This window comes from Cydia strobilella, chromosome 3 (genome assembly GCF_947568885.1).
Source record: "Cydia strobilella chromosome 3, ilCydStro3.1, whole genome shotgun sequence".
Taxonomy (NCBI): domain Eukaryota; kingdom Metazoa; phylum Arthropoda; class Insecta; order Lepidoptera; family Tortricidae; genus Cydia; species Cydia strobilella.
Window position 1 is genome coordinate 7,866,172 of NC_086043.1, and position 72,089 is coordinate 7,938,260.

Here is a 72,089-nt window from a genome sequence, read left to right on the forward strand (position 1 = left end):
ATACTTAAGTACATCGTTTATATTTAAAAGAAATGATATTTTGAAATCATTGAGGTATTAAAGAGTACGTTCGAATTGGCCTGTTAAGTAATCTATTTTTTAATAATATGACGCCTCTACCTGTTGGATCTATAATAATCTATATTCCCTCCCAACTCTCCCAAGGCCTTATAAATGATTCGGCTCGAAAGTACGTACGACAAGTAAGCATCCTGTAAATGACCTAATTACAAGCCAACACCGTTGATAAATCTGGGCGTTTTTATCGAAAGCTGCTGTGAGGGCCTACCGCGAACCACGTTTGACGTGTTGCCTCTCTGTCTCACTTGTAAATTCGTCCTTAAATGTGACAGGGAGGCAACACGTCGAACGTGGTTCGCGGTAGGTCCTGTGTATTCCTGTTAATTTAACAAACTAGTGTAACGTAACCTGGGCGTCTAGCCAAGATGCCAATCGTACATCGATAAACGCCAAACAAAAAGAAAAAATGTATTGGGATGACAGATGCCACGAAAAGTCACGTGACTATTTTATATTATTTTAAACTTTCACGATTTTTACTCATTATTATTCACAATCGAGACCACGGCCGGGGACAACGCCGTCCTCGAAACGTCGGAGGTAAATTTAAAAATTAATTCAACGCGATTAAGTCACGTCGTTGTGAATAATAATATTTTATATTGTATTACTTATTACTTAGGTTACTTATTACACATGGTACACATTATTTAAGTTTCGGTTGGCGTTTTCTATCAACTATTGTCTAGGCCCCTGGAGATCCATAGCAACTACGCGTAATCGGGGATAGTTATTTTATGTTATGTACTTGCACTTGGTTTAAGAGTCCCCGGCAAGCTCAGCCGAATTGCACCTTCTCATACAAACGTCCGCTCCCATTTTAAAACTACGTATTGGATTGCAAAGAAACTTTGCACATACAGTGACATGAGGTATATCCGAACTGAAATTAGTTTATATAGCTCCAGTTTATAAAACAAATGAAATAGAGCAAAAACAAGTTTTGTATGAAAAACTTAAATTCGCTGTATTTTTTTAACTATGGTATCTGAAGCTACATAAAATAATTACAGACATAGATATACCTTATCCTATTGTAAGTACTAAGTTTCAGAGCAATCGAGCGAGTCGTTTTAAAATGAGAGCGGAACTACGTTTGTATGGAGAACCGAGCTTGCTGGAGAGCCTTAAGCGATTGGAATGTTTAGTTTTATTTTAGTGCATCTATTATAACTACTAACTAGTACTTAATATGCAGTAGTTCAGTGCATTGCTGTAACTCAGTGACGCAATCTATAGTCTATAATAGTCTGCCACTGCTGGGCAAAAATACTTCCAGTCCGATTTCCAGTTACCTACTTACGAAAAACAGGCCACTCGTTGAGTATTATTCGAGCCCTTTGTCCAGGCCACTATTTTCGCTTAGTCTGCCGGCTCATTGTTCATACTGGGGCACGCTCTATGGGTAGTTTACCCTACCTCTGGGGTGTACCTATGCGGTAGACATGGCGCGGTCGCAATTCCATCATCAGCGATGCGGGTGTGGAAGTGGCAGTGCAGTTTCATTTATTTTGTTTATCGATAAAGTCGTTTATATTTTTCCACCAATAGTTCCAATATCAATCAATATAATATTTTTAAAATCTGAATGCGTCCTCTGTCTGATGGCAGCAACCGCCAGCTTTGTTATTTTCCTAGCTGTAATAAGATCCTGTTGAGGTGCTCGTTGTGCTATAAAATGATATTTGTCGTAAAACATAGCCGTGTGATGACGGGGGTTGTAAAAAGTACATAATATTGGGTCAGCGAGCTCGTAAACTAACGTCGGTATGAGTGGACATTCGGAATGGTGGAATTGAGCTAGCCTAGCTCGTCAAACGGTAATGATAGTTTTCATCATTATTCCGTGTAGGTACAGCGAATATGAACAAATTAGCCGGGTATATTGAGATTATTGAGCTACAAAAACTTTGATGAGTGTAATAATTTTTGTTCCTTAATTACATCTCCAAATCACCGAAGTTTAAAGAAAAATTTACATGATATTTTGGGGTTACAGTTACCACTAACCGAACAAAATAAATACCAACGACTATCCTATTTTGTATTAAGTGTCTACGTATTACTACGGGGTACGTAATTTGCAATCATGGTTTTGGCTTTATGCCAACCAAAGTCGTTGCCGTTTGACTATTATCGAAAATCTATAAAACGCAGGACCGACTACAGGCGCTATCAAATGTATATGTATAATACAGGCTGCACAAAAACATCGCTTTTATTTTATCCTGCTTGCTTGCTTTTATCGTTGACGTCTATGCCGACGTCACCGATAGCACTTTGTACTGCCTCATTAAAGCAGGGACCTATGCAGTCGCATTTCGTTTCTCGCAGAGTATAATATTGGCGTATCGTGGACGTCGCCATTCTACCATTTAAAAGCAACTACTTATTAATCTGATCAACATGATGAAATCGAAAGCCGAGTGAAAGCATATTAACTGGGCTCTTTCACGGCTTACCTGAGGCATCAATTTAGGCGCACTATAGTTTAACCCTTTAGTTGCCAATTCAAATCATAATTGTGTTATTTATGTCGTAGGCCCTCTTGGTACGCCAATAGGTATAAAACATTTAAGGTCTATACAAGTTACCGTCAAAAATATTTTTTGATACACATTTTTATTGCCCGCTGTACTTTCTCTCCTTTGCTTGTCTATCAAGTACTTCTCGAGATCTTTCAAATGAGTCTAAACTCAATATGTTTACGTTTTTCCATCGAAGAGTTCCTTTGGCTACCTTCCGACTGCATCATCACTATCATCAGATCAGTTTCATGGTAAAAATATTGCATTGTCATCAGAAATACGAAAGTAGGCATGCCAAATTTTAGCCCAATCAGACACCGGGAAGTGGATCAAATTTAAGTTACAAGATTTCAAGCACATACATACAAAGAAATAAACGCGATGAGGCTAAATAAAAGTGTGTAAAAAATAAACAAACTACACTTAAAAAAAAATTGTTATACTTATACACAAACTACCGAGTATCCTCTCATTCTAAATTTCACGCCTGATGCATTCTGTCGGGCTTTCCGGGTTACAATTTTTGCTCTCAATTCTATTTGACTAGTTTAAGCGCCCTGAGTTTGTCCTCGATCCGCTTTTTTGCTTCGGGGGATAGCGCCTTGTTGACCTGGGATGGCGGACCAACTTCTACGCCAGTTACGATCTCCATGCCTGCTTTGATCGCTGGTACCAATTCACCTATAAAGATAAAATGACAATCACAAAACATGTACGAACAAGTACAGAAAACAAAAATAGAGAAATAGAACAATAGGTGCGCATCATGAAATAGACCCAACTCAGCAGCACAATGCTAGCTATAAGCCAGAGCTGGTCTTCCGTAGGGGCTATTCGGTTCTATAAAGAGAGATACTAAAATGATCAAAACAAATTCTTGAAGCATTTCTAACGCATAGTTCTCTGTCATAGAAAACCCGACAAGGACGTAATACTTACTTATAGTTTTTTGACACAGGTAATAGTTATGAATACATTCATGTACCGTTTACAAGAAATGCTTGACGCCATAGGGCACTCTCTAGGAGCTCTCTTTCCAATGGTAATCTACATCCAATATCGGATCGGATAATGTTTAGAGCTAATACGTACCCTCAGCTGTATGGGCCTCTATCGCAAGGCTAAGAGTCTCCTGCAGCTCGCGCGCTTTGGGAACGTCGCTGGCCTCCACAGCAGCTATGATATCCTGTGCCAGCTTCGGGAACAAGTTGAAGGATATGCACATGAAGTTTTTCACGCCAAGCAGCGCTGCTGGAGCTAATAGCTTGAAAAAAAAACCATAATTTATTCAATAAAGAAAATCCTCAGCCTCATAATATTTTATCATTTATTTAACCGCAGTAGTGCTAGAATAATTTTTCAAATAGTTGCAAGTGAAAAGTAGACAATTTGTTTCGAATTATGTAGATGTAGGTATAATGTAGGATTATTATCAAAATCACATCTTGATGAGTAAACAGTCAAGTGTTAAAATAAGTGTGCATAAAACTCAAATATGTCCCATGGTTAGTTCTTAATCCGCCAACATAAGAGCTGGCAGACATACCTATTTTTGAGTAAGATGTGAGCACCCATAATTTTACACTTGACTTAGATTTTAATTAAATGAAAAGTAAAGGTGGAAGGAACGGTAATCTAATGTTGTACGCCGCGTCAACTTAGTTGAACTCTGTGAAGAATAAAACTCACGGTATCAGCTGATATGAACATCTCCTGTCCTTCCTTCAATTCCCTCAGCACTTGAGCAGCCTCGCTCAAGTCTTTCGGGGAATACTTAATGCCTTTAAAATTAGGAATGCGAGCCGTCGCTTTAGCTACAAATTCCGGTGCATTTACTGAAAAAAGTCGTATATTAGAAAACTGTGCTCCCGGTCTAATTTAGACAGGGGCGTTACTTTGCGGAACTCCATATAAATTAAAACAAAAACTATTACTTTACTAATCCGCGAAATAATAACGTGATAGGCGATCAGTGCTAACCCGTTACACTTAATTGTTTATTTGTATTAATTACTTATATAGTTATTAATTAATTTATAAAGTTGTTGTTAAAATTTCTGTAGGTGTGTTTTGTTTGCAATAAAGCGTGAGGAGCACAATAACACCATGCAATTATGAGTGCGAATGGAAATTACAACTAAGTTTTCCTGCCGTCCCAAAACTTGTAATTAATTTCGAATTAATCTGAAGTTAATAATAAGTGGTTTTAATTAAACGCCGAAAAAGTTGCTGTAAAGTTCTGTAGGTAATCGACTACAGGGAGGACAGGTAGTTGTTATTCGAGTGTACAATCGCGGACATTCCCGGTGAACCACATTAGGGCAAAAATCGTTAAAACGTCTTGCAGACGGTCAGGCGATATCATAATTATAGTGATGAACAATAGAGGCACTTAAAAATGTGGGTGTTGAAAAAAAAAGGTTAGCTCAGGTAAAGTTTATATATTCACGTATGTATGAATGATGTTTTCTTGGAATGCTTGAATATTTTTCAAATTATAACTGACAAAATATTTTGAAGAAAAAATTGTCATTTGGTGCTTTTAGTTAGGCGATAGAAGCTCTCTTATGGCTCTTGCGTAAAACCCCACCGCTGACAATCTGTCCCGAAATGGAGTCAGCTGACATTTTATGAAGTTAAATACAATAGCGAACAAACTATCATCCTAGACATGTACTGTTTGTTTACTAGTTTTCCCGGTATCAACCTACTACTTCATAATGTAGTTCTCTGAAGTATTTTACGAGTTGTGTCCAGCGGGGATTTGTTGGCTGTTCTTCTAAATTTATCTGTCCCTGTTTCAAAAAACTGTATATACCGTCCACTCTGCTCCTGGGGGGATTGTGGTAATAGAGTACAGGGAGCTTCGGTGCTGCCTGGGCGACAAGTTCTACGTAGGAGACCAGTTCGTCAGCATTCTTGGGCTTAAAGTACAGCTCTGGCATCGTGAGGATAGAATCTACGCCTACTGCCTGGCAATATTTGGCCTGAAATAGAAATTGCTTTTTTTATTTTTTTTATTAGCCTTTCAGAGTGTCCCACTGCTGGGCAAAGGCCTCCCCTCTAGAAATTACTTATGTAAAAAAAAAAAAAACTGTTTGCATGACAAAATATTCATGGATTGTGTTAGACGTGTAAAATTTTTTGACGTAAGTCATAAATGCCTGTTAAGTACAGGGTGCCCAACTTGGAGGTATACAACTTTTTTGCCGCAATTTTGTTTTGGCAGTTGTTGCATGAAAGTTTGTTATAGAGCGTTTTACGACGGAACAACGTGTTTTAAATATTAAAATGTTTTACTCAACCCAATCATATATTGCGGAAACTAAGAAAATTGCGGCCAATTTTTGGTAGAAATCACTTACCTTCGCGGCTAACAGTAGCTCATTTAGTGAATAATTTTGAGCAGTATGGCATCGTAACAGAATAGGGGATATTACTGCAATGTTCTGCCACCAGAGTGCAGCACTAGCCTTTTTAGTAAACCATAGAGTAACTATATATTTATTTACTGTATTTTTAACAGGTTTTTGACAAGTTTTCAGAGATAATAAAATATGACATTTATGCATCAAGGCGCTTTGTTTACAGAGGACCTACCGGGAAACACGAATCCGAAATTTCGCGTTCTGCCTCTTTATCGCTCGAATATGCAAGAGTGACAGAGATGTTAGATAACGAAATTTCGATTTTCTTGTTTCGCGAATCGCGATAAACCCTCAGATTGTGGCAGTAGCTCAACCTGCGCATAGTTTCGCGTAATATTCCCTATAGATAAAGCAGTTCCTCATCGTGTCAGCAATTAAAACAATATATTCAAGACACAGTCACTGCGATAAAGCAGGAGATGTGTGAAAAGTGACAAAAAATGCGATGAAAAGGGTTCACATCTGCCATGCTGCTAGAGGTGGAAATTTGTCTGACATTATTTTCCATGTTTAACTGCCGGCCCTAAATACTATACATATTTAACAAGGAATACCTAATATTTTTTATATTTCATAGAATAAATTTACAAACCTAAAGTTGTTATTTGGCTACCCTGTATAACAAACCCTTGATAATTGTTTGTCTTTATCCGTCACTTTGCAATTTCTGTTTGTTTGAAAGGGACAAAATTTAACAAAGATTTTCTAAGTTAGAGATCTCAGACTTTGTACAATACGATAAGCAGATATTAAAGTTCACGTCCACAATATGCCGTTACCATCCATGGTAAAATTCTGCATAGAATTTTATGCATTAAGGTCACCTGCTTTAGGCTAACCGCAGACGCACGGAATTTTCATTCGGTTTCCGTACGGAATGACAGGTGGGAACGGGACGTCGCTCTACAAATGCATAGGGCTGACTCGCTCGCACACGTCATTACGTACGGAAAATTCCGTGCGTCTGCGGCCAGCCTTACCGTGACGGTAAAACGCGCCGTTGTCATCGACATCCACGGAGAAGTATTAAAGCCTCCATTGTCCAGCAAGTACATTAACGCTTAGGCACACAGCGACCGCCATTTGTAAATCTGCATATCTACTCTCGTAGCAGTCGTAGCTGACAGTAGGTACAATCGGGGACATTCCCGGTTAACCACTTCAAAAAAATGTTAACCTCGATCCTTACGAGCGAGCTTAACTCTGCCTCCCAGAGATAACCAAACGATGCATTTAGAATTCTTTATGTTAATAGCGAAAAGGGTAGAAACAGGTAATGAGACAAACAATAGGTAGTAAGGACAGTTTATTAGTGGTTGTTGTTTAGGCTAAGCTTCGCCTCACCATAAAGATAACCAATTAGGATTCATTTTGGAATCCTTATCTTAGTTTGCAAATGCCGGCCGTCACGAAGATAAAGGACGGCAATCTGGGGGCACGGTAGTGCCCCCGCCAAATCGAGCAAAATAAAGAGGCACGACCGTACCATCCTTTTCTCGAAGCCATTTAGGCCATTTTCGACATCCTGTAATTTTGTGCTGGCTAAAGCTAGAACCTTGAATTATCAGTGACATATAGGGCATAATATGGCTTATATATATTCCCAAGAACATTCAATTTGAACTTGTAGTTTAAGAATTATTGCACGTCAAAGTTCCTTAGTTTTGTCACTGACACACTCACTCACGATCATCATAATTCTAAGGTACTTCTAGCAGACCCACGAGCTTTAAGTTTTAAACATAAGTACAAGTAGTTTTTAACTTACCAAGCCATAAATACCTAAAAATATTGCAATATCAGTCACGTTTTAAAGATTTCACAGAACTGCATAAGTAAGTTTTTGTAGTCCCATATAAATCTACTTTTGCAGGTCCTACAAATAGTAGGCAAAGTAATCAGTCAATTCAATATGATATGATATGATATGATTTATTTATTTCACAATAGTCACAATATACAATTGCACTTAAAATTACACATGGTAAATTCAAATAATAATTTAAGTCATTTATACGCATTAAAAATAACCTATACTGACTAAAATAACCGACTTGGTTTCACATTACATCTCAAAACTTTTTTTTAGTAGAAGAATTGCGTTGCGACTGTTGCACGATTTGCATCTTTTTACATGTACATAATGTTTTTGATGGGATAAACTTTACCTGAGCTAACCTTTTTTTTAAAGACGTTTAAACGATTTGTGCCTTTAAGGTGCTTCACCGGGAATGTCCCCGATTGTATCTACCTATACTAATGTACACTGGAGTAAGTGATTATCATAGGTACTAAGTTGACAAATTTGATAATACATTCGCTCTCGACGCTTGAAAGCATAGTTGAAAGTCTGGAAATAGAACAGAGAAGGTGGTATTAGGTCGGAAAGTTAGTATGTAAGCATTTACATCTGTGATTAAGATATTTTAGTGCCATACATGCCATTTATCGACCTCCCTGGGATCATCCATCAGATTCGATCAATCCTGCAATTTTGGTGTTCCCCTAGATTGCTTATTGATTATTCCCGGCAGGGGCCTTACCAATTCCTGGACGTCGGCGATGGGCGCCCCGCCGACTTGCACCTGGACGTGTATACCGGCGGGCTTGACGGCGGCCAACCATGAGTCTATCACCTTTTTTCGGTCTGCCACACTGATAGTCATGTGTTCGCCAGTCGTGCCACCGACTAAGAAAAGAAAATACTTAGAAAATTTATGGGTTTTTCTTATAAATAGTGACATGTGGTATGTGGTAAAATAATACATTTAGTAGGTACTTTGAGTACCTACATAATACTTTTAGTAGGTAATCCGATGTATTCAAATGTTTAACTAGGAGCAGCAAAAAAAACTTTAAAAACCTATAATTTATTTGTTAAATAGGTTATTGTTATTACTCGCAGGTCATTACGTACGAGCGAAATGCATAGGCGATTGACCTAAATAAAACTGTGATGAAACAAGATTTGTAGGTTCGAATCGACGTTTTTCAGTAGGCTCACCACAGGAGCAGCGCGATATACACTACCCGTCATTTTCAAAGTACATTAATTAGAGAGGGATGGGTGTTTTGTCTCAAGGGCGAGATACTAACTCCTGTGGTGTTAAGCTTGCAAGTGCCATATCCTCTACGGATGTCGGCTACCACTGTCCGGAACTCTTCTTAGGTTACGGGTTACTTTTTTTAGTCGCGCAGCAAGTTTGTGTTGGGTTCTAGTATACGTTCGTAACTATGAATAGGTATATACCTAAGATTGACTTATATCCAGACTGCAAGACATACTGGGCGTACGCTGGAATAGCGTTAAAGTTGACAGTGAAATTGTTGTTGAAGGAGGTGAAGACTGGCATCATTAGCCCCCGCACATTTAACGCCACCTGAACAAAAAATGTTTAAAGAGTCTTACAATTGTCATTGGAGTTATTTAGCGATAAAAATGCTAATAATTATCACAAAATACATAAAGATAGGTCTACTAGTTTCAGGTTAATAGAAAAGGGAAGTATATACCTAATCCATTTCTATTTGTGCTGAAAAGGATTAAATCTAAATTAGGCTAAAGCCCTTGAATTGTTTCTATCGAGCCAACTTTAATTAATTAATTTTGATTAGAGTTTGCCCTTCCAAATATGCTCTAGTTTCCTTGTGATTTTTTTCATGACATTTGCCCCGATAAAAAAGTGTAGAAATTCAATATAAAAACTACAATTTTGCGTTGGGTTGGTATGGACATAAAGACACGTGGTCATTATTTCTGTGTAATACAAGGCGTGTCTGACTTCGTGATTTCGTCGCGTCGCTACAAGTACCTGCGGCCGCCCCAATTTTGGGGTTATGCCATAGAGTAATTGCCGCGCACCGCTACGGAACGGACGCCTGAACGCGCTTGCGCCGCCTTGCGCGTAGTAGACGCGTTTTGTTAGAGAGTGAAGCTTCTGTACCTAGTACTATTATATATTCTGTGGTAAACATAAACCTATAAAGTTAATAACAGTTGTTAAGTTATGTATAGTATAAGTAGAACTGTTAACTCGTCTAATTGGCCTCGTGTTTAGGCTAACACTAATAACGTCTACATACACGTCGCTCATACTCGTACATCGGCACAAGCGATAATTCTATATACTTATTTATATTTGCGAGTGTTAGGTAATCATAATATCGTGTCAAAGCTATTGTCATTCTTAAAAATAACAATCTATTAAGCATGTATTAAGTCCGCCATTTGTACCTATTTATAATTTTATGTACAGTCGAGTTCATAAATATGTATACATTTCTTCACCTTAATCCATTGCAACAAGGTGAAAATATGTACACATATTTATGAACTCGACTGTACAATAAAGTTTAAATAAATAAATAAAAGTGTCAACCTAGTATCGACATCACTGCTTTACAATAAGACTGGCATGACAAGACATGAAAGAGATTATTTAAAAGTTTATTGTAATAACAACTATTGCACGATTATTATTTAAGGAACTGTAAACTTTGACCTATGTATTTTTATCAGAATTGTCTATGTATCTATAATTGTATATAACTAAATATCATATTTCAGGATCGGTGGGTACTGGGTTGTATTTATGTATTTTCATTGTAACTACCTATGCGAGAGTTAACGTAATGTAATGGTGCATTGTCGTATGTCGTCAGGGGTCATCAATTTATTGTATCCTTTTGCAAGCCAATGTTTTGTACTGTACGGTTGAATTTAATGTGTACGGTACAATTGTGCTTCTCTAGCGTCACGTCAATTGGCCAATTGAGCAACTACATACTTCCATTTATATGCTGCTTCTCTTCTTAAATAAATAGTATTTTCACGCAAGATTGCTTATAATACCTACCTTAATAACAATATCGACAGTTGATAAGCGAGTTACTATGAGATAATATTTAAGTAGGCGATTAGGCGTCACTTTGGTTATCGATAATCAGGAAAGAGATGCAACACGAATATTTGGGAAATGCTTGTTATTGTCGGCTTGAGAATTTATGAAAATGGGTTAGCCTTGATTTTTGCGTAAATGCGGGTACATAAACTTTTGCTATAGTTTATGAATTTAGGCTTTAGTTGCATAGTCAGTCGCCCTTATAAAACCAGCATTGCTTCCATGTGTACATGTTATACCTAGTATACCTACCTAAATAACATAGGAAGACATGCAACAAATAGGATTATCTATGGAATTAAGAACCCGTCAACGTGCTCACTAGCGCCACTGATAAATAATTGTGACTATTTAAAATTAACGATAGATATACAAAAGGGGGCCGCTACGTACTGTATTTTGTATTTAGGTACCTTTTGAATACAATAAATAGTTTTTACGTTGCTGGATTCGTCGATCTATAAACTCAAACCAAAAACGGCCATTTTAACTTTGGACGCATAGATCGACGAATCCAGCAACGTAAAAACTATTATATTGTATTCAAAAGGTACCTAAATACAAAATACAGTACGTAGCGGCCCCCTTTTTTTATCGTTAATTTTAAATAATCACAATTATTTAGCAGTGGCGCTAGTGAGCACGTTAAAGGGCTCTTAAATACTAAAAACGCACCTAAATAACAAACATTACCAGAGCGCAAAAAATACACAAAATATCAGAGGGCCTACCGCGAACTACGTTCGACGTGTTGCCTCTCTGTCACACTTACGTACGAATTTACAAGTGCGACAGAGAGGCAACACGTTAAACGTGATTCGCGGTAGGCCCTCCCCTCAGCACTTATAAATGCAAAGCATGTTCAACAAAATGTCAAGTTGACGTTAATACCGCACCAAATAACAATAATGACTTATGTGTACTGGAATGAGTCTTACCATTTTGATTCTTGAAACAAGTAGCAAAACGACTGAATTGGGACGCGCCTCCGTCTCAACTGAACTTTACTGAACACGATATATGTATTGTATTGCAAGGCCAAGGCCCTTTTAATAAAATGAATCGGGTGAAGCGTCGATTCACTCTCTTTTTTTAGTATACAAGCAGCTGGAGGAGTTTGTCGGACAAAAAAATACTATCAATGGTCTTATCGATTGTTTTGAAACCTTGAAAGTGATATTTGTTTTCCGCAGAGACTAGTAAACATAGGAGACTGATACCGGTGCCTCATCAGTTTTGCAATTGAGCTATTTAATTATTTTAGTTTTTTTGCGCGTTTTTGCGTATGGGTGGTAATAGGTTAAAAGTTAATTGATTACTCAATAATAAAATCTCAACGCCACTTATTATTTTGTCATTATATAAGTAGGTATCTACCTACTTACGAAAGCGTGCTTCAGAAGTATCTCATATGTATATGATGATGTGTATATGATATCGATATTTTTTAATTTATATAATAAATATATAATGGGGAGAGATGTTCGAATGGAAAGTTTCATATTCAGAATATGTAACTATGTACCTAGATATACATAGTGACTCGTCAAATTCTAATGAATACACTCAGAGAAAAATCCGGAGACAAGGCTGCAGTTTTACGTTGCGAACGAATTATTGATAAAAACACAAAACTACTTTGGGACATTGACAACCTAGCCTTTGCTAGCGCAGCAACTTTTTTTTTGCGAAACGCAATTATTGCGAAACTAACAATAAAAATGTTGTTAAACTATCAATTTTTCGATGCCTTGTCATAATAGCATAGTTAAAAATGCGAATTTAACATAGTTTGGCTTTGCTCATTGCACAACGTGTGATTTGTGAGTTGTGGTTTTAGCAACTTTGAGGACCTTTGTCAAAATAACAAAAGATAACTCTGCGAAATCTTCACAGTTAAAGTTTGTGCGGTTCGCAATGTTCGCCGACACATTGTTTTTTACTTTGTGACAATAGCAGCTTCAAGAGCCTTTGTCAAAATAACAAAACAGAACTCTGCGGAATCTACACGGCTAAAGTTTGGGGGTTGACAGTGTTCACAACCACATTGATTTATACCTTGTGATGTTAGCAAATTTGAGGACCTTTGTCAAAATAACAAAGAATAACTCTGCGAAATCTTCACAGTAAAGTTTTGTGAGGTTCGCAATGTTGGCCGCCACATTGTTTTTTACTTTGTGACATTACCAATTTCAAGAGCCTTTGTCAATATAACAAAATAGAACTCTGCGGAATCTACACGGCTAAAGTTTGGGGGTTGACAGTGTTCACAACCACATTGATTTAAACCTTGTAATGTTAGCAACTTTGAGGACCCTTGTCAAAATAACAAAGAATAACTCTGTGAAATCTTCACAGTTAAGTTTTGTGCGGTTCGCAATGTTGGCCGCGACATTGTTTTTTACTTTGTGACATTAGCAACTTCAAGAGCCTTTGCCAAAATAACAAAATAGAACTCTGCTGAATCTACACGGCTAAAGTTTGGGGGTTGACAGTGTTCACAACCACATTGATTTAAACCTTGTAATGTTAGCAACTTTGAGGACCTTTGTCAAAATAACAAAGAATAACTCTGCGAAATTTTCACAGTTAAGTTTTGTGCTATTCGCAATGTTGGCCGCCACATTGTTTTTTACTTTGTGACATTGCCAATTTTAAGCGCCTTTGTCAAAATAACAAAATAGAACTCTGCGGAATCTACACGGATAAAGTTTGAGGGTTGACAGTGTTCACAACCACATTGATTTAAACCTTGTAATGTTAGCAACTTTGAGGACCCTTGTCAAAATAACAAAGAATAACTCTGTGAAATCTTCACAGTTAAGTTTTGTGCGGTTCGCAATGTTGGCCGCGACATTGTTTTTTACTTTGAGACATTAGCAACTTCAAGAGCCTTTGCCAAAATAACAAAATAGAACTCTGCTGAATCTACACGGCTAAAGTTTGGGGGTTGACAGTGTTCACAACCACATTGATTTAAACCTTGTAATGTTAGCAACTTTGAGGACCTTTGTCAAAATAACAAAGAATAACTCTGCGAAATTTTCACAGTTAAGTTTTGTGCGGTTCGCAATGTTGGCCGCCACATTGTTTTTTACTTTGTGACATTACCAATTTTAAGCGCCTTTGTCAAAATAACAAAATAGAACTCTGCGGAATCTACACGGATAAAGTTTGAGGGTTGACAGTGTTCACAACCACATTGATTTAAACCTTGTAATGTTAGCAACTTTGAGGACCTTTGTCAAAATAACAAAGAATAACTCTGCGAAATCTTCACAGTTAAGTTTTGTGCGGTTCGCAATGTTGGCCGCCACATTGTTTTTTACTTTGTGATATTAGCAACTTCAAGAGCTTTTGTCAAAATAACAAAATAGAACTCTGCGGAATCTACACGGCTAAAGTTTGGAGGTTGACAGTGTTCACAACCACATTGATTAATACCTTGTGATTTTAGCAACTTTGAGAGAGCCTTTGTCAAAATCACAAAAGAGAACTCTTAACTACAAATTTTAAGTTGATTTACAATGTTTGCAGGTGTTACAAGGGTAAATAATCCAATAATAGGTTTTTGTTTTAACCTTTTCACCGCCAAAGACGGAAAATCACGTCAGCGGAAAGTCGTACCACTGACGCCACGACATTTGCTCCTATTAGAAAACCATACATTTGGTTTATTGCTTGGCGTCTGGTCTGAGTCACGTCGAATTACTTCGCTGCTTGGCGTTGAAACGGTTAAGACATATTAAATATACTAGCTGTTGCCCGCGACTTCGTACGCGTGGATTTGTATGTTGGTGGTTATATATTTTAAATGAGCATAGAACATTATGCAGCAAAAGATATCAGTAGGGACGGTAAATCATTTGTTAATAATTATACAGCGCATGAAATTTGTCTTTCACAAAGTACAAAGTTTCAAGCCCCTAGCTGAAAAAAATTGTTCGCGATATAAACCCTCTCAACACTCAGATTTTCAAGTCCACTATTTAAAAAAAATGTTCGCTCCCACTGCAAACTTTATTAATACAAACTTTTCAAACACGGTGCAATCAGTTTTCGTCTATTTTAATATAATGCCCTTTTACCAAGTTTCATGTTCCTAGCTAAAACGAAAACTTGTACTACATATAAACTTATATACATCCCCTTTTTAACACCCTTAAGGGTAGAATTATTAAGAACGTTGAAATAACCTTTTTTGTAATATTATACAATGCCTTTCTGAGAAATTTCAATAAGCATTTGTAATGAATTCAAACTTTCAACCCCTTTTTAACTCTTTTAAGGGATGAATATTTAAAAACGCTTAAATTACTTTTCTTGTATTCTAATAATATGCCTTCATACAAAGACTTCTTAGTCCTGTACTCAAAAAAAGGTTTGATCTCCATACAAACTATCAAATAGGGCTTACAAGTTACAAGGGAAGCTTACAAGTTTCCACACATTTTTTTTTTTCGTGGTTGGGTAGATAATGTGTTTGTGTTCCAAAAATTGGTAATTTCTAGAAAAAGGCTTCGTTTTTGGGACATGGTGTTGTATAACTTTTTAATGTGGAATTTAACAAGCTTTCGTTTCGCTATACACAGTATTCACATTAAACCCAGATATTCCGAGAAAAAAAGAAAAACCAAAAAAGACTTATACTTTTCAAGATGGCGTTTGATCCCCGTGGACCCGAAGCTCCAATTTTATGACACGCAAACAGGGATCCCTGAAATTGTAGGTGTCAAATTTCATTACTGTCACTATTATTTAAACCCCATTTAAGACCTAAAATCTGTTTTTGTAGTCACATTTTTAAGTTTTACACATTTTTCCTCCACTTATTTTAGTAAATTTGTATTGCATAGCACTCGTGTACTAATTATGGATCTACTGATGTCTATTTGATTGAAATCCACTCAATAGTTTAGGCGCTAGAAGTAAAAATATGATTTACTATTCGGCGGCTATTCAAGGCGGCTGTATTAATTTTGTCTGAGTCGTAGCACGGTACGCTTATCACCATGCCTGTCACGTTCTAACAAGTATGTGAGTGCGAAAGTGACGGACTTAGTGATAGGGGAAACCATGCTGCGCGGGCTCTAGATTTAGCGACAGCGTCAGTGACAACGTCATGCTCGCGGCCCGCCAGCGCCGCGCTCACAACCCGCCCGCACCGATCTCTCTAGATAAGCAATTATTACCTAAAATAGTTTTTAATCTAACTGCTCTTTGAATCTGTCAAATGCTCACACATAATAAATTATAACCTTCTGTACGTACTACGTGCTGCCCGCACAGCATGGTTTCCCCTATCACTAAGTCCGTCACTTTCGCACTCACATACTTGTTAGAACGTGACAGGCATGGTGATAAGCGTACCGTGCTATGACTCCACTCTCCAGGTTTGCAGTTTTTTATAAGGAACAACGTACTTAATTATTATTATTTGTACTTAGTACCTACTTACTAATGCCTTTACCCTAAAAACGGAATTCTAAGAAAGGTATTTGATTGCTCAAGTCGCAATGTTAGAATTGCGGAATTTACAAGGGAAAAATTTCTCAAGTTAATAATTTCACAACTTTTACATTGCGAAATAATATAAGCATTGCTAGAAACACAATGTTAACTTTGTTAAAATAGTGATGTTGACTAGTCCTTTGCAAAATTGACAAAAGAATCGTTCATTTCGCTGGCAACATTCGTACGGTTAGGATGCGTGACAAATCGCTAACAACGGAACGTATTTATTTAGTGATTATTATTGTCTTTTCAAACAACGAACCGTTCACGTTGTTAAAAATATAAGGAAATAGTTTCTTTAAAGTTAAGACAGTTATAGGTAAATAGTAAATATAAAGGATGGACGACTTAAGTGTGTTTCTGTTCAACTGTGATTTGATACACCTTTTTGGATCGCTAAACGGTAAGTTATAATTTGTATTTACATAGTTCTAACTAGTTACTATTGTAGTTAATGTAATGTGACTGTCGTTGCTAATCGATATTTGTTTCATCCTAATAAACTATTCGAAGTCGAAGATTTCTTAAATCGAATTTAAAACAATTATTTTTAGGTTATTTTTGAATTGCAATGTTGGACCATTTTTTTTTACACGACTGCCCAAATAAAGCAATGTATTGTTGTAGACATTATAGCTCCATCGAAATGGCCATTTACTTCTTATTTTTCTTGAAATCATGGAAAATACACGTTGCAATGAAATTATGGCACTTTGAAGCCCCATGGACAAATATATCTGCAAAAATATTGCCGGCATTGTTACCGCCATGACAGTGCAGTGTAGTGGGTTAAATTTATGCAATATGCAGTACTTATTATTTATCTCTATGCTTATAGATCAGGGCGCGGATCTCGATTTTTTATTGAACGCAAACGACCATGAGTTGTCGTTATTGGTCCCGGCAGCAGTTCAAAAAGGGAAACTGCGTATGGCGTTAGACCGTGAGAGAGAACGCGTGAGCAGTTTCATTTTTTCGTATACCTACTTGATTCAAAATTTAGATGTTTTCATTACTTTGAATCAATTTTTAACCGACTTCAAAAAAGGAGGAGGTTATCAATTCGACCGTTTTTTTTTTTGTATGTATGTTACGTCATAACTCCGTCATTGGTGAACCGATTTGGAAAATTGTTTTTTTTGTTTGAATGTGTATAGTCCCAAGTTGGTCCCGTTTTTGTCAAAACCCAGTTTTGATGATGGGATCCATGAGGAATCCAGGGAAAAATTCTTGAATCTTATAGGCATACATATAGCGATTTTTGTATTTTCATTAATGAATCTAGTATTCACGTTCAGAAAAACTGACATTTAATGAAGTGGAACTGCTGATGATGATCAAAACGAAACTCTTTAACGATGCATAGTTCACTTTGACGATTTGTCCTCTTCGTTATGTTTACTAAGCCAGTAAGATTTATAAAGAATTTTTTATCAAGGTTAAGTCTGATGATGGAGATACAGCGACTTTTGTATTTTCATCAATAAACTAAGCATTAACAATTAAATAGTGCCATTTGATAAATAAATAAAAATAAATAAAATAATGTGAATGGGCATTATGGTTAAATTAATCACTCCTAATTTTATTTTATAGAGAGGAGTTACAAAAGATCCGAGGGATGTAGATGTACAGCAAGTTATAGCTCCAATTAAAAAGCAAGACTCCTTTGTGATTCCATCAAGTAGCCAAAAATCTAGTACATCCTCTGTTGTTACAACATCAACTGAATTATTGGTAATTATAATAATATTTATCTTTACTCTGTATTTAAGGTGGATCATGTTTTTGTTATGCAGAGGGAGTCAACTGTCTGTTCAATCCCCGGTCAGGGCAAATATTTGTGTGATAAACACGAGTATTTGTTCCTGAGTCTTAGGTGTTTTCTATGTATTAAACTATATAAGTATTTATATCGTCACTAGTACCCATATTACAAGTAGGCCAGGAAATAAATACATTTCACAGAATAATTATATTAAGGTACATTATTATTTTGGGTCAAATTATTTCAACTTATTTTAATACGAATTACTCCGACTAATTTATAATACATTTAATTATAATCATATATTTTTAGGGTTCCGTACCCAAAGGGTAAAAACGGGACCCTATTACTAAGACTCCGCTGTCCGTCTGTCTGTCTGTCACTAGGCTGTATCTCATGAACCGTGATAGCCAGACAGTTGTCATTTTCACAGATGATGTATTTCTGTTGCCGCTATAACAACAAATACTATAAAGTACGGAACCCTCGGTGCTCGAGTCCGACTCGCAATTGGCCGGTTTTTTACTATCCAAAAGATTAAAAGTGTAAGCTATTTCTATCATATGTAGTCAATATGAATGTTTTGTTTTTAAGTCTAAAATAAATAAATAACGTTTAGTTTGGGACTAGGTTGATTTTCTGAATAAGATTGTCTCCAAATATTTATTTTATGTATTTATTTTATGTAAATATTATGATTGTGCCCAAATAGTAAATACCCACATGACGTGACTTCTAGTTCTTTAGTAACTTAGTGCTTACTTGATTTTCAGGAATGGGACATCAATTGTGACGATTTACAGTTTATAGATGCAAGCAAACTCATAGGGGCTATAACTGGCGGAAATCTTAAACAAATTTTAGAGACATCCAGTATTGGGAAACCTCTAATCAATAAAAAGGTATTATCGTCTAGTGACCGAAAGATACTGACGGCCCTTATTGTTGAGGCTGAGGTGCGGAAATTGAAAGAAAACACTGACCCAATACGAAAAGAAACCTGGGATACGTGGACATCAGAAATTATAAAGCTTTTCCCAGGTGAAACAAAGGGGGTATATTATAATCCTTTTCGTCTTGTTGATGGAAAAGCTATCCAGGCCAGTGGCCTGATAGTGAACCGATTAATAACAGTACGCAGAAAATTAAATGCAGAAATCCGCAGCCGCAGCAGAAGTCGTAACAGCAGTAATAGCGACAAGAGCAGCGACAGCAGCGGAGACCAAAACAAGAGAAAAAAATCTGCTGTCAAATCTTCTAATGCACGGGTTAGACCTTTTCCTGACACCTTTCAAACAATAAGTACCAATCAAGACTCTGAAAAAGATACCGTGCAGTGGTTGAAGCACTCTTCTTCACCGAGAGAATTGGTAGAAACAAAATGGAACAGTTGTCTACATGAACGCATGGCTGCACTGCAAGAAGGCGACCATGTTAGTTATTTGAGCATCTTCCCAGCACTGCAATGTCCTTGGGGCTATGAATTGGTGAGTCAATGATAATACTAATCAATCAAGTGTCTTCATGCCAGACTTCATGACATCACCAGGCAGAAGTCATCAATTTGTGTTAAGTTATTTTTATACCCAACTGCAGAAAGGAGGTTAAGTTTTTCAAGCGTATGTATGTATGTATCTTTAATTATTTGGCACGCTCTACTGCCTAAACCATTTAGCGGAGTTTAACATATGAGGTGTCATTACATTTGTCTCAGTTTTGCGAGTAAATCCATACTAATATTATAAATGCGAAAGTGTGTCTATCTGTGGCGGGTGGAGTCGCGGGCTAGTAGATTATATTATTATTATGCAGTCGGGTTATTGATTTTCATTTTAAATACTCATATATACACTAGCAACATTTCTCGTTGTATGATTATGAATGATGATTGATGACTAGCAACATTTTTGATTTTGTGAAAGAGCTTTTAAGCTCTAATTGAATAACAAATGTTTGATTTCTGTTTATTTTCAGCTGGCCAGTGACTTTGACAAAATATACCCTGAAATAGAAGGAAAGTTCGAAGAAAATTTCCCGGTAGTGAAAGGTCGCCTGCTATCATTACTAGATGAGAAGGCTCAACAGCTAACACGACCTGACACTTCTATTCAAACTGTTTTGGATCTTGCAACTTGTAAGTTATATTATCGTTTTTTTGTCAAATAGTGTCTTTATTGCCTCTATATGTAAATACAGTATGTACAGTGAGCTTCGAAATTGCATACACTGTACATACTAGGGTGGCTCTAAAAAACCTTTTGTTTTATTTTGTTACACTCATTTTGCTGAAAAAATATTCCCAATTTTGTAACTTTAACTACAAGAGGATGCGTATTTATTATTTAGATTTTTATTTATGTATCTGTTTACACACCATTTGAATATTTGATTTATAAGTTTTGAAGTAAAAAAAAAAAACAATTTCATTTCTATTTTTTGTAATTTTTCAAAAGGTAGATTTTTTTAAATTCACCTAAAAATTCATAAAAATTTGAAATAAAAATGTTTTTTTACTTAATAACTTATAAATCACATTTTCAAATTATGGGAATAAAAATTGTAGTTGAGATAAAGTTGTGATTGATCAACAAAATAAGGGGGTAGAGCTTGAATTTTTCCCATACACACGTGAACCACCCTGGTACATACGTTTTATTTGTTCAGCCATATAGATTATATAGAAGTAAGTACCTAAGCATAACGTTCAAGTTCTTGCAAGGGGCTCGAGTTTGTTAATATTCTTACTCCCGGAGTAACACAGAATCACACTTGCGAAGAAAAAACTAAATTTTATGCGAAAAAATTCTTAAATACGGTGACATTTCAAACATTCGTCCGCCATATTGTGATTTTTTGCCAAGTTAGGCATCTAAGGCACATACCCATCCGGCATTCAGCCACGATTGAAAATTGAGTAAGAATATTATTTTGAACAGCTATTAAATTAATTAACCGAAATATCTAATTATAAACGTCAGTATTTTAAAAGTAAAACTCATGTATACCTACTTGGTTCATATTAAGTAGTAATAGTAGTAGTTATGACATAATAAAAAAAAAGCTGTAACTCCCTAGAGAGTTACACCTTTTTTTCACAATCCATAACTCCTGCGGGAACAATATAGGCCTTTGTCCTTTAGTACACCTGCATGATATTAGATCTTTTTCGAGCAAGTGTGATGAAAATAACATATTATATACAGGGTAGATTTTTTTAACGACACCTGTAGGCCGAGCACATGATTGACGCGACAGTATCTCGCCGCGAGATAGACTACCCGTCTTTTACTAACTGTATGAATTTAAAGGCGACGGGTAGTCTATGTCGCGGCGAGATACTCTCGCGCCAATCATGTGCTAGCCCGGCTGGAAGTGAAGTAGGTACTATAGATAGAGGAGATGACGAATTTTACTCAATAGAAACTTTACCTTAAGTAACCGTTAACCATACTAAGTATTAATTATTTTTGCAGCGGGGGAGGAACAAGCGAATGTTGCGACTTTTCTGGCAGTTCCCCTGTTGCTGAAACAAATGCACACTGTTCCCGTGAAAGGAGTCAGAAAACCCTGGAACCCGTCTAGATTAGAAGTAAGCAACGCGTTTTTAAGCTTGGTGCCATCTACATCGGACCTTCAAAGCCACTTCAGTGAACGGAAGGCCACATTGCAGGAAAAAAAATTGCCTGTTCTTCCATATTTGGTTGCTGTTGGGGCTTGCTGGCAGGATGTTACGCAGTATGATTTAATAATCTCTGAAGACATCAGGTACACGTTTCCCAGCATTTGTAAAGCTGTTTCAAATACTTTTAAGATTCTATGGGCATTAGACTTACCATATTCAAAAGATTGTGCCCCAGTCTGGATGTTTATCCAAAGAAGTATATATGTAATGAAGAGCAAGTTTGACACTGAAGGCACTCCTATGCTAGATTTGCTTGCTTCTGTTTCTAACAGGCACGATGGTGCTGTGTGCAATATGTAAAAGGTCTTTTGTCCAAATGAAGCAATTTAAAACCCATTTTACATTTTATCATCCAGGTAAATGTTATATTTGTCCAAACATGGATTGTGGGAGAACTTATCAACTCTACAATTCATTTAGGCGTCATTATTTGAAAGAACATTCAGATTCTTCTATGTTACAACAGGCTTCAAGTGTACAGGATTTTGCTATTGGACAAGAGACCTCTCCCGTGAATAATGATCCATTACATAATGTGTGTAGCGCAACCGAGTTTCAAATTAAAGAAAATAATAGTACTATACAGAGTGATAGCAAACACAACACACCGCCGCTAAGCGACAGTTTAGGTCAACTTTTCTCATCCCTGTATAGTAATCCCCATTTGCCGAACAATGTGCTAGATACAGTTTATAGCGGTATTCACAACATGTTCACTATGTCAATCAGACCTCTGTTACCAGTAACTTCTAGCTCTGCCGTAGCAAAACTGACAACCGATCTAGAGATGTTTAGTTCAACTTATAAACGACATCAGTTCTTTGAAAGTAAGGGTACTTTAGTTAATCCTGAGCCTTATACTGTAGGGCGACGATTTGATTACGTAAAAAAAAAAGGTAAAACTTATTACCAAGCAGTAGAGTGCATAGCCCATAAAATACCTATTAGAGATGTGTTGCACAAATTTTTTTCGTTGCCTAACATACTTCATGAGACCATCGATGCTATGAAAAAACTGATGGCTCATGACACGTCAAACAGTATAGAGCATTATATGCATGGTTCATTTTGGAGACAGAAAAATCATGGAGATAAGATAGTCATGCCCATATTTTTGCAAATTGACGATTTCGAGACTTTGAACCCTTTGGGTAGTCATAGTGGTGTGCACAAACTAGGAGCCGCATACATTTCTCTTCCTTGCCTGCCGTACTATTGTGCCTCTCTGTTAGGTAACATATTTTTAGTCTTACTCTATCATTCCACTGACAGAGTGGAATTTGGGAATCGTATAATATTTCAGCCCCTGATTGACCAGTTTAATGATTTATTTAAGCATGGAATAGTTTTTGATTTGCCAGATTTCAAGGGCACAATTTACTTTGAGTTGTCATTAATTTTAGGAGATAATTTAGGCTTGCATAGTGTTTTAGGATTTGTTGAGAGTTTTTCAAGCAATTTTCCTTGCAGAACATGCAAAGTAGAGAAAAAAGTCATGGCTAATCAGGTTTATGAAGATGAATCTCTCTTAAGGACCGAGTCAAATTACCAGGATGATTTAAAAACGAATAATTCATCTCTGACAGGCGTCAAAGAAAAATGTATATGGCTCGACATAGAAAATTTTAATTTATTTTCGCAAATGGGTTTTGATGTAATGCATGACATGCACGAAGGCTGTGCCAAATACGTCATGTGCTCTTTACTTGTGGTTTTTGTAGACAAAATGAAATATCTTACAATTGATATTGTTAATAACAAAATTTCCTCATTTCAATACGGTCCCGATAAAAAAGATAAGCCCGTCACGCTGGCCATGTCCAATTTACGAAAAGGCAATATACGTTTAAATGCTGCCGAAATGAGCACATTTTGCAAGTATTTTGGTGTAATGTTTGGTGATTTCATTCCAAGACATAATAAATATTGGCAACTGTATATTCAATTAATGACTGTTTTAGATTTTATTATGTCACCCCGTTTTGTATCTGAGCAAATAGACTATTTTAAGTATATGATCGCTGACTTTTGCGAAATGTACATCACACTGTTTAACCAAAGTCTTAAGCCTAAATTTCACAATTTACTGCACTATCATTCGGCAATGTTACGTTTTGGTCCCTTGAGATTTCTGTCTTCAATGCGCTACGAAGCTAAACATCGCTTCAACAAGTTAGCTGCAAAATCAACAAATAACCGAATTAACATGACACTGACAGTAGCTCGAAAGCATCAGTTGATGTTAAATGACATATTCTTGAAAGAAACTATTCGTTCGCCTCTTTCGTTTGGGGGCCAAGCAGAAGTACCAGTTAGTGAATGTAAACAGATTTTAGATCAAATGCAATGGTCAGATATTACAAAATTATATAAAGTGAGTTGGGCGGCAAAGTGTTCCGAGCGCTACCAAGTAAATTCTGTAATAGTTACTGCTATTAATGAAGAAAACATTTATTTTTCCAAAATTGATGACATATATGTTGATGGAGTGTCTAAGATTAGTTTCAAGGCTAAGCCTTTACAAACAATTGGTTTTGATAATCATTACCATGCTTATAATGTACTGGACTCATTACAATCATCACACATATACATTGATCAAGACACCATGCAGTATCCGTTTTTGTGCAACTGTGTAGTCATTGGGCATAACATTAATCTTCCTGAGTATCATATCGTACTCAGTAAACCGATTTAATTAACCCAACTAGAGTAAGATTTAATAATTTGTAGTAATAGTAAGTATGATTACAATTACTTATGCAGGTATAATGCATACCCTAACTCAGTTTAGTAAATTAAGTTCAAAAGGGCCGTGGAACATTACAGTGTTAACAATTCCTATTTTAAACATATTTTTGTTCGTATTTTATTTTACAGGAAGTAATCAAATGTTATATTACGGTAAATATGTAATGATTATTGATGGGAATAGCCCTCATTATGAAAACAGTTTTGTTCATGCAGTGATAATATGCTAATAACCCAAAAAAAAATAAAAAATCTGCGGATATAATTCGTGGTTTGGAAAATCCCCCCCCCTACACCCTCGAGGACTTTTAGTATGTTTATCTGGACACCACAAGGTATAAATAACTATACCAATTTTCAAAACAACACGAATTATTTCTGCTGATTGATATTTTCGGCTTAATTTGACGTGGCTATAAGTTTAGTTTCTATTTAAACGATATGTAACTACAGTTGTGGCCCTAAGCGCCACTTGCACCATCCTACTAACTAATGAGGGGTTAACCGGTTAACCCCTCATTAGTTAGTAGGATGGTGCAAGTGGCGCTAGATTGTTGTGTTAGGAAACACCTTGCATGTAAGTAGTGACCTGATGTATGAATAGCGTTGTCACTATAATATTGACAGTAAGGTACAGAACTGCACGGGGTGGGTCACGTTATACTGTTGTTGGTTATTACCAGTACTTAGGTTAGGTTAGGTTAGGTTAACAGCAGGTAGATATATCGTCGGGTGATAAGCAAAAGTCACTAAGTACCACCACAAGTTCATAGCCATAGTGAACCGTAATATTATGCGAATAAGGTTGATTTTTGTTTAATTATTTTTCAGTAGTTAGTGAGTTTTGCTTGTTACCTGACGGTATGCTAATTATTATTATTTGTTCACATTTAGCGGGTTCGATTCCCGGATCAGCCAGGCGATTTTTCTTAATTATTTGCAATTCGTATTGTTTTGAAATAAAAATGAAAGGAAGCTATTTTTACTTCTACTCGTCAAATATATGGTCATACTTCTAATCCATTCGCATCCATTTAACTTTGAAATAGTAGGTACAGTCAGCTTCAAATAGCCAGCCAAAGTCGCCAAATATGTCGCAACACACCTTTCTTGCCATGGGAATAAGGTTGTGTTTCGATATATTTGGCGAGTTGTCACCAAATATTTGACGAGTGGAAGTAAAAATAGCTTCATTTCTATATTTATTTAAAAACAATACGAACTACATTCAAAGAATTTGAAAAAAGTCGCCTGGCTGATCCGGGAATCGAACCCGCTTTTTTAGTACTTCTAAAGCGGGTTCGATTCCCGGATCCCGCTGACGGTACTTCTGTATAGTGGCTAGAGGGTAAATAGTATTTAAATAGGTATTTTAGTGTTGAATAATAATCACTTTTATATTCGACTCCGTATATTAAAATAACCAGTTAACTGTACAATGGTTCAGGCGGGACTGGCGTCCCGTTGATCCGTTCCTACGGATATGGGTTTTGGCTAATCAGATCAAATCGCGGTGCACGCGCGCTTGAATATGAGCTGACATAGCTTAACTGTTACTATACCGCTAAATGTGAAAAACAAAAAAAACCTTTCAATTTTACTGTACCGATCGAAAGGCTCAATCAAAGGGTTCTTCAAAATAACATAGCATCTTAAATAAATGTATGTAATTAAGCCTTCCGATCGGTACAGTAAATTGCAGGTCTTTCTTTCATTTAGCGGGTTCAATTCCCATTTTCGAAACACCGAGTGTTTGTTTTTGATTTACATATTAGTAAATAGTTGATTTTTCACTGGAAACTTTTAGTTTCCCATTATTATCTACATTATTTGTATTTTAGTGGGCAACATTTTTTTCTATTCTTACGGACCTGCAAACGTTTTTTAATAATAAAAGTTAGTTTTATAAATATTGTTGTATTTTTTCAGGTAGCTATTGTCGTTCGCGACTTTTGGCATTGCTAGTTCTGCAATGTTGAACGTAAACATTGCTATCCCCGCGATATTCCACTGCGGAGCTAGCAACGTCAGCATTGCTATCCCCGCAATATTCCACTGCGGAGCTAGCAACGTCTGAATTGCTATCCCCGCAATATTCCACTGCGGAGCTAGCAACGTCAGCATTGCTATCCCCGCAATATTCCACTGCGGAGCTAGCAACGTCAGCATTGCTATCCCCGCAATATTCCACTGCGGAGCTAGCAACGTTAGCATTGCTATCCCCGCAAAATTCCTCTGCGGAGCTAGCAACGTCAGCATTGCTATCCCCGCAATATTCCTCTGTGGAGCTAGCAATGTCAGCATTGCTATCCCCGCAATATTCCTCTGCGGAGCTAGCAACGTCAGCATTGCTATCCCCGCAATATTCCTCTGCGGAGCTAGCAATGTCAGCATTGCTATCCCCGCAATATTCCTCTGCGGAGCTAGCAATGTCAGCATTGCTATCCCCGCAATATTCCACTGCGGAACTAGCAACGTCAGCATTGCTATCCCCGAAATATTCCTCTGCGGAGCTAGCAACGTCAGCATTGCTATCCCCGCAATATTCCACTGCGGAACTAGCAACGTCAGCATTGCTATCCCCGCAATATTCCACTGCGGAGCTAGCAAAGTCAGTATTGCTATCCCCGCAATATTCCACTGCGGAGCTAGCAACGTCAGCATTGCTATCCCCGCAATATTCCTCTGCGGAGCTATCAACGTCAGCATTGCTATCCCCGCAATATTTCACTGCGGAACTAGCAACGTCAACATTGCTGTCCCCGCAATATTCTACTGCGGAACTAGCAGCGTCAGAATTGCTATCCCCGCAACATTCCACTGCGGAGTTAGCAACGTCAGTATTGCTATCCCCGCAATATTCCACTGCGGAGTTAGCAACGTCAGCATTGCTATCCCCGCAATATTCCACTGCGGAACTAGCAACGTCAACATTGCTGTCCCCGCAATATTCTACTGCGGAACTAGCAGCGTCAGAATTGCTATCCCCGCAATATTCCACTGCGGAGCTAGCAAAGTCAGTATTGCTATCCCCGCAATATTCCACTGCGGAGTTAGCAACGTCAGTATTGCTATCCCCGCAATATTCCATTGCGGAGTTAGCAACGTCAGCATTGCTATCCCCGCAATATTACACTGCGGAGCTAGCAACGTCAGCATTGCTATAACCACAATATTACACTGCGGAGCTAGCAACATTAACATTGCTATCCCCGCAATATTATTCTGCTGAGCTAACAATATCAACATTGATGACTTCTCTATTCCGTCTTTCAACTTTGCTAAAACTACGACTTCAAAGTAGTTTATATAACGAAGTTCACTTGATAAAACCACAAAATAAAAATTGCTAAAATAGCTATGTTCGGAATAGGCATCAAAGAAAAATTGTTAAAAACTAAATTTGTTAAATTAACAATGTTCATATTGCAATGTAAAGATTTGCTAAATTAGCAATGTTATAAATCACAACTTTTACTATGTATTATTGTCAACGTTATTTCACAATGTCGACATTGCTGAATATTCACAAAGTTAAAATTGCAAAATAGGAGCAGACAGAGTCAAATTGCGAGAAATGTTACGTTGTGAAATTAGCTATATGATTTTTCACAAAGTTGAAATTGCGAAATAGGAGCCGACAGAGTAAAATTGTGAAAAATTCGACTTTGTGAAATTCGCTATGTGCTTTTTCACAAAGTTAACGCTTTCGCTTTGTCATTTACGCAATTTTTTTTCGCAAAATTAAGCTTGCTGCGCCCGCAATTTGACTCTGTCGGCTCCTATTTAGCAACGTTTTTTTGTTATTTTCACAATAGTTTTCTCTGAGTGTACGCATCCTGGAGTCATTTCAGAAACAAATATTTCTTTTTTTTAATGATAGGTATATCAAGATAAACATTAACATGAGGTTAATAGTTGGGATGAACTCAAAATTATTGTCTTATAATTTTCGTATCATCTCCTTCCTAACTACATTACATATATCAAATGAAACCAAGAAAAGTCTGCAGAGATTTTGACAGCACACGCAGTGCCAGTGTTATTTATACGTCATAATTTCATAAAAGTTTGACGTTTAAAATAACACCTGCAATTTTATGGAATGGAATGGAATAGCGATTTAAGAAGTTCACGATGATCGGATATGGATTTATCCTCTTATCGGCATTTATATTTTTATCATGTTGCCTACTTGTTATTAACGGAGCTGAAACATTATGTTATGCCATATACTGTTGTGCAATATTTTGTATAGGCAAGCTAACACCAACTTGAACTTACATTTTAACAACAAAATAATGTCATTTTGTTATCGTTCGCCCGTGCATCTTGCTCCCGCCAATAAATGTAGGAACAAGTAAATATGAGCGAAATGCATGCGCGAAGAAGTACCCGTACCATGAATCACAGACAGTGTCAAAACTGATATACGCTAACGTGTACATAATTTACTTTCTATACATCTCGCTCGCATTAATTATGAGAGTACGAGCGAGATGCATATTAACTTGAAATGATAACTTAATTTATGACCCATTTCGTACCTTGTCACAGTGACACTGAATATGAAAGTCGCTACAGACCTCATACTATTGTCACTGTGACAAGGTACAAAATGGGTCCGAAATTAAAATCTTTAACTGTACCTCCTATCCTGTGCGATCCGACGCCATTCAGCCGCCTGGATGACGAGTGGCGAAACCTAGTATCGGAGGCCAAGATCCACTTCGGGTCGCTGAGCCAGCGAAGTAAGTAAGTAAGTAGTAAGTAACTGTACCTACTATCTTGAATCGTAACCTAAAAAGATAAAGACATTGTTCTGTAAGTGCAAAGTTTAAAAAAGCACCATTGAATAATTTGTATGTACTATGTATTGATGTAATTTTTTTTTTTTTTTTACCTACGATGGTGATAATTATCCGCTCGACGTCGACGGTATAGTAGTACCTATACTATATACGAGTATATTAAGTATAATTATTCATATTTAACTTAGTTTAATCATAAAGGAACTTCATTTACTTATTAAAATTGCTTTAACCATAGCTGGCATAATTTACGTTGGCAACGAGTGCGGTTATTAACATAGAATTTTAAAGTTCGAAGCACGGGCAGGTATCAGACGCGCCCACCGGCCAGCCAAACCACCTCTCATTGTAAATTTAACGCTTTAGGCATTTTCACGGGCTTTTCGGTTTTATCCAACTTCGCAACCAAGTTTCTGAGCTCTCTGAAGCATGTAATACTTACTACAGTGTTTTCTTATTGTTAACATGCAACAAGGGAGCCTACGACCGATTCATATCACTAATACCAAAAAGAAAAGTAAACATTGTGTTTTACGACGAAATTATTGTCAAAGAGATTTATGAACACTTGTAAATTTCTTGACGATTTATTTGCTTAAGGGGCTACCTGAGGTTTTCATCGATTGTTGACAAGTTTTGAATCGTATCTCCTACTTTTGCACTACATATAGAATTATAAAACAAGCGGCTATCGGTTCTTCAATATTTTATCTCCATTTTAAACATTGTCTAAAAAAACACTTTTTTCGTATCTCGATTGCTATGAAAGATCTTACTTATACGAAATCTACATATTTGCGTTCGTCTTAGACGTCTCTAAAAATTTGTCTAAGGTTTTAATTTTAAACTAATTAACACAAAAGTTATGGCCAGAAAACCAATTTTTTGGCCTAAAATTGTTCAACTTTGATGCCAAATATTTCGAAAACAATGAACTTTGAAGTAAATATGGGATACTATATTGCTAAAATCCGTTGCTGTTAATATGATAAGCTACAAAAAACATTAGAAAACTAAGGGATTCAAATCGAAGGTCATTGGGGCATGGGATCCCCTTAAACAGCATGATACCTCAGTTCAGAATAAGCGTATAGAATACATACCCCACAACTAAATAAAAAAAAACCCTTACGAAATCTGCATTATCAAGTTTACATAAAATCGGGTGTAATTGCAAACTTGCGAGCGGCATGCATGCGGGTGCTTGTTATCATTTTATTAAACTTTACCCGTGGGCGCTTTGTTTGTCATTTTGTTTGCCCGTGGTGCGCAATTCGTGCAAACCTGGATTTGTGTTCAGGATTTTAAAATACGATACCAGGGGGCCTAGCCAAGATAACAGTCTTTTGCATAAAACGAAACGAAACGCTATTGTCTCTCAATCGCTTTTCTATGTTAGTGATATAGAGACAGATATCGTTTCGTTTCTTTTCTCTGGGAACGATTTTCATCTTTGCTAGCCTATATGACTAGATAACGTGATATAGTAGCTATTTTATTGATTTGCAAAACTGTAACTGTAAACCAAATTAAAATTCACTTCAGCCAATTGGTCAGTCACTTACTTTTACTGAAGCGGTATCTTTTACTGAGGTGTGCAATTGTACGATAAAGCATAAGTGTTTTACCTATATACATATAAACCATAAAGTCGCTAAATACCACTAAAAAATGTAAAGTTGCCATAGGCAGTGGTAGCCACGCTACATTATGTCACCTTTTTAAATCAAAAGGCCCAAGCTTCATTTGGTCCGCCCGTCTCTAAGTCCGACCCTCTCGCAACAAATAAACTTATCAAGCAAAAATCGCTGAAATTTCTATGATATTGATATACAAATTTTAATTTTAAATCTGAATACGCCCCCTGTCTGCGTCATTACAATATTAGGTTATAACGTGTAATGGGATCATTTTCATTTTAGCTGAGTGGCGAGTACGTGATCATTTCAAGTTAATTCGCAATATTAGACCCTAATCAGGTAAACACAATTAATCGTCGTTCTCCTGTGTACCAAAATTGAATATGTTTGTAAACATACTCATATTGAGTTTTAATATAAATAAAGCTTATGCGAATTATTTTATGAACTAAGTATGTAACGGTGTAAAATTAAGAGTTAACATTACAAATGGTTATCAATATTATCACATCCGAGATAACTGCAGTGGAAAATACAATGAGGACGGTATTATAACGGTGGGGTAAAAAAAGTGATCTGGAATCTTTTGGAAAATTACACAGGAAAGTTTTCAGGTCGAGAAATTTCCAAGATTATAATCAAATATTGCAATTTGGGAACTTTACGAAGTGAGTATATGAGGAACAGTAAATTATAGCTACATTACTTGGAAAATGTTGACTTTTTAGAACCTAGCCAAGACCTTTAAGTTTATAACCATATCACTCTCAATATCACAACACTTTTGACATAAGTAGTCATCGAGGTGAAAACAACGGCCTCCAGAAAACAGATGTGTATAAATAGGTATGTGTATTACATAAGGTATAGCTAAGCTATATAGGTACAGCTTACTAGTTATATCACAGATAATATAACACTAGAAGCTAAACCAAACTCACCCCATCATAAACTTTATCGAGAACACTTTGATTTGATAATACGGTTGAGTTGACAGACGTTTAGTTGGGATGCGTCTGGCGGCGGGCGTGAGGGGAAAGGATAACTTTGATTCATTTAAGCCACGGTTGACTAGATGTAGCATATAACGGTCGCGGGGACCAACGTAATACCACTCTCATACTAATAAATAAACAATAAATAAGTATATTATAGGACAATTTTACGCTGATTGGCCTACTAGTCCCAAGGCTTGTGTTGTACTGGGTACTAGACGACGATAAGTACTTCTATACTAATATTATAAATGCGAAAGTCTGTCTGTCTGTCTGTGTGTTCCCTCTTCACGCTTAAACCGCTGAATCGATTTAGATGAAATTTGGCATAGAGATAGGTTGAGTCCCTGAGAAGGACATAGGATAGTTTTTATCCCGAAAATCATCCCTTAAGAAAGTAAAAAGCGGGGTGGAATTGAGATAATTAATGAAGTGTCTGCTAATTTGTGTGCATAATATGCTCAAATTGAATAATTGCTATAAGATTTTCTCCAGGCGCTATTCTTACTCTAGCTGGGGTTACTAAGTCCACGCAGACGAAGTCGCGGGCAAAAGCTAGTAATATATACATAGAAAACATCCATAACTGACGAACAAATATTTGTGATGAACCCACAAAGCCCTTGCACTTGCCAGGATTTGAACCCGGTACCTCCTACATCACAGGCAGGATCACTACCGACTAGGCTATAGGAGGCCATACTTCATACTAATAAAATAAAAGAGCGATTAAAATTAGAAAAATCTTTATTTCGTAAACACGGTAAGACTATTTGATTTTCTTTGATGTCTGCGCGCGAAAATTAAAAATATCAACAAATTTCGTGGGATAAATAAACGTGGACTTATCGTTAAATCAAAATAAGTGGAATTTAACTGAGTTGTGCGATCGATGGTAAAGTAATTAAATTATTAAATGATTTTAAGAGGGCCGATATGTTGTGACCGCGATATTTCGTATATGCAATTTTTTTTTATGTGACAGTCAGCAAGTGACATCAGAGGAGCCACTTAAGCGTTGCCGACCCTTGAGAACCCTGAATACCCGCTTCTAGAAGAACCCTAAATACCCGCTTCGTAGCACAAAGGAAATACCGCAGGAGGTAACTCATTGCACATTCTGCACGTTCTGGGAAGAAACGAGCGAGATGCACGCTTACTCTTGGTGTGACATTTAACTAAAAAGTGGGAATGAGCTTTGGTCCTTTGGCGGGAGGTGCGGTGATAAAAACGAGTCGATGGTACCAATTCAAAAAGTTCTTCGGAGCATACCTCATTGTACATTCATAAAGCGGTGTCTATGGGAGTTAGTCTTTAGCGCGAGTCAGGGCGAAGGATAACTTTGATTCATTTAGGCTTAATCTCGGCCGCGTCTCCACTATCTCATTAGCCGGCCAATTTGTCGGGATCACGCCAAGACTTTAATCTTGCGGTTTGGCGACTTGTCGCTTTTTTATTGAAATGACTTCGAAATAATGGGTCTTTATAAAGCTTATATGGTTAGCTTATATGGTTTGAGTGCTGATATCTATCTCTTCTCTCTCTACCACCAGCTTGGGATCCTGTAGTCCATCTGATAAAGGAACAAGCGAGACATAGACAGTGAGACCTTTGTGTCAGTGTTGGATGATGTCGGACATTCTGAGTATAATATATAGTATTAGGTAGTTTTTCAATTCCATATCAATTCAAATCTATATTTAATTTAATGCATGTTAGTTATAAGATGTAATGTTTTGAAAAGATATGTCCCGCCGAGTTTCTTGCCGGTCCCATAGTGGGATACCCTCCTACAATTTAGGAGGGAGTTAAGTCTTCTCGGGTCTGAGGTGTAGGGATAGAGCCGGCGTAGCTTTGTCGCGTAATTCTATACTTGAAAATAGTTGTAATGTATAACTAGCCTTATGAACCGATTTTCCATGTTTAACCACTTTAACCAGCCTTAAAGTTTATTGTTTATTATGGTTCATTATTTTTGTATGTAGGTTGTTTTGCACATTGTACTTTTTCCTCAGTCACCCGTTGACCACGAACGCTGTAAAGGGTTCGAAACGTCGGGATGTATTATAAATTCAATATACGGGATATAATCTGGTTTCATAGTTTTATTTCATGGTTTTTGTTAAGGGGCCTGGCAAAAAAAGTAGAAATTAAAAAGTGGCTACACTGCAGTGTCGTCCCTTTCAAATCAATCTAAGAAAAACGGGACGAGTGAGAAAAAACTACAGTGTTGCCCCTTTTTTATTTCTACCCTTTTTTGCCAGACTGTATTACACTACAACTACTCCCACAAGTTTTATCATTCGCTTTGTCAGTAGAAGTCACTTTAGCTCTGTGTCTTCCATACATAAAGAATGCCTTTCTGGTATCCTTTTGCTTGAAAGTATTTTAGATTATGAGACATTATAATGTATTAACATCATTGACTTAATTACTAACATGTTGAGTTATACATTTTATTAACCGTGAAGCGTTTCTGTTTCAGTTTGGCCAAAAATGCTTTAGTATATCTGGTTGACCGGCTATTCTCCCCTACGGGTCGAATTTTTCAACCGATTCTGTTGAAATTTTGTGGGCGGGTTTGCGAGGTCTACAGTTCACTGAACCACCAGTTTTCATAACTAATTGCATAACAAGGCCGCTGCTAAGGTCAAACACAGCAAATACGCCAACCTTGGACCAGTGTATGACTTCATTACGGTTGCTGTCGAAACGGCTGGGCCACGGTGCGCCGAGGCCAAAAAGCTGGTCAGGGAGATCGGGCGTCGGTTGAGGGACAGAGGCTGTGTGACCCCCGGGCTGGATCTTACCTGGTCCAGCAAATATACTTAGCCATTCAGCGTGGCAACGCAGCTGGCATATTTGGAACATTTGGGCCAGGTGGGGAACAGTTCGGGACTTAAAACGAATTTTCGACGGGACTAGTTTGTTATTATAAAGTTTTTATATACTAAGTGTACCTATACAGTTTAGGTTTACTAGGTTAGTTTTAATTTTATAATATTGTAATTTTATTTATTATAGTATTACATAATATATTAGCATTGCAGTCAATATTAAACTTTAATTAGTAGTCAGAAGTAAATTGATTTGACTATCGAGGTTAGGACCGAGATGCACTTTAGTTCAAAGCCATCCGATATCCTGGGATTACGGCGCTAGTTATAGAGGCGGTAAAGTTCCCTACTAAATACTGAAACTTACCGATCTCCCAAACATTATGCTGAGTAGCGGTTACCTAACTTTTAAATTACGTGCCCCAAATCCCTAATTGAAATTTCACAATTTATACTGACCTTAATACTTTGATCGTTCAAATGAAATGAGTTTTTTCATGAAAATAACAACAGCAATTACTTAACGAACTCATAATTATGAAAAAAAAATCGCTAATTACCGACTTTCCCGCAATGCGTCAAAAACGTTTAAATTAAAATGAAATGAACACGTTTCCTCTCGCCCAAAGTGAAAATTTTGCTCTTGATATCCAATATTTTGTATTGCAATTTGCAAGAGACAATAATAATGAAACTAAATTAAATAAAGAGAAAAGAAAATACAGGATGTCATTAACCTGTCTGTTGACCTTTTGACACAGGTAATCAATAGAGACCGTAGGTAATAATAGCTCGTACTGAATAGGATATGAAGAAAAAATCGATAGCCCAGTTACAAACATTCTTTGTCCAATTCTTAGGCATGAATTTAACTTTAGAATTACCCATTCTAGGTATTAGGTCAATATCGTGGTGACAATTTGCATGCTAAAGCCTTCTAGGCTTTGAGAATTTTCCGGAGCGGCCACAGGCGTCCAAGCCGTGTATTCCCGTTGTTTGCTGAGTGCAAGCGAATTAAATGGTCAAGCTATCGTTTGTGAGTGCGATCTTGGTTTTTGTATTGTAGCTAGGGTGCGCGCTAGGATTAGTTCGCCTGAGAGGTCGACTCGGTACGCGATTGATATAACACCCCAGCGGGCGACGCGGGCATTAATTAAAACAGCAATTTATCTCACTTAGCCGACTTCACGCTGCTTACCCTGAAGGCTAGTTTTGTCCTAACAGATATATGAGACTGTTGTCACTTGACTTGAGCTGGTGCTTGTGTGTTGTTGTGGTTGTGTTGTGTTGCTTGGTGGAGCTGGTGGTTGAGGTAGTAAAATAACTGATTTCGTATCGTCAAACTTTGCCTTCAATAATTAAATTAAAAAAATATAGAGTATTTCTTGTTTTGACGGTTTGATTCCAGGTTCATAGAATAATAAGAACGTTTATGGCTATATTTATGAGATAATTAAAATATCCCACTATTTCTGAGAGATTAAAAACTTATAATATAACCATAGAAACTCGTCTTTATCCGCAAGGCTTTCTGATAAATCCTTTAATCTTCCCTGTATTCAGAGCAACGTGTGTGAAAAATGCTTTAGACTTGACATGATTTGAAAATGAACATAGTTATGTAGGTACCCATGTATAAAATAACCAAGAATCACTTTTATTACAATTAGTTATTATTACAAACAGGCCATGCTGGGACATGAAGTGACCTAGTCGATCCAAAAGTTAATGTAGGTACTTATATTATATATGAAAACATATTTTTCACCAGTACCCGTACCATGAGTCACTGACAGTGTCAAAACTGACATATACGCCATCTTGATAGTAGCCTCGTGATTAATTCCTTTATTTTTTGTTCATTAATATTGTTTAAAGTGTAATATCGATAGCTTTATTATACAGTAATCTAATTTGGTAGTGTGCAGTGAATGGAGAGTTAATCTCAAAGCGTGTTTAACCACCATTTTGGAGTCAACGGCCGGTAGTCCACGTGCTTCTCGTAAAATCCAGCTATCGGTTTTACGAGACAACAACAACGAACTACCGAACAACGTCGTGCTCTAAGAGCATTTGGTATTTCTACCTCTAACCGTGTCTGGCTAGAGCCCTAGAGGCCCATAATTTTATTTACCGTACACTGGCTGAAGAAAATCTAGAAATATTAATTCGATCCCACGTGGATCCCACTTTGACGTTGGCGAAATCATCGACAGTACCGATGGAGCCATACTACTTAAAGATTGATTGATACATCTCGCTCGCACTAATATGCGAGTACGAGCGAGATGCATAGAAAGTAAGTTACGTTCTCGATAGCGTTTATTTCAGTGCCAAACGGATGGTAGCCATACAACAGGTATAAGAAGTTTAAAAGGAAACACCGAGTATCAGCAGGTATAAAAAGTGTTTAAGGAAACGGCTCAGAACTTTTGAGTTTGGTTCTTTTGTAGAAAAAAAAAAATATTTCGCTGACAGGCAGGAGTTAAGAAAAGCGATAATAAAAAACACATTAGCATATTAATATTGTTTTTGGGAATCCAGGAACTTTCAGTATGTCTCGTGGTAACCTATACAACAGGGTATCATACTAAAAGTTCCTGGACTTCCAAAAGATTTAAGTAAATAGAGTGAGACCCAGTTCTGAGTACCACTCGCGTTTCAAAATTTGACAAGCCGTTTTCTGAATCAAAATAGGGTTGTTGTCACATATTGATAACGATTTTATAACTAAATCTAGTTAAATAGATAGAAAATGAGCAATTTATCACAATAAATTGGAAACAAAAAATCTATGGGAATAATAAAAAATACGTTAAAAAAAAACTTCCAAATAGGAAAAAATAATAATGGTACTATTCGATTCCTTACATTTTATTTAAAAAAATATTGTAGAGCAACAATATACAAAAACGCAATTTTTTACCGACAAAATCGCAATTTCCTAGTTTTCCATACATCGAAACGGTTTCTAAGCAACAGCGACGTTACATGGTGACGATGACGCCACGATGTATTGCCATTTAGTTAGAAGCGTTTTGTCAGTAAAGTACGGGTGCCAGACTTTGACCATCGTTTGTGACTTTTGTATTGCTTTAAGACAATGGGTCCCATATAGACATTTGATCCTCGAAACAAACTTGATCGACTGAACCATAAAATAATAAAAATTTGTCAAATACCCTATTAGTCTAAATTTCCCATCAAATATTATGTGATATGTCATTACAAAATAGATGGCATGATATACAATTCTTGTTTCAAAGGGACGTTGTTTGAACAAAAGGACATTTCCGTCAAACTTTGATATCGACAAAACATACAGAAAACAAAAACAATAGTTGTTTTCAACGAGATACCGCATTATTAGTTCTGTTCGTACTCCCACACGGCACTGTTGGGGCAATGTTTCTTCTAAATAGAAAAGTTTTAATTTGCTGTGGCGCTCGCTATAGGTACAGCGAGACAGCCAACATTGTGGGCAACATAAAAGGCACCTACTACCCAGCTGCCACCTTAGGTGAAGAAAACAAGACCGGTTGTTACAGTTGTTGTTATTATTTATTTTCCACTTAGTATAAATTGTAATTTTGAGCATATCTGTTATTGTAGGTTTTGATACCTCACGTAATTAATAGTAATAGCAAGCTCATTGTCAAAAAAAATTTTTTTGATACAAGCTTTTATCGTAGACTGTTTTCTTTCAACAGGCAACTAAATACTCATCGAGACAATTCTAACAAACCCAAACATAATTAGATTAGATTGCGTTGTTTTATCACATTCTTATTGGAAACTCCTGTGTCCATCATTAGATCAGCACGATGTTACCATAATATAATACACCCAACTTACATTATATATGTGAAGTTTCAGCTCAATCGAATAATATAATGGGAAGTGGATCTAAGTTGGCTTGCAAGATTTGACCCGAACGTTATACAGAGCAAATCTTGGTTTACTGGTACTTTGTAATTCGGTGATACTGCGTTATTATCTTACACAGATCTCACCACGAGGAAATAATAAGCCAAGGTTTGCCCTACATTGCAAGTTAAATAATAGCTTGTAACTACCTACATAATTATCATCAAATAGTTTGATATCACGTTGGAATAACCATCTTCTTGCTCAGCTCTTTTTAATTAACTCAACAGCTAAAAATCACCACCACATAGAAAGAATGCAATACGAATGTAATGTCATTTAAGGTCAATATTATGTAGACGACATGACAAAAATTCCATTGGATTTATTGCAAATAAGAATTTGCAATACTGATGCAATGTACTTTGTTATTTATTGTGCCACGTGATTGGCTACTGTTAAAATGCATTTCCCGTACTGTTCGTTGCGGGGATTATTGCATTGATACCTCTATATTGGAAAAGGTTTTGATTAAAATACGGTTCTGGAGGTAACGAAATTGAGTTGCTTATTGATATTCATTCATGACTCAATAAGCCGCTTCCAGAGTCCAGAGCCGGCCTCGCGGTGGCCGCGTTCGTTCGTCAGGACTCAGGGCTGTGACTTACCTAGATTAACTCATTTTGGCATACGTACCATTATTTATTTTAGTTCATTAAGGATTTGCGTTCGTTTTGGTGGTCTTAACGCCTTCTTTGATTAAATGAGTAGAAATAAAACTATTTTAACATAATCCGTTATCGCGTAGAATCCATCTAAAATTCGAACCCTTCAAAGCGTTTGTGGCCAACAATCACATACAAAAATAATGAAACAAAAACATTACATTTTAAGGCTAAAATGAGTAACTACTTGCAAAACACGCTTATAATATTACATTGTGATACAAGTGTGCTACGTTGGTCATTACGCACGAGGCGATATTGCGCAATAAGAAAGCCGATGTGTTTTTTAACACACTTGCGAGGAAATCTAAAATCTGTCATATTGCCTGCGGCCCCTCGCCCCGGCGGATGGCGGGCCGGCCGGGACCCGGAAGGCGGACGGCGGCGCGCCGGCGCCCGCCAGTCCTTGTTGTAAAATCTACTCCACCAATTTAAGAAGGCTCCATTTCCATACATATTATTAGCAATCAGTTACCTTTTTAAGTCAGTCGGATTATTATTAATTACCTAACAAGTGCTATAATATAATAATAAAGCACGCGTGCGTAATATCTAGGGTTAAGAGCCTAAAAGCGGTTCAATAAGTTCTACGTTACGAGCAAGTGTGTTGAAAAGCTAGTTACATTGCAACTATTTGAAGTACAATTCTAATATCTATACTAAAAAGTCTACACAATTCAAAACTATGGTCACAGTCTTCTGTCTTGCCACGTCTTGCTTAGAATGCTTTATATATTTGATCCCAAGCTGGTGGTATAGAAAAGCCTTCATCCCTAAAAGGGCTCGAAACAGTAATCTATTTTAAATTAGATTTACGCGATAAAATCTATTTAAGTACAGTGTAGTTTTATTTCATGAGTAGGTAGTTATCGCGGTAACCGAAGACATTATTAAAAGAGTGTATGTTAATAATAATAATGTAATTTAAAGAGGGCAAACTTACACCTGACATCAAAACGATATCTAAATAATGTCATTTTGTTGTCATTCGCTCGTGCGTCTCGCTCATGCTAATGCATGTACAGAAATGGACACGGGAATGATAACTGACATAATTTTTTTAGACATGATTTTTTGATGTTAGGTGCACGTTTGAATTAGCCTGTAAGTTGTTGTAGCAATATTTACCTACATTGTAAATGTTTTTGATTAAAACACGATCTAGGTAACGAAATAGAGACGCTCATATTTCAATTCATATTTCATCCAGACCCTCGCGGTGACCGGGTTTGTTTTGCTAGGGCTGCCACTTACTCAGATTAACCGTATCTGGCTAGCGTTTCATGAATTGCTTTATGTTCGTTTACAAAATTCTGCATTTTTTGCTCGGTTATTGGAGCTAGCCTAGCTATAGCTATTTTGACTACATTAGTATTAATGTCATTAAGCCGTATAGTGGTATTTTTTTCAAGTAGGTAATTATTAAGAAAACCTTCTACATCTGAATTCCATTTAAAGACATTCCATGTTTTCTATTTAGATTTAGATTTTAGATTTATTTATTTCAGGATAAAAATTACACTATAAATTTGCATCAATGTCAAAATTATGCTTATCTTCTTATCATGATCGTCAAACATTACATACTAAAAAATACAAAATAAATTAAAATAATTTTCTCTCCCAATAAGGATCGTCACATAAGTATGTATAAACAAAAGCATGTCAAAAATAGATGTCAATCTTAGCAATTTAGAATCATCATTAAATGTCAAACAAAATAAAATATCACAAAAGAAGTAAATGTCATTTTTAAAATACAATAAATCATTTGAATCATAAATAAAATTACATATTTCATTACAAATTCAATTCCATGAAGTCACTTATAGAGTACAGAGGATTATCCAACAAAAGGTTTCACAATTTGCGCTTAAATTTGTCGTCACAGATATTTAAGTGATATTTGCCCATTTATTATTTTAGTGATATGATATTTTCTATTTTAGTGATATTTGGCAATATTTGCCCATTAACTGAAAGGAGGCACTCATTATCATTTGTACAAGCAAGTTTAAAATTTAAAACCAACATTGACGCGGCAACCCTACTAACACTGAACTCAATTTCGTTTCAGTTAGCCCGTGACATGCACTCCTATTCAACTAACTGTGCTTAATTCCTGATTGTTAATCTTATCTAGTTTGTGCTTGGTGCATAAAACACTACATATACTACCAGTTAACACGTTTATATTAGACTTCACAAGGAAAATTTCATTACCGTTAACTTTATTAATTATTAAGCCTGAAATAGACCTGATGGTATGAAGGTTCTACTAAATAATATTTATTAGGGTTTTCGAATGCAATGGGTACCTATTATTTATCTGTTTTGTTGTTGGAGTCCCCTAAGGTGCTCAATCAAGAATGTATAAGTTATTTATAGAGAGGCTCCTACCACAGTAGAGCTGAAATATTTACTGGGGTAGCAAGTCAAATAGAGGCCGAAGTTCTGCCGGGAGTCGGCGAGTTGCCACACGTATTTAGGTTTCTGAGGGCTAAGTGACACTCCTCTTAATAGTCAGTTAATAGCATTAAGAAAATGTTGAAACAACGCTGTCGTGGCAAGTTGGTCGCCGAGGCGGACTCGTAATTAAGTTTTCAAAGAGAATTGTGGTTTATTTAGGGCAAACATAAGGGAACAACTGGCCAGTCAACTTTACTCCTTGCTTACCTGCGGTCTGGCTCATTTTATATGCAGAATCGAGGTGGCGGGCACGCCCTGTTGATCCTTTTAGTAGTAGTTATGTAGGTACTCTGTAAGACAAAATACACGCTTGAAGTTAGTTACGCACTGTCGATATTTATCAGGTGATTAACGTACTACCTAATAGGTATGTAACATGAAAACTAAATATTTACCTGTATGTATTAAGCCAGCCAAGGTTTGATATTGATAATAGATGGTTTGGTCTTCAGGTCTTTTTGCATTTTTTTGGAGGTTTCTTCCATAAGATACATATTATTAATGTACCAATCTTGAATAGAGCTGTTTCCTCGATGTATTCTTTTCGAACTCGACTTACCTAAAATAAAACAATAAAAATATAAATATAAATTATTTGCATATGTGGAAGAACTTTTCAATTTCAATCAATCAATTCAATACCAAGCAGCGATCCATGCCAATCGAGCATTTGCACTAGCGAATAGGGATACGGGTGCCGTTATTTTGAAGATAGACATCAAGAATGCTTTTAATAGCGTTGAGAGGGACACTATTCTTGATGAAACTATGAACAAAGTATCATCGATTTACCCGTTCCTTTATCAATGTTACCACGCTGACAGCCATTTACAGTATATCGACACCCTTATATCCTCGCGGGTTGGGGCCCAGCAGGGAGATCCTTTGGGTCCATTAATATCTTGCTTGGCCATGCAAAAGGTTATCACATCTTTAGATTCACCCCTGAACGTGTGGTATTTGGATGACGGAACGATTGGAGGTGATCCGCAAACAGTTTTGAACGATGATGTTGAAAGGCTGGTGCCGGCTTTGAGAGGGATCGGTTTGGAGATAAATTCGGGCAAATGCGAACTGTTCTGTTGCGATTCCGATGAGGCTAATACCATATCGAGATTTGAGGCAGTATTGCCAGGGGTGCGACGCCTGCAAAAGTCAACCTTTTCTCTTTTGGGTGCTCCTATATTTCCGGAAGGCGTAAGTTCGGCTCTGGAAGAGAAAAGGTTGGCTTTTAGGCTTTCAGATACACCTCAGCCATTTATCCGCGCATGTCTCGCTTGTTCTTCTGCGGAACTGTTTCGCGATGCCTCGGATAATGTATATTTTAAGAACATCTCCCACCTGGATGTTTCATGACGATGTAGCGAAATTAGATGACACACTCAAGTTAGCGCTGGAGTCAATATTAAATGTACATCTGAATGAGGCGCAGTAGACCCAGGCTGCTCTTCCGGTACGTCACCCGGGGGTCTTAGGGTTCGTCGGTGTTGTGAAGTAGGCGTAGTGGCTTTCCTTGCCTCGGCACATGGTACTTTGGGACTAGTCACTCGAATATTGTTTGACCATGGTGGCAATTCCCAGATACCTTTTGCTGCGGAGGCATTTGTCAAGTGGTCATCGTTTTGTCAGGGTACGGAACCGCCAAGCAATCCTGCGACCCAAAGAGGTTGGGACGACATCCTATGTAAGAAGGTGGTTGCAGATTTGCTGAGCGAGGCTATTGGCTCAGATTTAGCGCGCCTCTAGGCCGCATCTAGGTGCGAATCAGGAGCATGGCTTCATGCGTTGCCTTCCTCCCAGTTTACTAGATAACGATTCTTTGAGGATTGCGGTTGCCTTACGATTGGGTTCGAAGGTTTGCGAGGTACATAGGTGTATATGTGGAGCCATGGTTCAGGAGGACGGTCACCAGGGCCTTAGTTGTCAGAGGTGCGCTGGGCGTTTTTCGCGTCACCATGCGATAAATGAGGTAGTTCGCAGGGCTTTGGTCTCAGCCAATGTTCCCTGTGTCCTGGAGCCTCCGGGATTGTGCCGGGCTGATAGCAAAAGGCCAGATGGTCTTACATTGGTTCCTTGGCAGAAGGGTCGCTGCCTCTTATGGGACGCAACGTGTGTTAGCACCTTTGCCCCGTCCCATCTGAGTCACACCATCGGTGCTGCTGGTTCAGCTGCGGAGTATGCGGCTAAACAGAAGCATACGAAGTACTCTGCCTTGGAACCAATGTATGATTTTATACCAGTTGCGGTGGAGACTGCAGGACCTTGGGGTGCGGAGGCTAAGGAGTTTGTGTGGGAATTGGGTCGGCGATTGAGAGATAGGGGTTGCGATCCTCGCTCCGGATCGTACCTGATCCAACAGATCTCCTTGGCAATTCAACGGGGCAACGCTGCCAGTGTCATGGGGACGTTTGGGCCGGCTACGGTCCGGGGTGGCACCATAGCCTAAATAGTTTAATTTAGTGGTTAAGATTGACAAAGCCTGTTGCGGATTACATCATTTGTAAGTCGATGATGAAGCCTGCGTTGCCGATCACGATCTATGCATGGACTTTCTATTTACTGTTTTATTTATTGTGACGGGAAAACATTAAAGACAATTTTATTCAATACCTATGTACCTGATACTTCTACGAGTACACAAGATTTCTATTTGATATGATAGTGATACTTGTTACGTAGGTAGGTAAATAATATATGTAATATTGGCCTTAAACCATTGCATCAATATGATATTGTACTTCGTGTTTGATGTTCTGATACAAAGAATGTCATGAAAGCGTTTCTCGACGCGTTTATGCATTCGATCGTGTATTACAGGGCATAAAAGGATTGTTGAAGGCTCTCGTCGCTCCGATCAGCGAGTTTACGGTCCATTCGTCGCGAACTGTCGACGGCATGCAGCGCGCATTCGCGACTTTATGAGACACCTACACGCCCATGATGCATACCTACTACATGTATTAATGAGACGAAAATATATGAATAAAGTTGTGAAGCTGACGTGGAATGGATTTTAAATATATGTAGGATTTAAACTTAATTACCCTCCTCCTTTTCCTGGCGCTATCCCCCTTAGCATTAATCTATAACTAATGGATTTTTAATATTTTTATATAGGTACCTAAGTATATTCCGAATTAGTATGCTGAATGGAGTATCGAGACAAACCATTCTGGTTTAACGATGCTTTTTATCAAATATCATGTAAAATTTGTGATTTATCTCTAATAAAAAAAAATAAACAAAAGAAATTGTATTTATATATTTTGAATTGCTAATACGTTAGTCATTCATAAAGTTGATTTACCGATAAAATATATTATCTATGTACATAAGATGTTCTTCATTCAATTCGTTTGAATATTTAATAATGAACAGTAAAAAACCGGCCAAGCGCGAGTCGGACTCGCTCACGAAGGGTTCCGTACCATTACGGAAAAAAACAGCAAAAAAATCACGTTTGTTGTATGGGAGCCCCATTTAAATATTTATATTATTCTATTTTTAGTATTTGTTGTTATAGCGGCAACAGAAATACATCATCTGTGAAAATTGCAACTGTCTAGCTCTCACGGTTCATGAGATACAGCCTGGTGACAGATGGACAGACGGACAGCGGAGTCTTAGTAATAGGGTCCCGTTTTTACCCTTTGTGTACGGAACCCTAAAAATTATTCAAAATTTCCTTAGTGGAGCAAAAATTGGAGCAAAGTAGGACCATTTTACGGTACTCCAAGAATAATCCACTGATGCACTTTTGTTGTGTACTTATACTACAAGTGCCATAAAAACTGAAATCAGAAGTAATAATCATATCTTTTCCCTTTCCCCTTCATTCATGTTGAGTGAAATTACTTTTTATATCCGTTTATTACTTTCCGAGATAAGTACCAAATCCCTAATTTTTTTTACGCTGTAGCCGTAATGAAAAGCGAAAAAACTTTTTTATGGAAAATCGAATGGTTAGGCGAGTCGCACGTTGGATACGAATTCAGGCTATACATAGAGCGCATAGGGCGAATAACTGCGACTTAGCGTCATAGAACTTAGTATGTAGTGTTTTAAGCGCGAAATGAATAGCCTACATCTTGTGAATAATTATCTTTTCATTCATTAGTAAACTGCCACTGAATCATTTACACTATGTCCATTAACGTAGGTTAATAAGCTGGTTTACATTATTTTTATAGTGTTTAATAAGGACACGTTTAAATATCAACAAGTGGTTCATTCGATAAGTTTGATGGTCGGGTGTTCGTAAGTGTTTACAAAAGTAAAATTTGTATCTACGATTCTTTTTAGGGTTCCGTATTTAGTAAGTGACAGGCTTGTATTTTGGTCTATGGCGAATAACGCTAATAACTGACTCATGAATGTGTTTATGAATCTTGATTGGTAGTGCAGTAGCATCTTAATTTCCCGGGTTTGACCCCTAAAGATAAACATAATATAGGTATAATTGAATAATTCACGTCATTTATTGATTCCTATGTTAGATGTTTCCTATAAATCAATGCAAGTCGTTTGTACAAGGGAAAGGGAAGGGCTCTCGGACGGTGTGCCCCGGGGGCAACGGTAACCCGAGTGCGTGCTGGAGGGGGGCCTTTGGGTCGGGTGACTGCGGTCGCGGATGAGGCCATCGGGCCGGGCGCCTTCGGGCGCGTGAGGGCACAGGAATGCCGCTGACCTGTATAAAACTGCGGTCCCCGTAACTGTCTAGGCAGAGGGCCTATGATGACGGCCGGGGGGGTTGCCACTGCTGGCCGGCGCCGGCGTGGTGGCCATGAGGATGACCACCTCTATAAAAAATTGCTAAGGCAACCTGAGGGGGTGGAACCCGGGGTTTTTCCATCTCCTCCCGGCGTGGAGGTTGTCATGAGGGACCAGTGTGTGGTGTCGCCCTGCACACTACCTTCGAGAGGGGGAGCTTCGGCTCCAGGGCCTTCGGGTCCAGGAAGGGGACGGCTTCGGCTGTCGGCAGCAGGCGGTGTTCGCGGTGGAATGCTTACGCGTTCGTGTCACCGCCACCATTGCTGCGAATTTATCTTCATTGGAATTCTTCAATCATCAATCATTCTTAATTCGATTACTTTGTGTAGGTAGTTAAACAATTTTATATAAACATATGTACCATAATGTTAAAGTAAACATTATAAATGTTTATAAAAATATTTGGTGTCAGATTGAAATATCCCAGGGAGCAGGGAGGGAGTTAAGAATAAAAGAAGCCTTTGTGTTATGTTTTTTTTTATCACCACCATCATTTATGAATAGCAATTTTTTTAACGTTTTTTCCTTGCACCAAGCTCGCTTAGATTTTTTCAACATTGCGGCTTTATTATTTTAATTCGGTGTTTATATAGGATATTCCGGAGTTAATAAAAATATATACGAGGGTAGTACGGGTACGACTATTGCTTTTTTGTACCAAGGAATAATATAGTATGTACCTTTTAAAGAAAAATTAAAGTAAACAAATGTACCTATCAATAATAACTTACTTACACGTACCTATCTCATGAGTAAAAGAGCTAGTGGCCTAGCTAACTAGTAAAACCGGAAATCATGGGTTCGAATACCCACTCCTACCATGGAACATAATAAATCTTAATAAAAGTCCCCTACTAGGTTTTGATATAGCTAGGGCAGCCGTCGAACTTGTCTTTACAACCCCTACGGAAGAAAGTGTTACAGGATGCAAGGTTATAAACACAGTGGAAGTTGTATGTCTTTCTACAAGTGAGTTAGTGTAGAACCGCTAGAAGTATCCTTGTTAAGAATTTAGTGTGTACTCGTACCTAATGTGTGGTTGTAACAATACCATTCACTAGTATTGTGTCCACTGGGTTCCATTGTAGTGCAATGTAGTGAAACAACGGCGAAGCACCTGTGACGGCACCCGCTTTGTTACAACTTGTTACAACTTGTTACAACTTTGCACAAATGCTTCCTTTGGCTCACTCATCTTAATACAGTGTATAACTTCTGTACATAAAATGTGCGCTGGCGACATGAAATGGGAGCTTTTGCTCGCGACTCAGTGTGCGTAAATAATAGTAAATTCCATCCCCCTTTTTCACCCCCTAAAGAAACTTCCTCTGATCATGTAATAACTTAGCCGCCATAGTAACTTAGTCCTTCCACCTCATAGAATACATATGCATAAGGTCGGCCCATACTATAGGGTGGGTAATTAGTTTTTAGAATTGTGTTGCTATGCCCTGACAGGGTAACCATGCATACACTTAATACATGTTAACACCTTAATGTAACCATGGTTCTGCAATAAATGAAATGAAAGAAAAATATGTTCCTTAAGTACAATACAATAATAGTAGATTGTTAACCAAGGGATGAAAGGCACTCAACCCTGCGGAGGTTGTTTGGCGCTCGAATGCTGCGCAGTGATAGCGCCAATAGTCCGAGGCTGAAATGATGCCTTTCACCCGAGTTAAACACTCTACTTTTCATTTCGAATACGAGGAAAGTAAAATGCATGTGTTATTTTAAAAACATGACTAAGTAAGTATACATTTCTATAGTATTTCTTGAGGGTACTTTCAATTAATAATTTAGGCAAAAGTATCGTTATTTATGGAATGGGGAGTTAAATGTCACAATGGAAATTTTATAACAAATTCATTTAAACCCAAGTTTCAATTGCTTATTGTAAAAAAATAGAAAAAATCGTACTTGGAACGTAAAATGCTCTAGTGCAGGGACGTATCATTTTCTGCACACCCTTTAGATCAACAATGACCCTCTTTTAGAGCATGAGAAATGAAACGGATTAAATTCACCCAGGTGCACAAGCAACAAAAGATGATCATGTTTAAATTTATTGTTTTAAATATGCTATGATCTATACTTATCAGGGCGCTAGAGGGTCGGTTTTTGGTCTAGAAATCGATTTTTGGTCATGTCGTTTAGGACATGGGTATATTACTATATTTGGTATCAGTACATTCAGTATAATGTCCTGAACACAAATATATGAGATGACAAGCGCGAATGGTGGAGGTAGTTGCTGTGATGTCATAAAGTCGGCAGTACTAGTAACTATTTATTAATTTGTCAGTACAAAGTTTTTAACTTTTTTCTTTTAAAGATACCATGTGGGGTATCAAATGAAAGGGCTTTGTAAGTAGATCACAGATATATAACATATACTGCAATATTTTCACTACTTGGTCTCACAAATTATTAGAAAACGTTCAAATATTTCACATTCTACAGATGACTTTGAACTGTTCTAAATAATTGAAAATGACTGAATGGATTATTCCAAAATATATACCAAGTCACTGTGAATATCCTCTATATAATGTTAAAAAATAATTAACCAGATATATCCAAAACTCTTCTGCTCTGCGTGAAACTGACTTAGCGCCACTGGCTCTATTCCACTATACCGGGGTTAACCGGTTAAACCTGGAGTTACCATGGTTACCAGTACAATTTTACACTGAGTTAACGGTTTAACCGTTTAACCTCGGGTTAGTGGGATGGTGCAAGTGGCCCTTAGTCTTGTAGGCAACAAAAATGACAGATTCCTTGCGGTAAGTTTAATTAAGTTGCTAATACTGAAACAAGTTACCAAAACTAGTTAGTAACTAAATAATTAAACTTGTGCCAAGTTATGATGATGTAAGCGAATGAATTCTCCGGAGAACTGGTCTTGTATAGCCCCCTTTATTACCGGGTCACATCATAAACCATTTTTATTTAAGCACCTGCGCGTCAGAAAGAGCGTAACATTATTATTTTTACGTGGCTTTTTATAGATGCTCTCACGGTTTATCTCTTTTTTCGTCCATAACTATTTCTGTTACATTGTCTACTTAAATTAATAAATCATTTACTTATTTGACCGATTACATACAAAAATATCCAGGACTACAACCGGTGCCTGTATTAATTAAGACGTAGATAAAACAAAATTAAAAATAACTTTGATCACTTTAATATGTGCAGTGCAATAAACCGATATGAAAGGCGTAGTAGTGGCCGAACAGGCTTTAGGTTACTTTTCGCTCATGTCGTCTCGGTATGGGTTATGGGTATATTTGGTATCAGTACGTTCAGTATGATGTCCTGAATACAAACATATGAGATGACAAGCGCAAAAGTGGTGGGGGTAGTTGCTGTGACGTCATAATGTCGGCAGTACAAAGTTTTTAACTTTTTTTTCTTTAAAGATACCATGTGGGGCACCAAATGAAAGGGTTTTGTGAGTAGATCACAAATATATAACATACCGTAACATTTTCACTACATAGTCTAACAAATTATTAGAAAACGTTCAAAAATTTCACAATCCACAGTTGACTGAACTGCTCTAAATTGAAAATGACTGAATGGATTATTCGAAAATACATACCAAGTAACTGAATATCCTCTAAAAATGTAAAAAAATAATTAACCAGATATATCCGAAAATAAAAAAAAGTACATCAAGTTGAAAAACAGTATAATTTTCTGTTACATTAAACTGCAACTATTATTAAAACAAATAAAAAATCTGACTGATTACATTTTTTTTAATGGTCTTTTCACTATAGCTTTCATTCGGTACCCATATTGCTATAGTAAGAAAAAAAAGCAACCCCCCCCTTTTTTCATTAGCGAGCGCCTTTTCCAAAATTTATATAACCTAGGTAGGGATACCACAATTCTGACGAATTCAACCACATCTCATATGCCAAAAACCGTCCAGTCGTCTGGGCTGTAGGGCGTCTTCTTGCGGCGCTTGTATTCCTTTTCCACTGTTTCCGGTTTTGGGCTACGATGTTGTCTACTCCTACCTCTTTCAGGTCACACATTACGCCTGTGAGTTGTCTCCAGTTCATCCACCCCGTAGTTGTTCTGTGGGTTACATAATTATATTAACCCAAATATTTGAAATGGTCCACTGTCGGAATGTCATCGATGTGGAATTTTATTTTATTCTCGTCCGTCTGGCCATCAAAAATATACACGACAATGTCGTGTTGAAACTGAAACTGAAACAAGCATATGTCATATGCTCCGTTTTTTTGCGACTGATTTTAAGACCATTATTTTCGAGCGTTCTTAGCCAATTGTTGAAGTCGCTTTGCAGGTCTTCCACCGAGTCCGATATCAGAGCAACGACACCTGCGTACAATATACTCCATGGCACAGGTTTCTGGCATTTCTGACTTAAGGTAGTCCATGGTGACATAAAACAGAAGAGGGCTTAGCGCTGAACCTTGATGAACTCCAACCGTGATTTCAAACTTGCCGCAAGTTCCTGCTGGGCTTACCACCTGAGTTGTAACACCGCTATACATGTCCTGTATAAACGCTACATATTATCCAGGGACATTTTGTGCTCCAAAGTCCCGTGGCACATGGTCGAAGTGTTCCACATACCCGCGATTTCTCCAGCAGGACTCTGATGGTCTGAATTGAATCCGAGGTGCTTTTCTCGGCTACAAAACCACATTGGTTGGGTGTAAGCTTTATGATCTATCTATGTATCATTAATCTATTGTTTATGATTCTCTCCCAAATTTTGAAAGCGTGTTAGTTTACATTAGTTTTACAGCTATGTTATGTAGTAGTTGTTGCAGTCTCTAAATTTCACCCTTGGTCTTGGTAAAACGGCATCAAGAAACTTATTACTTCGACTACCTGAATAAATATATTGAAACATGTGATATATAAACGACAAGAGTAATCTTTTCCCAATTTCATATCGATAACTAATGCACAATAGAACGGAAAAGCGGGATATAATGTAAGTTTAAAGTAAAATTAGTTACCTACTCGTTACTATTCAAAGCGCTACTGTCCAGAAATCTGTTCGTAGCTCAAATTTAGGCATTATTCACGACCTGAAACACTGAAAGGCTAGTTTCTACCGAGCCGAACCATTCACCCGTTTTCTTTTACCAACGTCCAGCGTCATCGCCCCAGGCCAATTAGAAATATTGACGCTATTTCTTCTTTGTCCCCGTTGCCTCCTCCCGCTCCCGGTGCAGGTAAGTATGTAGTGAATAAATTGACTTCTATTTTTTTGGATTTTCATCCGAAAAATGAAGCAAATAATTTTCTGTTAGAAGATGAAGGTAATTGATTGTGTTATTACATTTGACTGATGTTAGTATTTGTGAACTAATGCATGTACATTCCGCACCTCTTACTTACTCTAAGTAATTATATTTTATTGTGAACATATTTTCTTTCCCACTACTTCCCGAAATGTTTATAATTAAATAAATTAATGATATGTCTACCAATTTTCCATACCATGAAGGTAATAATTTTTCCCCTCACTAGCTCGGAAAGCCGTCTTTTATCCTTTAAAACAAGCGGGGAAAAACGCATTTTATCCACTAGTGTGGAAAGTAATTTGACCTTGAATGGAGCGTGTTTAAGTAGCTTGACAGATAACAAAACGTAAAACGCTCATAATAATGGTTCGTTCGATATTAATTATCATTAAATAAATGGTTTGAGAATCTAATAAAAAACACCAGATTTAGCTTTATTTAATGATTTTAAGTCATAAACCTTAAAATTCCATAATAAACGTTTGTTTTTTAATAATTATGTTAAATATAATTCTGAACGCACAAGTTAAGTCGATGCAATTTCAAAACGCATCATTGACATTTCATACGTCAGAAATGTCAACATTGTCAACAAAAATTTTACTTAAAAACTTCTCACGTAAAAGTACAGAATTTCCAGTTTTTTTTGTTATAATATCGTAAAAAAGTGAGTGATTCCAGTTGATGAAGATGATCTAACGCCTGTGGATTGTTGCACTTTCCTCGCTATAGTGAGGGGAAAAGTTTTGTGTTACACACGGGTGCAAATGTATTTTACTTCTCGTGTGTTAAAATACAACTTTGCACCCTTGTATAACAAATAACTATTAACCTATGTCTAGTGATAAACAAACAAAAATATCACTTTTGAGAATTCAAATTTATTGATAATAATAGGTAGATATAAATTAATACTGACCTAAACTTAGCGAGAAGCTGTAGCTAAGAGTTAAAACCTGTAGCTAAGAGTAATATAAGAGAATGAAATATAAAGTTATAAATTAAACAGTGGTAAAATGGAGATAGTTTTTAATCAAATGGATGGGCTCGTAAATGTGTCCCCATATGTCTATTGTCTAGCACTACCTATATTACTTGGTATTGGTACAATAGCGCTAGCCGCTCCGTTGTTTCAGCAACAAAAAAACTTCGACCGCGCCACGCCACGTGTCAACTCTCCCATCGGTGCAAAAATTCGATGGAGCTATTTCAAGAATTTAGCCTCCCTTTAAAGCCCATAGTCTTGTTGATTTCGCTTTTCCCGCTTTTTTAGTTTCATACGTTCAGTCTTCTAAATCTTCTATTCCGTGAACTAACACTGTCACTAAAAACGACTATAATTTTAAGTAATAATAACATTCCTTTTGACAGCATAGTGATTTAAAAGAAACCAGAAATAATTTAAAATTGCGACAAAGGAAGGACAATGTTATTCATGTCAATGTTACTCTTTAGTAACCGTTGCGCAGTTATCCGGTAATATTTGATTTAAATTTGGTATTTAAAAATATTCAATTTTATGTAAAAACGAAACACGTACGTAGTACCCAGGTAGCAAAATGACGTCAGCAACGTCATAATGACGGCATTATTACATCATAATGACGTCGCTGACGTCATAATGACGTATTTATGCTACTGGGGTATTAGTAATAGTGTTCCGTGAAATAAAAAAGAAGCGGAATTGAAAACACATTTTTATGTAAGGAAAGAAAGAAAAACAAAGTGCTATATATTCACCACAAAGCAATATATTTGAGTTCACAGCTCTATCAGGGTGAAAAACTGCGCCAATCTTTAATCGCTTTCGGCAAACTCCACTGTAGGTTTAAACCTAGAAGGTAGGTTTTTATTTTTAAATTCAGAATATCCAGGTAATATTGATAGCTCAAGATAAATTTTTAATACGGTAGTTTGTTCTATCTGCTAATTACCTATATACTAAAAGATATTTAAAGATGAAAGATTAAGATAAAGAAAAACTAAGTATATAATCGTAGTGTGTATTTAGTTTAGTATTTAAAACTTGGATAATATTTTGGATTATTACTTGTGTTCCGGACCTTCGGGAGGCGTGCACGTGGCTGAAGCCAACACGCAGAAGCCCTTTTGATACTTCAATGAAATGTAAGGGGTACACCGAGCGGATGCTGCTGCCCTTGCCCATGTCATGGGATGCCTGCAGAGGCCGCACCCACCAGGGTGTAATGACTATTGAGAGTTGATGGAATCTAAAATTAACTAGGTTATTGCAATTTTTTTCCGGATTATTACTATTATTAGATAGACTAGTTATACAGTTGTTTAACCTAACGTTCAAAGAAGATTTGTTACATAATTATTGTAGGTAATTTTTTTTCCTACCAACCCAAAAATTGCTTAATGTTTATTTGAAAGGTTTAAATCCAGCTTTGACTGTACAAGTGTAATCCAAATGGCGAGGCAATATCTAAGTCAATTTATTTAAATTAGAAAATTCCGTCGAATTACGGAATCCAATTATTTTGTTCATTAGTCACTGAAGCACTTAAAGCACATTGTGGATATAAATGCTTATAATTAAGACGCCGTTCATGGGGATCGATCAATAATATTGTTATTTATAACTGGATACAGTGGCTCTCTTACCTAGAGTATCTGATACGGTTTTTGCATTTATCAAAAATATATTTTACATAGTATTTTAAATGGTACTGATTGAAGTACTACTACTTCGTAGCCTAAATGCAAAAGATACCGGTTATAAACTTACAAAGGCGTGTAAAATATTAGGTAAAAGCGGTATTATTTTCATACAAACCGCTGAAGATAAGAATGACAAAAACATTTTTTTTTACAATATCCGTTACATATGATGTAAGATCAAACATAGTCCAAACGTGGTAACCAGAACTAAAACTTATTATATTTGGTGAGGCATGGTACTAGGCTTCTAAAACATTCCGTATATACCTATAGGCCAATTAATTCTTGGAAAACATCTCATTTGATTGGCCTACTAGTTTTGAAAGAGACAATAATATTAAAGAGTGATGCTGTCATCAAATACCTGTCGCCCTATTACAAACAGTGCAAATTACACCCCAATTAGTTGGCGACATAATACACGCGTGTAGTACCAAATTAAAGCTAATGAAATATTACGGACTAGGTATTCACTTTCTCCTAGCAAGTGAAATAAGTACCAGTTATATTCTTAAATGCTATATTTTATCATGCTATTATAACGAATTTCCGAATGCAATATATAAACTCCAGTAAACGCAAGCTTTATCAAACCATTCGAGTTTCTTAAGATACACATAGGTTTTCAAAGTACCAATCCATACCTTACGTACGCAACGTAAGTACAAACACGAGATCTACCCAACCAAAAGATCAATTCCAAATCTCATTTGAGTAAGACGAGGGTCTTATTATTTGTTGACTTATGTAAATTGTTAGGAAAATACTCAATAAGCCGCGTCTAATACGTTGTAATCCTTTATCAGCACGAGGCAGGCATATCTAACATTCTGACGGAGAAGGAAACCCAAAATTGGAGGCCGAGAGGGCTAAGAACAACAACAACCCGCCCTTTTCGGATGATACTCGTTTAGATCGACACTTAGGGTGAACCGCAAGCAATTTAACTGTCTGCTTTTCAGAGGTCCGCTGATGGAGTATTAAATAACCGATTAGCTCTCGGGCAAATGCCCGAGAGCGAGATTTAACACGTTCAAGGACAGTCCGTCGTGAGACGTGAAAGGACACCCTCGTGATATGGCACCACGGCTGAAGCCGATGATTTTTACTTTAATGACAAAACCGCAATCTCGTCGACAACTGTATTATGTATACTAGACTTCGAGTTTTCAGAGGATTATAATGAAGTGCCGTTGTAAGTACACCACAAGGCTCTCTGGTATCACAGCAAAATCCTCAGAGTGACTTACTTACCGACTTTATGCATCACCACCACAAGTATAGGGCCGTGACGCATGCTGTGGCACGACACGGCTGAGAACGTTATACGGCTATAGACGAGACGCCGTATCACGAGCCTCTTCAATGTTTGAATATGAATACAAACTGCGCTGTCAATATGAGGCACAACTTTTATAGAAAATGAAATGTGGCAGTCCGTCTGTAGACGGGAAAACATCTTGTATGGGATTTAACTGTGTCACATCACGCAGTTTCGAGAATGGCACTGTGCCCGTGAACGTGTTAAGTAATTGTTTAGCAATAGTCAAAGTGGTGTTTTAGCGACACTAAGCCCTGTATTAATAGATCGTAAAGGGTCGGGGTGACTTTAAATTTAGATTAAGACGTTCGTAAAATATTGTTTGGTCAGTGGTCATTAGTCATTACTTAATTTTCAATGAAACTGCTTTCCATGCCACTCCCGAGGTGGAACTTTAACAAGGCTGATTGGAAGAAAGTAGATTCCTGCATACGCTTTATTCCTGCTACCGCCCGAAACTACGGACGCCTCGTGGGCCTGTTGCTAAAAACTGGCAAGTCTCATGAAAAGCGTACATAAGTAGGAGTACATTCCCGGATGAAACAAGGAAAGTTAACTCCTCTATGAAAACTTCGTCAAAACGGGCGACTGTGATGTCGGTCCTGAGTTGCTTCAGTCACTGGATCAAATCCGCGAGGAAAAATGGAAAGATACTGTCTCCAAATTGGACTTCAGACATTCATTCGAACCAGATCGCCAACAGAATAGTGGAAACCTCTACTAGGGCAAAAATTTTGAAGACAGACACCATGACGATCCAAAACCAGTTTCAAGCCCTGAAACAAAATCTTACTACGGACTCAAGCCTAACCTTCCTCCATAGAAGAAGTTTCGGAAGCAATCGAAAACATGAAACCGGGAAAGGCGGCCGGTACAGACGGAGTGTACAACGCGTTTTTTTTAACCTGGGCCCAAACTCACACCGCTGGCTGGCTGCGTTCTTCTCAAACATTTTGCCGTCGAATTTCCTCCCAAAAGCTTTTAAAGAGACAAATCAAGCCGGCAACGAAAGTTAAATAACGGTTTCCCCCAACTTTAACTTATATATCCATGATCTTCCCATCACCAACGCCAGAAAGTTCATCTATGCGGACGACATAGCGCTGTCCACTCAAGCCAAAGACTTTGCTTCCCTCGAGCTAGTTTTGTCTGAAGACCTGGAGAGGTTGGCCTCCTCTTTGCGAATACTCACTCATAGCCCCGCAAAAACTGAAGTCACTTGCTTTCATCTCCACAACAAGCTGGCAAACTACGAGTTGAACGTACACTGGCAGGGAAAAAGACTGACGCACAACTTTGCCCCTAAGTACTTGGGAGTCACTTTAGATCGTTCACTCGCATTTAAAGAACATCTTACAAAATTGGGTAGAAAACTGCAAACCAGGAACAACATCCTCAAAAAAACTTGCTGGTACTTCGTGGGGAGCGAATGCAGACTGACTGCGCACCTCAGCCTGGCCCTCGTTTACTCTACTGCCAATTATTGCTCACCGGTGTGGCTGGAAAGTGCGCACACGGACCGAGTCGATTTGAACTCAATAAGTCGATGAGATGCATTTCAGGCACCATTCTTTCCACACCAACTTACTGGCTCCCGGTACATTGCCCCTCCCAGACTGAGAAAGGAATGCTCAATGGCTGAGAACCTTGGATATAAACGTGTGACATACCTGTTATATTTCCGACTTATTTGTGTCTTTTTATGCCGTTCAATTAAATAAATAAAATTAAATTGCTATTCGTGTTAACGGTTCTGGGTTTCCATTGTCGAACTGGAGCAGTATTCAGATTTAAAAATCTGTCACAGGCAAACATGTATTTCATTCACTCTTTCATTTTTATTAGTATTTTATCTGATAGTGGGGACCATTTAAATCTCGAAATTTAATGTATTATTATATTATTAACCATAGAGACTATACGTATCTGTTAGTATGGACACAAACAATTTGATCATGCATTTTATAGGTAGTAAATCTTTTAAATGAATGTGGATTTTGAAGCAGCACTTTTCTAAATAATTTGTAGATATCAAACTACATTATAAAATACAATCATAGCGTAACGTTAGGTTGTCTGTAACTTTTAGTATTATATATTCCACCGTACCTAAAGCCTGACCAGGAATATATGATCCTTGTCAAGAGGGCCCTGTTATTTTTAACCGACTTCAAGATTTCAAAAGGAGGAGGTTATCAATTCGGTTGTTTTTTTTTTTTTTTTTTTTTTAATGTTTGTTACTCCATAACTCCGTCATTTCTGGACCGATTTTGAAAATTCTTTTTTTGATTGTAAGTATATACATACAGGTTGGTCCCGTTTTTGTCAAAACGCAGTTCTGATGATGGGATCCATGAGGAATCGACGGAACTCCTCAAATGTTAAAGGCATACATATAGTGATTTTAGTATTTTCATCAACAAATCAAGCACTTACATTTAAACAAGTGACATTTGATGAAGTGGAACTGCTGATGATGATCAGAACGGAACTCTTCAATGACGCATAGTTCACGTTTGGCGATTTGTCCTCTTCGTTATGTTTGTTAAGCAAGTTAGGTTTTCAAGAAACATTTTTGCCAAGCTCGAGTTCTGATGACGGGATCCATGAGGAATCGAGGGAACTCCTCAAATGTGAAAGGCATACATATAGTGATTTTTGTATTTTTATCAACAAATCCAGCATTTCCATTTTAAAAAGTGACATTTGATGAAGTGGAACTGCTGATGATGATCAGAATGGAACTCTTTAATGACGCATAGTTTACGTTTGGCGATTTGTCCTCTTCTTTATGTTTGTTAAGCAACTTAAGTTTTTAAGGCATATTTTTGTCAAGCTCGAGTTCTGATGATGAGACCCATGAGGAACCGAGGGAACTCCTCAAATGTGAAATGCATACATATTGTGATTTTTGTATTTTCATCAACAAATCCAGCATTTACATTTAAAAAAGTGACATTTGATTAAGTGGAACTGCTGATGATGATCAGAATGGAACTCTTCAATGACACATAGTTCACGTTTGGCGATTTGTTCTCTTCCTTATGGACCCAGACCCAAACTTTGACCCGGACTCGGACCCGGGTCTTGACATGGACCCCAACTCGGATCCGGACCCGGACCGAACTCTGACCCAAACTTGGACCCAGACAGCCAGACACGGACCCGGACTCGGATCCGGACCCAGACCCGGACCCGGAAATGCTACTAGAAAAGTGGGTTAGGTTAGGTAGAACTGTGACCCTTACAGAAACGAAATGCTATCAGAAAAGTAGGTTAGGTTAGGTTAGAACTGCGACCCTTACAAAAACTAAATGCTACTAGAAAAGTGGGTAGTTTTACCTCCTTTTCTACATTATTAGGCAATATTATAATAATAAGGCAATTAGGCAATTTTAGTCAAAAGATGGATTAGGATAATTACGCAAAATATGCTGTCTATTTCATTTCATTGTCTGGAATCTAAGAGTGCACCATCAACAATAAGTAAACTTTCAGCGGCATCCCCCATTGAAGTCGGTTTTTTTTTCTTAAAAATTATCATGTATAGGGTGACAGTTCAGTATAGTATGAAAATATTAGTTTCAGTGAAATTCCGCAACATGGCGCGTGATCATATATTCCTGGTCAGGCTTTACATTTATATTCGATATAAAGGACGTTCGATGCACAATGAGTAGGCACTATTCCAACCGCTTACTAACCAAGAACCAGTGCAAATACGTTTGAAATTACGTGCTGTTAATACGGATCTCAAGATCATGTTACACTCACTCGAAAATTCAACTAGAGCTCTCGCATCTAATGGAGCACACTATCAGGACGAGCCGAGATTGAAAGACGGGCTGGCGGCTAACCGTTTATAACGCCTTGTCAGGTCTAAAAATGATCAATGGTTTAGCTAATCGACCAACGTAATGCGCCTACCGCAAATTACTATATGCCATTCAAGTCTGTGCAAGCGCAAGCGTAGAAATTAGACATTGTAGGTAGTGAGCTCTAAACTTGATGCGTTCAAAAATTTTCTTAAACTACTTAATATTGTGAACACTAAATGCCATTTCTGTCGAATATTTACGACCATTTTCGGTGGAATAAGTAATACTACTTGCCCGCACTTTTGGCCTCATAATAGATTTCATAGCGTTTGCTAGAGAGCTTGCTTGATAGGTACTTAGTAACAATGCTGAGGGGGTTTAAAATAAATGCCAATTTGTTTCGACCCCCTGAAATTGCTTATCACTGACCGAGTTTTACCCTTGCACCATCGCTTACTACTCCCGCACTAGTCGATAGCCGATACCCGTCGGTTGCCTGCGTTGGGGCTTAATTAACATTGTTCGAACACATTACACTCGCAAACATCCGCAAATATTTGCGATGATAGCTTTCTCAGTCAGATGTGGGCTACAACGCCGACCATTAAAAACTTATGACCAGTTTGCACAAATTGGAAGCTGACCGGGTGAATATCGAGACTATGATTCTACGGAATATATTTATATTTATATTTATACAATATACACGTATACAGTTGGGGTAGGTATCTGCTATAATGCTCTTCGAATATGTAAATAAGTGATTTTACACAATAACAACTTCTTTTTCTTGTTACATTTCAATTTTATTTATTTCAATTTCAATTTAATTAATTTAAATTATGACTATCAGAGGAATCAAGCCAGCAAAAAGAAAGGAAGAGTCCGCTTGTTGAGCTTGGACATCTCGAGAGGATACCATTTGATAGGACAAAGGAGTAAGGCGTACGTAGGTATATTATACTCTGCGCGCGAGTACGTACGCCTTACTCTAAAATATGTCAAGTAATATCGAGACTGGTCTGGAGTACTCGTACTTGATCGGTGGAGCAATGAAGCAATCGATTGCCTTCGCATACATATCCCATATTATTGATATTTACATATCAGCCCCGTCAATCATAGCTGGAGGCAAAATAAATATCTGAGCGCACAGAGAACAATAGGAGCTGTGGCAAATGAATAGGCGTAATGTTTTCTTTACTAAACTGTGATATCTATAGGTCTACCGTTTAACTATGATGGTTGGTGAGTCGCTTAAAATTTTAGGGGTTCTAAGTATTTTGTATTAAATCACATTTACAATATCTATCGCGAATTTATTTTGTTACCTTTATTTACCGACATTTCGACACAGGTTTCACTGGTCGTGGTCGCGGCTAACTGACGTCCCAGCAAAATGTCAAAACAGAGATTTGTGTGACTACCCGACGAAAAATATTTAGTTTGGGGTTGACATCACATTTTCAAACCACACTCACAACATCCGCGCACACATCCGAAGATAGATCCCTTGGCTTTAATTTCTGAATCACTGGATCTTCTAAGTATTGAATTAGAGGTGCCGCATCCATAGTTTCCGTTCCTATAAACATAAATAAAAAATATTGGACAAGTCGCTTCACAATGAAAAATCGAAAAAAAAAGATCTTGTATGTAGGGTCCAAATTTTCAAAGTGCGGTATCCCCTAAAATGTATTTAAAAATTCTGAAAAAATATGACATTAGTTTTTAGTGGTAAATTTTACATTAATACTCATACAGATTAATCCGGAATAATTTGGTGCGGGTTAGTAATGCACCTATTGTTAGTATTATTTACAAGCGACCTGGCAATATTAGTTTACTCTGGTAATACGAAATTGTAGATATTTAGCATTAATGTGTGCCATGAAAACAAAATTATTACAAGAAGCCTACTTCTTATACTTATACCTAGGTATATTATAAGTTTATAAGGTTTATACTAAAATGCAGTAATCTCATTGCTATACAAGTCATTTAAGAGTCCCCGGCAAGCTCAGCCGAATTTCACCTTCCTATACAAACGGAGTTTCGTTCTCATTTTAAAACTGCGTGTTGGATTGTAATAAAACTTTGCACATACAATAATACGAGGTATATCTAGGTCTGTAATTAGCTAAATAGTTTATATAGCTCCAGTTTATAAAACACATGAAATAGAGCAAAAACAAGTTATGTATGAAAAACTTAAATTCGCTGTATTTTTTAAGTAAGACACCATACTTAATACAAGCTACATAAACTAATTACAGACATAGATATATTCATAATCATAATATAAGTACAAAGTGTCAGAGCAAACTAGCTACTCGTTTTAAAATGAGAGCGTAACTACGTTTATATGGAGAACAGAGCTTGCTTGAGGGTTTCCTGAAACGTTTACTTGCGTTTGCGTCAAATTATCCTACCGATTACTATGTATAGGTACATTCAAGCAGTAAAGAGACTCAACAGTTGTAGGTAGGTTTACAACCCTTTCTCCACTGCATCATTAACCCCGGAAACTTAATGAATGTATGAAAAGTTTACAATAAAAACAAATGAAAATGATTTGCTTACCGTAGGAGTTGCTTTGCGGAGGAAGGAAACGACGCTCGCGAATGTTTGTTTGTGGCAAACAATGAGGCTGCAATTTGCGGGCGACGACGGTCGCTTTGTTGATGGGAATCAAAACCTTAACAAAATAGAGCTTTTAACTCAGTAGAACCGAATTTAATTACACTGCCTAAGCACATAATTATTCTAACCCGCTCCGAGTTAGTAAATAATTATGAAGGCGCCTCCGCCCGATCTTGAGTTCCGTTGTAAACATAATTTATTGAGTCCCAAGCACTACAGTCGGAGCCCTCGGAGACAGACAGGTTTTCATTCATTAGTTACAAACGCTCAAAACCGCATTGCGTACCCTCTCTGTTATGCCCGGGAGAGAAATGACAACGCAATCTCGTTGTTGTCCCCGTACATCTTATTTAAATAAAACATACTTCTTTCAAATTTAGCATTATTTAAATGTAATCTACTGGAGACTAATTCAACTTGTTTAAAAACTAGTAAAATTATGACACATTGTTTTATAGCAACAATGTAAAACCTTTGTGAAAAGTTTTCATGCTTTTAAAAATGCATTAGGTACTTGTCTCGTACAAAATTAAAACGGACGTGTGGTGAATTTTATAATATTCGTACGCTGACAAAAACAATCTGAAATTGCTAGCCTGTTTTGTTTTGGATAAAATTGGATAAGCAAAAAAAGGCCAAAAAACTCACGTTTTTGTATGGGAGCCCCTTAACTTAAATATTTATTTTATTCTATTTTTAGTATTTGTTGTTATAGCGGCAACATAAATACATCATCTGCGAAAATTTCAACTGCCTAGCTATCACGGTTCATGAGATACAGTCTGGTGACAGACAGACAGACAGACGGACGTACAGACGGACAGACAGACAGACGAACAGACAGACGGACAGACAGACAGACAAACAGATGGACAGAGGAGTCTTAGTAATAGGGTTCCGTTTTTACCCTTTGGGTACGGAACCCTAAAAACGAAAAAAAAACTTCCCATAAAATGTTTCCGGGTTCGCCGCCAACCTAAAAACAAAAGTAAAATTGGTAACAAACTCTTTTGGCACACATTTCTTGTTTAGAGAATAAAAGAGAAGCCGTGAAAAACTTGGCAATTTCCTAAATGGCCAATTTTATCGATGTTATGTCGACGGTGTGGCAAAATAATAGCATCAAACGGAAAATGAATGTAACGTGTCGGTTGTATCATAACATTTTAGGGCTGCATTAAACCTGTAAACAATAACCGATTCTCATGTTTATCGCTCATAATTTCATATTTAGTGTTCATATTTAACGTTCGGCAATATCCGATGAATATTTAAGTAAGGCTATCAGACAAACAAATTATTTGTGATAGTCCTATAGATAATATTAAATTCATATCATATCGCACACAGTACATTACTTTCAAATTCATTTTACACAGGATAAACACAGTATTTGTTTTATTGGAAAAAAAGTGTGAGATAAAACTTAAATTTAAGTTTCTCGTAACAATATCCTCAATGACCTACGCATAAAAAACATCAGATGTGTTATTTATCATACTAATATTACCATAAGAAAGTCGGCGCCATTCATCAAAAACTGCTGACTTTCCTTTTATGCCTAGTGGTTAGAGCGGACGCGTAAGGGCGTAAAAGAAGGGATCCACAGCTTATATTATTTCGTATAATTTGCTAACAAAAGGCTGGGAGTTTTTAATTTTTAATACATTACTTTACCGCCCAGGTTAAGCCGCCCTTGCCCCAAATTATACTACCTAAGCATTAACGCTACTCGCGGCCGTGAAAAACTGCGCTGCGGTATATGTTTACTAGTAAACTTCGCTATAGTTCATTTTAATATTTGTTAGGGATTTCTGGGTTCTATAAACATTTAGAAAACCTTGCCGTATTGCCCCGTTGTACCTACAGATAGAGTTTGCCTATTTGGGATACTTCGTAGAGGTATAGGGTCATGCACTATTTTCCTTGGATTTTTATAAAACATCTATAAATTGCATTCCATTGAAAAAGAGTACGGTAAGTTAACCTAGGAAAGATATTTCTTTGTATATTTAACGTGTTAGTTACCTACTAGCCTATTACATTAGAAACGCATTTGTTTTAGGTAAAGTATTTATTTATGAATGAAGAGAAAGACACATTTATTATACTTTTTTATTAGATCTCGTAAATGTACATTTAATACTGACACTTTATCGTACACTAAAATATATACCTATTTACTGAGGTACTAGTGTGGGCCTGTGGGGTCATCTCCATTATTGCTTACACTAATGTTCTACTTTATTGTCTCTTACGATATCGACATCCACAGATGATGTATTTCTGTTGCCGCTATAACAACAAATACTAAAAACAAAATAAAATAAATATTTATGTGGGGCTCCCAACAAACGTGTTTTTTTTGCCGTTCTTTTGCGTAATGGTACGGAACCCTTCGTGCGCGAGCACGACTCGCACTTGGTCGGTTTTTGAAAATATCTATTATCGTTAAATTTTAATAGGCACAATTATTTAGTAGTGGTGCTTGTGAGCACGTTGATGTGCTCTTAATCTGTTCACATTTGTTTATGAATAGGAAGCAAACGGATACGGTGAAACTTTCTACTGATATTTTTTGTCCTAGTGGAAAATGATTTTGTTGTAATGAGTTTTCAGATTGACATATCGATAACCCGTCCGTTATATTTTCTTCCGTGTAAGCATAGCTTCATATTCAAATGCGACTTTATGGTTTTACAATTTCATAATTAAAGACACGGATAAATGTTGCCGAGGGCCGATTTAATTTAATTGGTAACTTTGTGCCTTGATAGGTACCTTGACATATTTGCCTCGATAATTATCAATGATAGTATTAAGCCGAGCTAGAGACATTGTATTCATTGCACAAAGCCTAATCGTGCTGATAGGATAGGGCGTAGTTATCTTACTGGTTTAGAAGGTCAAATAGTATATCTTTTTTACACAGTTGTCGACAGTGGTGATAGTGAGCACGTTGATGAGCTCTTAATGCTTAATCATATTATTCCGAAAATTTTCAGTTTCAATGAAAAAAAAAAACTGTTTTGTACGAACTTGTCATCGAACCATCACAAGATCTCGTTGTAAGAGTACATAGGAAATGTTTTTTTGTACACCTGTAAAGGTAGAGTCGTGGTGAGTCCATGTAAAATTGTTACAATAGTAATTACTGGCAATGTAATTTCTCACAATAAAGATTATGATTATGATATGAACGTGTATTTAGTAGGTATGTTAAGTGTGTATCTAATTAGCCTTTTCTACTTCGTTCTGCTGCAAAAGAACATAAATTACAAATGTCTACTAAAATACCGAGATACGTATTGATAATTACCCACAAAACGAAAACCGAATCGCCAATGCGGTATCGTTAAACTTTTTACCTCTCGGTCCATCCGCCTGCAGTTCGCGGATAAATCTCAGATGGATGCTATCAGCGCAAGCAATTAAGATAAGCGAACGTGGCTGTCACAGTGGCTCGCTTTGTACGCTGAGACTTGCTACCGATTTATGCGCTCCTGGTTGATTATAAATTGTGGTGTATGGAGCTGTCGTACCTTACAGATGCTTGCACATTGGCATCAATTACGTAAAGATCTAAATCAATGTAAAAATTATTTTAATTGAGCATACTAAAAATACTTCAACATAATGTACTTATGTAGGTATTACAGTGTAATAAGCTCCTTGCAAAAATAATACTTTAAAAACATATTTTAGACTGTACTTAACGCCCTCAAAGGATTGCACTCGACAAAACGTATCATATGAGTCCAATCTCGACGTGTCTACTAGTGGCTGTTGAAGAGTAGTACTACTATCCATCTGCTGGCTCTATCTTTAGATAAGCACTGCTCGATGGTGGCATGTAAACAATTATGAAATGATTGGACTTTAATAAACAAACGGCAGGATGTGTACATGAAATGTTGGGAGTGAACACCCAGGCAAACTATTTGTTAGTTCAAATATCAAAGTACGTAGTACTTACCTACTGATAAAGGCCGAATTGGAAATGAAATTGTGCGTTTAACCACTGGTATATATAATTGCCCTCTGGGGTTAATCAGGGCAATATTGGGGATTCTCGATTCCGTATTGATGTATCTAAACAAATGTTTATTCAATATGGTCACTCGACCATGTGTTTGAGTGTGCCACGTTCAAAGTCATATTGAACTTGAAACATATTTATTTATTTATTTTTCCGAACAAAAGTATTTATTTACATAAAAGATATATGGGGATTTGTTTAGGCTACGTACTTTATTTTTCACATCACCTATTCGAAAAGGGAACTTTTCTTCCCTGCTAGGAGCTAGGGATCAAAGTGGCACTTTTCTGTTCAAGGACATTTTGTTGCCAGTATGAAATATTGACACAAATACATATGAAATTAGTATGCATATAATCGATTACAATTTCTTTATAATCAATTACGTGCATACAATTTTTCTAACTTAAATAATATTTTGTTGTAATTGTAAACAATAAATGTAATTAGCGTATTTTAAATTAATTAATAGCATATTTAAATTAAGTAAATTAATTAATTAGCGTAATATTTACAAAGAAACGTAAAAAAAACCGGCCAAGTACGAGTCGGACTCACACACAAAGGGTTCCGTACCATTAACTATAAAAACGGTCACCCATCCAAGTACTGACCCCGCCCGACGTTGCTTAACTTCGGTCAAAAATCATGTTTGTTGTATGGGAGTCCCACTTAAATCTCTATTTTATTCTGTTTTTTTAGTATTTGTTGTTATAGCGGCAACCGAAATACATCATCTGTGAAAATTTCAGCTGTCTAGCTATCACAGATCACGAGATACAGCCTGGTGACAGACAGACAGATGGACAGACGCACAGACGAACGGACAGACGGACAGCGGAGTCTTAGTAATAGGGTCCCGTTTTTACCCTTTGGGTACGGAACCCTAAAAAACATTAGTTTAATAATTTAATTTTTATTTTGACCTTTTAGGTCTCCTTAAACGCAGCCATACTTGTCTATGCAATTTAAAAAGTTTATATTTAAAAAGTTTTGTACAAATATTTCACAAAGCATAATTATGCGGCTTTGTATTGTGTATAAATTTGTAAATACTTAGTTTAAATCAATAACTTTATAATAATAAATATAAGTGATATCAGCCTTCATAGTGTTCTTCCGAAGATTTGGTTTAAAGGGGTAAGAGCTAATTTGTTACCAGAAAAATCTACAAAAATAATGTACTTGATTTTTATTGTATCATTTTAGGCGTTTGCTGCTGTCTTTGAAAAAATATTAGGTACATAATTATGAGCTGTAGGTACTTTTAATTTGTCAGTACAGTCACGCCTGAAAATATCGATACGGACAAAGTGCCAGAAGTATGTACCTATACTAAGGTCGTGTATACATATATTTGGCACTTTGTCCGTATCGATCTTTGCTTAAAATAATAATGTTTTGAAACCTAATATATGTATGTAATTTCCTCATAGGTGATGTGAAAAGCAGTATGTGTCACATGGTAGCAAAATTATTTTCACCTTGGGCGTTAACACTTGAATCCCTCACTACGCTCAGGATTCCATGTTAGAATCCCTATTATAGAATCCTTCGCTTCGTTTAAGATTCAATTGTACGCCCTCGCCGTAAATATGTCATTTTGCTCCCTTGTGACACAATCTACTATTTCACGTGTTAATCACGGTAATATTTGTAACCGTTTCTGAGATACAGTTTGTTAAAGATCTAGCAAGTAGATCCGATGAATGACATGACATGTATTAATTTAAAATGTAAATAACTTTGTAGGGTTGCCACTGATATAAAAATATTTCATTTTAATGACTTTACTCTAAGAACAAATTAAACTATTTTCTATTGATTTTTATTTTAAATTATTTTTTAATTATTTTTTTTTATTTCAGTTTAATGACTTTGTTTTACTTATTAATCCAGCTTTACGATTAAGGGGCCCACAGACTATCAGTCCGCCGTACGATATCGGCCTGTCAGTTAGAACAAAAAATTGACAGTTCCGAACAACTAACAGGCCGATATCGTCCGGCGGACTGATAGTCAGTGGGCCCCTTTATAATAACTCGATTGTAGATAACACCATCCTTTCAGCTCAGTCTCTAGAAATGTTCCATCCTGTATACAGTGGTAGGCACTAAATACTAAACTAAATATAAGGCATTGTACCAAGGATGCTGGCGGCGTTTCCTCGTTGTATCGCAATGCTGGTACGTTGTGCGATATTTATATTATGTAGTAATATCGGCAGTAAACTTAGTTCCCGCTGCGGTGATCACCTCGGCTGAAATATTTACATAATACCAAGCAGTTAGGTACCCGTTGAGGTTTCCTTTGATATTCAAGGTTTTGTTAAAGACGTATGTGACTAAAACAACGAAGTTTTAAGAAAGGTATTAGGTATTCTATTCTTCTCTATGCGGAAATGAATTTTTTTTAAGAGAAGGTACAAATACACTTTCTAATACCTTATACGTATATACATTATAGGTAGCTACATTAAGTTTTTACAATTTTAAATCTTTTGCCTGATGTATTGTTACATTATATTATCTAATAAATTTAATAATCTTATGAAAAATACTTATGTTTTCCTCATCACGAGGTTTCGCAGAAAGCCACTCGAAAAACGACAACCACGAGATACAGTAAATTCTTTACATTTTGGTCGACATGTCTTGGAAAAAATTGATTGTTTTTAGGGTTGCGTACCCAAAGGGTAAAAACGGGACCCTATTCTAAGACTCTGCTATCTGTCTGTCTGTCCGTCTGCATAACACCAGGCTGTATCTCCTGAACCGTAATAGCTAGACAGTTGAAATTTTCATATCAGATGATGTATTTCTGTTGCCGCTATAACAAATAATACTAAAAACCAGAATAAAATGAATATTTAAATGGGGCTCCCATACAACAAACGTGAATTTTTTGCGGTTTTTTGCGTAATGGCATGGAACCCTTCGTGCGCGAGTCCGACTCGCACTTGGCCGGTTTTTTTATTATTATACTTTATTGTGTTTGTTTTGACCATCTTTATGGTATGACATCTTTACTGAGATTCGGACTTACAATTCAAATAAATAAAAATTATATTAGCTCTATCTTATTACCACATGTTTTAACACCATATTTATTAGTAAGCAAACTAACAAACGACTTTGCTTTAAGTAATAATGCCTTTGCAGTTGGTTTTCGAGCGTTCCGATCTACAATAAAACTTAACGGGCACGTACACCAAATATTTCCAGAGTATTTTTTTTGAAACTGCACCAGATGGATATATTTTAATGGTTATAAAGCAAATAGTCGTTATACCTTCGGCAGTTGGGATCTGGCTCCAGGCATCTATTTGAAATTTGTTTTTTTAATACGCGTTTTCTGACAAACAATAACAGTGAAGTCTTACAATCTTAAACCATTGAAGGTTGAGGTTGACTTTGAAATTTTCAATACATTTTTTCAATGGTGAAGGATTTTTTTTAAATTTCACACCAATTGGTTAAAAATTCTAAGCAGATGAAGTTGGATACATTCGGTGCCCAACATCGCTCAATAGAAAAATATCCATTGAAATCAATAAATAGTGTTCAAACCTTGCAAGTATAAGTAAATGTGAATGCGAAAAAGTAACAACTTTCAAATGCTTTAACTTCGCCAAATTCCAGTGCTAAAAACAGTTGTCATCGAAATTATACTAAATCTTAAGAGTCCCCGACATCTCGGCCGAATTGCACCTTCCCATACAAACGTAGTTCCGCTCTCATTTTAAAACTACGTGTTGGATTGTAATGAAACATTGCACATACATTGACATGAGGTATATCTAGGTCTGAAATTTGTTTAGCTCCAGTTTATAAAACAAACGAAATTTAGCAAAAACAAGTTTTGTATGAAAAACTTAAATTCGCTGTATTTTTTTAACTATGGTATCTGAAGCTACATAAAATAATTACAGACATAGATATACCTTATCCTATTGTAAGTAAAAAGTTTCAGAGCAATCGAGCGAGTCGTTTTAAAATGAGAGCGGAACTACGTTTGTATAGAGAACCGAGCTTGCCGGAGAGCCTTAAATCAAATCCTACACGTTTAACTATCAAACACAAGTGATCCAATACGGGAACGTAGTAGTATTTGAGATAAATATTACCTACTCAAGTTATGTACGTAGTTTTGCCAACCCTTGTTTTCTTTAGGACACGCGTAGAAGCTACAGACGAGCTACGGCGTAGCACTCCACGCAGCTACGAAACGAATTACCTTACCTTACAGGCCAATTCGAACGTACACTGACATCTAAATGATGTCATCCTGACGACCGGTCTGGCTTAGTGGGTAGTGAGCCTGCCTATGAAGCCGATGGTCCCGGGTTCGAATCCCTGTAAGGGCATTTATTTGTGTGATGACACAGATTTTTGTTCCTGAGCCATGGATGTTTTCTATATATTTGAGTATTTGTATATTATATATATCGTTATCTGAGTACTCACAACACAAGCCTTACCGTCTTGAGCTTACCGTGGGGCTTAGTCAATTTGTGCAAAAATGTCCTATAATATTTATATATTATTTATTTATTATTTATCCTGCGTCTCACCCGCCCCAATACATGTACGGACAAGTACGAGCGAAATGCACGATAACTAAATGACATAATTCAGATATCGTTCATGTCAGTGTACGTTCGACGTATCGTTATCATGATACCATGGGCCTCACCCCCAGGGCTCGGAACCGGTATTTTTTAAAAACCCCGAAATAGCCCAATATTTTGAATTTTTTTATGCTCATTACGTAGGACTGAATCATGTATTTAGGAAACAATTTTGCATTATTAAAACGTCCCATTAAAAATGAAATTATAAACAAAAGAACGAAAAAGAACGTTATAATACCGGTATTTTTGTATGGAGCAAATACCGGTTTCCGACCCCTGCTCACCCCACACTTCAACCTGTACTTATCAGAAAAGGCATTGCCCCACTTGACAACATTCGTTTGGTTATTATACCAATAATCAAGAACGCCTATCACATCCTCCGGTACGTGTGTCTCTGTACAAAGCTTATGTATCAAAATATTGCTAAAATGACCATACATATATGGATTAGGGCAACTACACGCTTTTGAAAATAAATTCAAAGGTAATAAGTACCTAATATCTGTTATATTATAAGTGATGATAATGATATTATAAGTAAACCGTCATCCACCAAAACCAGAGTGGAGACTATAATATGTCATCGCTAAAGTTCATGAAAGAAGGCCATTTCAGAAATGGGATGTAAGCCATATTTGCATAAAATGATATACTGAGTATATAAAATGTGAGAATGTGTGAATGATATACTGTGTGTAGGATGATCTTGCAATCTTACAGAGTATCGCATTTAGCATAGCATTGTATTTTGGCAAATGTGTTGAGTAGTTGACCTACGTAACTACAGAATTATTATTATAAAAATGCAGTGCTGCAAACTTAAGGGGCCCACCCATTATCAGTCCGCCGGACGATATCGGCCTGTCAGTTGTTC

General features: G+C 37.1%; 2 protein-coding genes across 3 annotated transcripts; one reads left to right on the forward strand and one right to left on the reverse strand.

Annotated features, from left to right (window-relative positions):
- Positions 1-3,052: 3,052 nt before the first annotated feature.
- LOC134755730 (N-acetylneuraminate lyase-like) lies at positions 3,053-11,935 on the reverse strand. The gene is made up of 7 exons (XM_063692275.1): positions 11,877-11,935; positions 9,288-9,417; positions 8,581-8,726; positions 5,428-5,596; positions 4,299-4,444; positions 3,702-3,873; positions 3,053-3,290 (listed from the first exon to the last, which is right to left on the reverse strand). Exons 1-7 carry the CDS (start codon positions 11,877-11,879, stop codon positions 3,145-3,147), a joined length of 912 nt encoding a protein of 303 aa, XP_063548345.1. The 5' UTR covers positions 11,880-11,935; the 3' UTR covers positions 3,053-3,144.
- A 2,043-nt stretch (positions 11,936-13,978) lies between these two features.
- On the forward strand, positions 13,979-25,891 carry LOC134755729 (uncharacterized). Of its 2 annotated transcripts, XM_063692274.1 has the most exons (6): positions 14,140-16,855; positions 17,291-17,409; positions 18,049-18,189; positions 18,994-19,707; positions 20,195-20,354; positions 21,694-25,891. In XM_063692274.1, exons 1-6 carry the CDS (start codon positions 16,792-16,794, stop codon positions 22,200-22,202), a joined length of 1,707 nt encoding a protein of 568 aa, XP_063548344.1. In that variant the 5' UTR covers positions 14,140-16,791; the 3' UTR covers positions 22,203-25,891. The 2 variants fall into 2 exon arrangements, 1 of the variants encoding a protein (XP_063548344.1); XR_010129080.1 differs by lacking the exons at positions 17,291-17,409; positions 18,994-19,707; positions 20,195-20,354; positions 21,694-25,891 and having other exon boundaries at positions 13,979-16,855; positions 18,049-18,961.
- The last annotated feature ends 46,198 nt before the right edge of the window (positions 25,892-72,089 follow it).

What these genes read in the sequence shown, in the direction of transcription:
- LOC134755730 (XM_063692275.1), bottom strand. An exon ending in TGGATATAAGTCAATCTTAG is followed by an intron (nt 8,727 to 9,287) that starts GTATATACCTAT and finishes TTCTTTTCTTAG; the next exon opens with TCGGTGGCACGACTGGCGAA. An exon ending in TCGCCGACGTCCAGGAATTG is followed by an intron (nt 5,597 to 8,580) that starts GTAAGGCCCCTG and finishes TTTCTATTTCAG; the next exon opens with GCCAAATATTGCCAGGCAGT.
- LOC134755729 (XM_063692274.1), top strand. Translation starts at nt 16,792, where the DNA reads ATGGACGACTTAAGTGTGTTTCTGTTCAACTGTGATTTGATACACCTT. An exon ending in CCTTTTTGGATCGCTAAACG is followed by an intron (nt 16,856 to 17,290) that starts GTAAGTTATAAT and finishes CTATGCTTATAG; the next exon opens with ATCAGGGCGCGGATCTCGAT. An exon ending in GTCCTTGGGGCTATGAATTG is followed by an intron (nt 19,708 to 20,194) that starts GTGAGTCAATGA and finishes GTTTATTTTCAG; the next exon opens with CTGGCCAGTGACTTTGACAA.